Below are 70,672 nucleotides of genomic sequence, written 5' to 3'. Positions count from 1 at the left end.
CCAGTGGCCTGGCTGTGTTGTTCAGGGAAGTGGTCCCTCTGCCTTTCCTGTTTCTTTTCTCTTTGGTGGCTTCCCCATAAGCAGTTTTCTAAGGCAGACTTGACAACTATGTCAAATAGGACATATAGGACAAATACGTCTGTGGTTCAGTGGCTAATGGTACAGAGCCTGAGATCAGAAACAACTGTCTGTGAATGAAGGGTAGGAAATGTGTACCTTGCTATGGAACCAGACCTTCTAGATTCTTACCTGGTTCTCAAGGAGTGAAATTAGGTGCAAGAACATCCTGGGAAGCAGAATTTCTGCTTTCATTTTTCAGCTCTGCTCCAACTGTCCTTAACGATCACAATATTATAGAATGAGTTGAAAGAAGCAGTCGTATTTAATTTATTCAAGCATTTCCCTTTACAAATGAAGCAATAACAGAAGTGGAATGATTTGTTGTAGGTTGTGCAGCTACTTCATGACAAGCTAGCACTGGCAAGTAGGAATGTCAGAACAAAAGCCACCATGCAATTCCGATTAGAGGGCAAGAACCAGGAAGAAAACCTATAGTGAGGTGCCCAGAAACCTCAGAGACTCTCCACGCGCTGGCTTCTTCAGACCTGCCTCCTGGAATATCCAGAAGCCTGGGGCAATTATTAATAACACAGAAGAGATGCCTTAACCCACACCCAAACACAGAGTCAGAATCTTCAGAGATGAAGCCTCGAATTCTCTGTTTCTGAAGTGTTCTAGGTGACCAGGTAATGTTTAACCAAAGCCATTTTGGGAGTCATTAATCTAGTTCAAATGCCTCATTTACAGATGTATAAACTGAGGCACAGAATGGGAAAATGATTTCCTCAAAGTCACTTTGACAATTTAGTAAAGAATCAAAACCATAACTCAGCAACGGGGTCACCATGCTCAGTTACATATTGGACTACCTTGTTTGGTCCCTGGTACCTGGTAGGGTCTTCATTGTGATGGAGGCTCCAGAATCTTTATTGTTTTGCCTCTGTAAGTTCATGTTGCAAGGATAAGCAATCCTGGGCCCAGCTGGAATACAGATGAATAATTTCAAGGAGGGGTACTTAATATGTCCCAACAAAGGAGGATGAACAGATTCTGCTCAGACTTGGGAACACGGAATTTACTATTTCAAGCTCTTGCGTCACCAGTCCCCACTCAATGCCTAATATTTGCTTGGCACAGGGGACCTTCTGAGAGCCAATAAACTGTACAGGGATGTCTATTCTTCTCCTTTGTAACTCCCTGGAATCAACTAGAATTTTAGGATAAACTCTTGAATGAGGTTTTGGTATGCGGCTGGATGTAAGAAGGAGAGGTGGGCAGAACTGTTTTATTACAAGAACTAAGAGCTTAAACCTGGGAGGCGGAGCTTGCAGTGAGCTGAGATCCGGCCACTGCACTCCAGCCTGGGCGACAGAGCGAGACTCCGTCTCAAAAAAAAAAAAAGAACTAAGAAATTGTCTTGATGACAGTGAACTTTCCAGTTGCCCCTAGGGCTTTGGGGGTGCTATCGGCATGTACGTAGAAGTCTCCTGGCCTGCCCTGATGGTTATTTGGGCAAATATTGCATAATCCTGGGTTCCTGGCTGACTTGGTAGTGTAGATTCTAGTTACTGTCTTCTCTTGCTCTGTCTCTGCTGGTGGCCATGGTGATGTGGTCCAAGACACATATTTAAGAACTAGGGGTGAAAATGGAATTTTCTCATTTCCTAAATATACAGATTATCATCTCAACTTTATTGATGGAGCAGCTGAGGATGAGATTAGGGAATTGATATGCTAGAGGTGAAACAGAGCACACAGGGGTCTGGTTGTCCAGGCCAAGCTTCTCCCAGTGCCCCTGGTTTCGAGTGTAATGCCTGGAACAGTGTGGTATGGTTTGACACAGCATAATGTGGGCTGCCTCTTATCCAGATTTCAAGAGTTTCCTCACCAGCTGCAGAATAGAAGGTTCTACTCTACTTTCTCCTTACTTGGGCTGCTGGAATCTTTATCACTGGACCATCCCTGGTCACTGGCAGGTGAAAGAGACATGGAGACTCTTGTCCCAGCTCTTAAATGCATCTGCCTGGAGGGACACATGCCACTTCTGCTCACATTTTATTGCCCAGAGTGGATCACACAGGTCGTCGGTTTTCAAGATGGCCTGGAAGTACAACCCTGACCTGTGCACAGAAGAGTAAGAACTGGAAATATCAGACATCTCTAATCACTACCAGATGTTCCATGTTATCCATGTCAGTTTAGTAACCTTTAAGCCTTGTGACATTCTTGGCTAAACAATTTCTCATACTTCACATTCAAATAGTCCAACTCATTTATCAAAAATGCCTATAACTTGAGGCAGGGTGATGGGTCTAAAGCATCTCATATTTAGTGCACTCCACAACATTCTAAATAAAACATTAATTTTGTCAACATAAAAACCAAACCCACCATTGACTTTTATCTAAATGTCAGAGAATAGTATTAATGATTCCACAAGTTATTCATATCTACTCAATAAAGTGGGAAATTATTATAAAGCCCTCAATGACAAGGTGTTAATTGGTACTCAGGGTGGTATTTTTACTTCATTATTTATTAAGATCACAATTAAGCTCATCAAGGCTAACAGCCTCTGGGTTAATATCTGTTAGGCACTGTGAAGGAGTCATTGCGCAAATAAATGTTCCACATCACATACAAAATAGTCGGTTTTGTTTATATCACTGTTTTTTAGAAACTGAAACCAAGTAGTCTACTTGATTTATTAATATGATTAATATGCATTATACTCCATAATAGCATTCTGAGCCAAATAGTGTTTCATTTTCTTTGTGTGAAAATTAACAGTTCATTTCTATTCTATGTTTTTAAAGATAAGAAAGTACAATATGAAGCCAATTGTAGAGTCTTTAGGTCAGTATAATAAACATTAGTGTGTTTTAGACTACATGAACTAGTTAAAAAATGTAAAACATCTCTCTCAAGGCACCTGCCAGCACTGGCGTGTAGCGATGGACGACTGTAGCATGGTGCCTGCTCCCACGTGTGCCTCCAAAACTTGCCTGCAGAGTCCATGACAGAGTCATTCCTACAAGAGGAATCTTCAAGAAGAAATTGCAACTTGAAGCTTCCAAGTAGCCCAATTTTAGCAGTGTGGTTTTAATTAATTAATTAATTTTAGAGTCGGAGTCTTGCTATGTTGCTCGGCTGATCTCGAACTACTGGGCTCAAGTGATCCTCCTACCTTAGCCTCCCAAAGTGCTGGGATTACAGGCACCCACTACTGTGCCCACCTCCAGCGTTGTGGTTTTAAATTTCACTGCTTTTCCCATTCTAATTTCTGAGATTGGTCTAATCATACATAACTAAAGGAGGTAAAGTCTTTTTTAATTGAAATGTGGCTGCTGCAATCTGCAGAAATACTGTGTCTCTTCAAGAATCTGCCTTCAAAAGTCAAGAGGTTTCTATTTCATTGGTGGAGGGTACTACGCTTCCATCACTTACCTGAAGTATTTCCAGGATGTGCGCTATTTCTGGCATTGCCCCCAACACAGAATGAAGTACCTGAAGAACTTGCAATAAATTTTAATTGGTTGCATTTCTCTTGTAGAAAACATAAAATATATTGTTCCCTAAATGAAAGGACAAAAATGTATCTGCATTTATGGTAGTCAATTCATTCTGCTTCTGCCTGGACTCTCTCGGTTTTAGCAGTGAAAGTCCAGTGTCCCAGGAAACCTCTCAGTTCTGGGTAAATCAGGACAGTTGGTCACTGTATCTGTGCTTTAAACACTAAGATTGGATCTGGCTGCTATGTTTATTTATTTTCTCCCTTTCCTCTCTCTCCATCTCACTCTGTGTGTATTTGTGTATGTATACACATATGTGTGCATATATATGTACATAGGTATGCACATATAAATATACAAACACATACACATCCACATTTACATGTACATAAATACACACATACATGGACATAATGTACATGTGATTATATTTACAGCTTTTTTCACTTAATATACTTAATATGGGTCATACACTCTCTCAAGTCATTAAATATTCTTCAACTGCTTGAATTTAGTGACTTCATACTGCTTCATTATAAAAATATGTCATACACAATTAAAGCATTTCATTATGATTAGACATATAATTTATACTTTCATTTAAAAATAATTTTAATTAGCATTATTTTGAAAACCCAAGTTTAAAAATCCTCCCCCATATCTTTACCGCTGTTGAAATGTGAAGCTTTAGTAGACATTGCCATATTGCTTTCTATAAAGTTTTTACTCAGGACATCATTTATTAGTTGTAGTAGGCAAATAAAGGACCCCTTTGGCCAGGCACGGTGGCTCACGTCTTTAATCCCAGCACTTTGGGAGGTCAAGGTAGGTGGATTGCTTGAAGTCGGGAGTTCAAGACCAGTCTGGCCTACATGGTGAAACCCTGTCTCTACTAAAAATATAATAATTAGCCTGCCGTGGTGGCACATGCCTGTAATCCCAGCTACTTGGGAGGCTGAGACAGGAGAATTGCTTGAACCCAGGAGGTGGAGGTTGCAGTGAGCTGAGATCGCACCACAGCACTCCTGCCTGGAAGACAGAGTGAGACTTTGTCTCAATAAATAAGTAATCCCTAAATGTTCACTCCCTGATCCCTGGAACCTGTGACTCTGTTACCAGGGATGAGGGGGTGAATTTTTATCATATCTGCTTTAGATAATAGCTAACTGGTAAGGAGTTAGAGAAAAGGAGAGAGAGAAAAGGCAGAATGGCTCTCTCTCTGGGGAATGCATTCAGGTTGCTAGACCAAACATCTACAGGGCTTGGGCAGTCCTAAGTTTCATTTTCACTTTTCATACTAAGGATCTTTGTGGATGGGATCCAGGGTACAGACCTTAAGATGGAGAGATTATCCAGCTGGGCTCAATCTAATACCATGAGTCCTTGAAAGTGGAGACTCCTTTCTGAGTCTCACCAGAGAGAGGAGATGGAAGAAGAAATGCATAGTATGAAAGGGACTTAACCCACTGATGCTGACTTTGAAGATGGAGAGGTGGGCTCTGGGCCACAGAATACAGAGGCTTCTAGAAGCTGGGAAAAGTTCTTGGCTGACAGCCATCCGGAAAATGAACATCTCGGGTCAATAACCCAATAACCCAAAGGAACTGAATTCTGCCAATGCCCAGAGCAATTGAAAAAATTGATCCTTCCCCAGAACTTCTAGACAGAAACACATTCCTGATGATACCTTGGTTTTAGCCTGCTGAGACCTATGTTCAACTTCTGACCTCCAGAATTGTAACATAATACATTTATATTGTTTAAGCCACTAATTTGGTGGTAATATATTACTGCAGAAATAGAAAACTAATACATTATTAATTGAAAGTATACACTACTTCGTTAATAAAAATATTATTTTATATATAGGCAAAACTAACCTATAGTGGTAGCACTGAGACTAGATGTTCTTGTTGGAGGGTATTGACTGGCAGGGAATGTGAGGGAGACTTTGGGGTTTAGAAATGTTCTTCAAATATTGATCTGGGCGGTGATTCCTGGGGCGTATGTATGTAAAATTGATTTAACTTCTTTGAAATTTATTGTAGGAAACCATTGCCTCAATTTAAAAGTTAGCAGAAAGAAACTATTCCAGTATGAGCTTGTTTAAATTTGTGTTTATTGGTTGGTATTTTTGTGTACATGTTCAATGGTTTATGTTTTTGTCTGATGAATTATCTGATAGTATTCTTAGCTTAAGAGTTCAATTATTTTTTAAAATTTGTTTATAAGAGACCTTAAATCTTCTACCTCTTGTTTATCTGATTTAAAAAAAAAAAAAAAACTCTGGATCATCTTTTACCAATGTTGAAGTTCCAGAACTTGAAACATGTTCCTAACCTCAGGATTTCCTCTTGCAAGAGGGAACTTACACTATTACAAAAAAGCATCTGGGACTGTCCCTGCCAATTGCCTCATATAACACCGATACAGAGTCAAGTTTTCTTTAGGAATTAAGTTTATATAAATCCCCAGTCCACGTGCAAGGCAAGTGTCACACAAAATAAGCTCAGAACGTTTTTATTCTCCAGTTATGTGGCTTGACACAAAGGTGCATCCAGAGGTAAGAAATGAAACTAGTGGTAAAAGTCAATTACAAGAAAGTAAAGTGGGTTAGCAGAATGCTGGGCATTTATGTCAAGTACCTAATCCCAGCTTGCCTGCTTAGTAGTGATGGGACCTATTTAGATGTTATTAGGTCCACCTGCTTCGTGTATCAAATGTGGGGATATACAAGATCAAGGATGGCAAATAGGTTTTTAATGCAAGTGTCAATTCAAGAGGTTTATTGAGAAAGATAGGCCTTATGTGGGCTATGAGAAATAGTGATGTGATTCTTACTGATATTCTCCATTGGTACAAAATCAGGGAGGAGCCCAATTCTGGGACATGTTGGCCATTTCTGGACTAGGAGATTATCTGTGTTCCTCTCTGTTTTATTTTCCCATGATTATCATCTTGAAATGAGTCTAATCTAAGACGTGGACACTTAGGGCATTAGGAATCAGCAAAGAAGTGTTCTTTGCTGTTTAGCTCTAGGACAGGCAGGATAGTGGTTAAAACAATGGACTCTGGAGCCATATTGCCAGGATTTGGATGCCTGGGTGTTTTGAAAGCTTATTTCAGGTCTCTGTGCCGCTGTTTTCCTATCAGCAAAGTGGGTGTGAATTAAACTAGTTGACACAGGAAAAAGGCATTGAAAAGTGAGGTATTAGCATATGGTAAGTATTTAATAAATTCATTGTTACATATATTGATAGTGAGAATATAGTGATCAGAGGACGCTAGGCAGAGACCCAGGATGTGGACTATTGAAGAAAGATTCCCTTAATTGTCTTCATGTGTCCTGATAAAGACATGTGATAGAGATGGACCTTCAGGAATGCCTGTGCTGTAAATGAGGAAGTAAAAAGAGTCTCCCGGAAACAGGGAAGCAAGAGATCCCAGGATCTTCACATAAACCAGAGAAGCAGGATGCTCTGGGCCACAGAAGGAATAGGAGAAAGATCCCAGGTGTAACACATACCCAGAGACACCACGTCCAAGTTCTACAGATGGTTCAGAGCCTACGGTCGGAAAGTCCCTGTGTTTTGCAATTTCCCTTCCTTTGGTTTTGGTTTTAATGTGGATTTCAAAAACTTTACCATGAAAAGCTAAAATGAAACTTAAGACTGCCCAAGTCCTGCAGCTGTTTGGTCCAGCAGCCTGAACGCATTCCCCGGGGGAGGTGACCATTCTGAGCTTTCTCTCTCTCGTCCTTTTCTCTAACTCCTTCCTAGTTAGCCATTATCTAAAGCAGATGCAAAAACTTGCTCATAGTTTAGGAGCTGGTGAATGGTGAGACCATGGTCTAGACCATAGGTTAGTAGTAGACAGGGATCAATTAGCATTGGAAAAGAAACGAATATCCTGCAATGGAAGCTGTTCTCTGTCTTAAGTGATTCCCAAGGAACATAGCAGGGCCAGGTAGAAACATGTCCTGCGAATCACAAGTTCTGAAGAATGGCTACATTCTTCAGCTTCATCTCAGATTTATTCAGAGATAACAACGGTCATAGAAATAATGGAAAGAGGCACTAGAAGGGAAAGATGAAGTGCGTCACCGCAAATCACACAGCTGGTTTATGATTATCCAGGACTGGAGAGGAAGTGAAAGGTCACACAGGACTTGGGCAGGTCATTCCAAAGACTGCCATGCAAGTTCAAGGCAGTGGGGTCTGAACTCACATGTGAGAGAACAAAGGAACCTCAGAGAGCATCAGTGTTCTAGTGCTAGACTGAGCTATACCTTTGTATCCCCAGGAAAACCGGTTAAAATCCTGATGGGGGCACTGTTCCACAACCCAATGTCCTGACTCAGAATCTTGGGATAAGGCCAGGAAATCTGTATTTTCAGAAGTAGTCTTGGTGATTCTGATTCACAGTCAATTTGGAAACTATCAGTCTAGTGCAAAAGGTAAGCTGGGTCTCGTGGAAGAAAAAATGATTTGCACAGACTTACCTGACACACGGCCTAAAGAAAGAGCTGAGGATGCAATGCTCAATGATGTGCAATGCACACCAGTTTGGTTGCTGTTCCCTGCTGGGAACTGCTGTATTAGAGGCCCCAGCATCTCCAGTCCTTTGAGTTTACAGGTTCATGCTATGGGAGTTGGAGGAAAACAGCCTGTGAACTTCTTCAACATAGAGACCTACAGCACTTACCATTTTCTACCGCCTTCTGCCCAAGCCTTGCTGAGTGCCAGAGGGTCTTCTGAGTATCAATGCATATGGTGATATTTTAGTTATTTTTATTCCAACTCACTATGTGCTTATACACTTGGTTAGAGTTTTAGAGTTCACTCCTGATTGGTGTTTGGAGATGAGGTCTTGGTGGCAGGAGAAGTATACAGAACGACTGGATCTGGCATGAGGATGAATGAAGTTGTCTGGTTGATAATTGCCCCCAAGACTTTTGTTGAATTTGGGGGTGGGGATGGGGAGCCTTAATGAAAAATCTGTGTCTAGGCAGGCAATGCCTGAGCTAGGAGTGGGTTCACAGTAATCCAGGTCCCTGGCTGGCACATGAAGACAGATTTGAAATACTTTCCTTTCCAACTCTTCGCTAGCCAGTGCATGTGATGATGTTTGCCAAGACATGGCTCCTAGGGCTGGGAAAATATGTGAGATCATCTGCCAGATTCCCTCACTTGCTTCCTGTAACACAGCATTATCCCCATTTAATGAAGAGGAAAACTGAAGGAGAACTTGATATGTCACCATGCTCAGGGAGTCAGTGCCACTCCTGGAATCAGCATCAATATCTCCTGCTTCCCAGGGTGAGATTTTCCAGTGCTCCATGCTTCTGAGTGCTCTGCTTTCTACAGAAGCTATCGTTCTCTCCCCAAGACTGGCAGGTATTGGCTCTGCTTTTGGTCTTTACTGTTGATGAGGAGGTAAAATTATAGCTAATTTCCATACAAGTGGGTCCCCTTTTGGAAAAAGGAGCTGGCTAAACTCATAGACTTCAGCAGAATCTTGGGGTTATCCAGGAAGAGGAGGCCCTGTCTTTTTGAATCCATGTTTAAAAAGCTCTGCAGTTGGGGCTTACAGGGCTAGTGAGAGAGGGAAGTGAACTTGGGGCTCAGGGTAGGCATGCCTCTGAATACTGCCTTGTGATATTTTGGTAGTGGGTTCTAGGAGCTGGGTCCCTGGGCCTCCCACTCTGTCTTCTTGACCAAATATCTTCAGTAAGCTCCAGCTGACCCCATTCTTCCTATGAGTGGCTGCCTCTCCTCCACCCCACCATCGCTTCTTGCCTGGATTATTGCAGATACCTGCTCTCAGGTCCTCCTTTCCACATTCCATCCTGATGTAGCCAGAAGCTCTGTCTTCCTCATGCATACCTCTGATTAGGCTGCGTCTCTTCCCCACTAATTCACACACCTTCAGTGTCTTCCTCTGACCTTCAGAACTGAACCCGACTCTCCTTGTTGACATTCAAGATCCTCCAAAATGTAGCTCCAAGCTTGCATTCTAAAATTTTTAAATGTTTTTCCTATTATTGGACCAAATTCCAGCCAGACAAGAGTTCTGCTTCTTTCCTACTCTTCTGTCCACCCTAAATTATCTCAGTCAAACCTCTCCTTTGATCTCACCCCACCATTTAAGAGAGGTTCTCCTTATGCCTCTTCTTCACTGAGAAGTGTAACCTGACCACTGAATCTATTGCCACCTGCTCTTCCTCTAAGGTTTCAATTCACCATTGGTATTCCTCTGAATTTGAGGATAGGTTGAATGGGACTGACTGCAGCCAGGGAGAATATTTCAGAGGCTATTGCTACAGATTGGGTGGGAAAGTTCCCCTGGTAGGAAAGAAGGTGTGGTGGGCAGGAAAGGAAGGAAATGGCTGTGGGCTGATGCTGAACAAGTGACCATAGTCCTTTGTCCCAGGAAGTTGGAATTAGGGTCTAGAATCACAGTGCCAGAGCAGTCTTGTCTGTCTTGAACCTGCATGGAGACCAGCCAAGTCGAAAGACCATTCTTTGGGATTATGGCCTCCACTTCCTAAAGCCATGCCCTCACACCCAGCTTCATTCTTCCAGCTTCATCTTTTTCAGAAAGAAAATATAACTGCCCAATTTTATTTTGATGCATTTATACTTACTTATTTATTAGAGAAGGTTTTTGGGAACCAGACCTAAGCCTGTCATAAACAGGCCTTAAAGAAACTGGCCATAAACAGGATTTCTGCAAAAATGTGACGTGCTCATGATGGCTATTATGCACACTGCTAGAAGTTGTTGGTTTACTGGAGCAGGGCAAGGAATGCCTGGCCCGCCTGGAGCGGAAAACTGCTCAAACCACAAGCAATAGCACACTCCTTGAAGTTGTTGGTTTACTGGAGCAGGGCAAGGAATGCCTGGCCTGCCTGGAGCGGAAAACTGCTCAAACCACAAGCAATAGCACACTCCTTGAAGTTGTTGGTTTACTGGAGCAGGGCAAGGAATGCCTGGCCCGCCTGGAGCAGAAAACTGCTCACATCACAAGCAATAGCATGAGCGGCCTGTGCCTTAACAACATGTTTTTTGCTGCAGGTAATCAGCCAGAGCCTATTTCTCTACTCCTTGCTAAGAACGCTTTGTCTCCCATAAGGAATGCTTTTAGCTAATCTATAACCTATAGGGACAATGTTTATCACTGGCTTACTGTCAATAAATATGCGGGTCAAACTCTGTTTGTGGCTCTCAGCTCTGAAGACTGCCAGCTCCCTGATTCTATTTCTGTGTCTTTATCTTCAATTCCTCTAGCGCCGCTGGGCTGGGGTCTCCACGCCCGAGCTGGTTTTAGCAGAAGGTCTTACTTTGTTCCCCAGGGTGGAATGCAATGGCATGCTCACAGCACACTGCAGCCTCAATCTCCTGGCTCAAGCAATCCTCCCCCCCTCAGCCTCCCTAGAAGCTGGGAATACAGGTGTATGTCACCATGCCCAGCTAATTTTTGTATTTTTTATAGAGAGAGGGCTGTGCCATGTTGCCCAGGCTCATCTCAAACTCCCAGGTTCAAGTGATCCACCCTCCTTGGGCTCCTAAAATAGTGGATTACAGATGTGAGCCAGGATGCTGGACCAACTGCCTAATTTTATAAACAAAATGTTTTCTTGAAAATCCCAGAGTTATACAATAGAGTAGACCTCTTCCCAAAACTGGTATCCTGGAAAGAGCCCGGAGACTGGCTTTGGTGGCCTAGAATTCCAGTTCTGGCTTGTACCAACCTGGTTTCTCTTGAAACATATTCCCATTTTTTAGGGAAAAAAAATTTCCCCTAAATTCTGAAGGCTCTTATTGCAGTGACATTCTGAGGGCCCTTATTGATCAGATTGTCCTGGAGATTGTTAACTTTCCTGAAAGGAGAGAGAGGCCTTACCTGGCTCAGCAAACACCTGGGAACTCATGGTGGCAGCCGACACAGAAGAGCTGGGGAGACCTTCATGTTAGAGGGCAAGAGTTGGAGGTTTCTGGGATTTTCTTGGCCTCTCTGCTTCTTTGGCTGCCTTACTTAATTTTTTAAACCAAATCATGATGTTATTTTATAGGACAGAAAAAATTAGGGAGAAGAGAGGGAATTCCTTCGCAGAATTATTGTCAAAGAATTATGAGATGAGATCCAAAATCTGCAGAGTAGGCATTGGGTCCTGGGGACGTTTCCAAGAAATTGAAAAGGGAAGCAGTGGGCTGGGACTGGGCACATTTTCCATACATTGCTGAGACTACTGGGGATGGAATAGGAAAGGGAGGTGCAGTTATGCCCAGCCTAAAAAGAGGAAGTGCTCCGAGCTGGATCATCTCATGGGCTGCACTTCCTTTGCACTTAAGTGTTTTTTGTAGAAAAGAGAGGAAGAAAGTAAATTGTGGTCATCGGAGAGGTGAGTAGATCCAAAATTTGCACTATCCTCAACTCTGTCAGCATCTTCGTTGTGGACTTAACCATGGCTGAGATTCCAACCAGAGATTAGAAAAACCTGTGTATTTCTAAACCTTGCTAGCAGGGTTCTAAGTGATACCACTCTTCACAACCCAAGGTGGTATTAATTAGAACTTTGGCTGAAAGTGGGACGCCAGGAATCCTACAGATATAAAGCTATCTTATATTCCCCAGGAACGCAGAACCATTTGATGGGAGTAAACCCAAAAACATGGACTCCCAGCTTTGTTCTTTGTCTTAGATTCCCTCTGAGACAGCACAATTAGAGGAAGAATTAAATAGGACCTGAGAACTGTTGTCTTCCACCCTGTCCTTTCTCAGAAAAACTGAGACCTGAGGACAGAAACAAAGGCTTTATCTTATCTTTTTCTTAGTATCAGAGGATATGTGATGCTGGGTAGCACATGAAGATCTTGGAGTACTATGGTTTTCAAACCTTGCTTTAGTTGTCAAAGTCTTTCCCCAAGTAAAATCAAAGGGGAATTCCAATATATCACCAGGGCCAGTGGAGTGGTCTGTGTGATGCAGGAGCTGGAGGCCCCTGTCCCTCTCACCCAGCTCCAGGGAAAAACAAAGTGTGGGACAGACTGATCCATTAAAGCTCTCTCTCCCAAAAATGCATATCAAGGCACGGTATCTGATGCAATATTAGTAGACAAATTGACATAGCTTCTACTTGCTCCAGTGGATGGTTGGTGCAGGGCTGAGAAATTCAGTATCATAGCTGCATCAAATGCCAGCTTGGAAGCATGTCATGGATGTTTGTGTAGTTACCCCTGCACTGCACACTCATCCCTGCCTCCATCTTGCTCATGCAGATACTCACCATTAACTCCTTGAATTCTTGTCTTTTTCTTCCTCCATTATTCCAAATTCTGGAAATTATTGCTAACTTGACTTCCATCCTCCCTCCTCCATGTAGTCCTACTAGACTGCTCAGATTTGATTAGACAACACCCTTTCTGTGCCTGAGTTGTACATTTCATTTATTTGACAGTAAACCTGCCATGCCAGGCCTGTGTTTTCTTTTCTAATCAAAAGAGGAAGTTTTCCTTAGGCCCTCTGCGGACCAGCAGTCTTCACTGAAAACCTGCGAATGACATATGGGCATAGAAGAAGGCACAGGAGCCTTGCCCAGAGGGGACCAGCATTCTCTTTTGGATGTTAGATCAAGGAAAAGTCAAGAGCTGTAACCTTCAACTGAACTTCCTCTAGGTAAAGCCTTAGGTTATATTTGTCCCGAGGCCAGGCAAAATGCCCACTTGTATCTATTAGACTGATTCCCTATGTGTACGACTCTTAGCGGTGGATCGCTCGGCTCGTGCGTCGATGAAGAACGCAGCTAGCTGCGAGAATTAATGTGAATTGCAGGACACATTGATCATCGACACTTCGAACGCACTTGCGGCCCCGGGGTTCCTCCCGGGGCTACGCCTGTCTGAGCAGTGACACAGACCAGTTCTCTGTCCGGGATGAAACTGAAGTCATCTGCCTCCTAGATCAGTGCCCTTCCTAATATCTCACTCTGTTCTTCATATTGCCTTGTGCCATTGCCACCACACAGTCCAAGGGGGACGGCCTTATGAATGGTGCCCCTGGGAGCTTTGCATGCAGTGGCCCTGCTGGGCATGCATGACACAGTAAGCCACTGGCCCTTCAGATCAATGGCCTTAGACCATGCAGAGTTACACCAGCAGGGCCCCTGTGACCCTTTTCTACCCTTGGGGACATAGTTGGTCTCTGCATTCAGGTACATGGGTAATGTAACCAATGGAAATGCAAGCTCACTGTGTATGCTGAAGGGGAATCCTGATTTAAGTTGCTTATACAGGAAAATGAGGGCCTGTCCATTTGACTGGAAGTTCTCAAGCTGGTGAAGTTAAGGTGTGAGTAAACAGTGAGAGAGAGAAGTTAATTTTCTGGGTGCAAGAAGCTAACCTTTAATTGCAGCTTTGGCATTTAGAAAGTTTCCATGTCACTGGTTCTACTTCTTCATCTGCAAAATTTGGCATTCCACCTGCCTCAGCCATTCTTGCAATTATCTTCTCCCTTCCCATCTACCAATGCCCTGGTTCCATACCCTCCATACACTGCAATAGTGAGCTAAGTGCTTCTCTTTTCTCCTCCCAATTCAGCCCATGGCCACCTGGTTGCCCTTCCTGAACCCCCTCATAGTGCGGTCATGGCACTTCTCTCCACTGAATCAAAACTTGCAATGCCTTCTATTCCTGGAGTGACCACATGCTCCAGTTTGCTTAGGACAGCGTTAATTTATATCTGTTGTTCCAGAATACTTATGAATAATACCAGTTTTCTGCTCTCAAAAGCATCCTAACTTGACTGGGAAGAATCATATGTTCACCTTACATGAAGCACAAACTCCCCACCTAGACAGCCTGGCCTCAAACTTCTTTCCAAATTTCCCCACCATTTCACACATACTCCAACACTGACACCTTTTGATGGGCCCCCACACAACTGGGTAAATGCACCATGATCATTCCTACTTCTTGGATTTTGCTCAACAACACCTCTTCTCCTCTACCTAGACTGAAATACCTCCAGCAAGGCCTGTTCACTTTGTGCATGCACCAAGGCCTACTTTAAGCTCCACTACACCTGTAAAGCCTGCATCCCTAAACCTCTGGTAAAGGGTCATCTAGCCTTCCTCTGATTTCCCAATGTCTGTCATGTCTGCCTAGTTTGGGTTGGAAGACCGACGAGCAGGGTCAGGTAGAGGGAGATACCACAGGGCTGTTAAAATAGGTCCCAGGAGCGGCAAGTATGGGGTGGGGAGAAAAGGAATGGTGGCAAAGCTCCTGATATTTTCATGGCTGATGTGTTGGGGTCTGGGAAATACTGTTGAAAATGGGAATAGAAGGCTGAAATGGGTTTGTCAGTTTCACCCTGCATTTCAATGAAGACCAGCTAAGCCAAAAAGTCATTTCCCAGGGATACAGTTCCCACCCCCATAACCAAGCCCCTCCCGGCCACAATCACCTTAGTCCCCCTCAGCTCAATGTGGATTTCCCGCAAAAAAATTACATCTAGTGACTACAATAAAATATGCACATACTTTATGTATTCCTAAAACAACATTTACTTCCATTTAATGAGTGACACTTTGGGTTCACAAGAACAATGACATTTTTATACTAATCATCTTTGCCAGGACCTTTACAAGATTCCAGGGAGGAAGAGAGGAGAGGGGGAACATTGCCCGCTTGTGGCAGGGGATCGAACTGGGGGTTCCATGGGGTAAAGAATCTGCACAAAGCTTTACAGTTTAAAAATAACTGATATTCATGGAGGATATGTTTTAAAGCCTCAATAAATTAAATACAATAGGTTTTAAAAAATATATATATATTAAATAAAACCCATGCCCTTTGGACTGATAATGAGGTTACCTCAGAATGCATTGTAAGAAGGGAAAACAAATGAGGCAACACTCAGCCTCCGGTTTGGTTTCAAAAACGGTGATTATTTATGGCTTTGGAGTTGGAGATTTTCGGTCCAGATACTTCATGGAATCCTGCACCCACTTCTTCTTGGGGTCGGCACAGATATCCTTGGCCAGTTTGGTCTTGAAGCTGTAGGAGACAGAGGACGCAATTGGAAGGATTGTTTTTGAAAATTCTGCCCATTTGACCCTAAATATTTAAGGACCATTTGCCACTAGACAAAGGGTTGCCATGGAGAGGAGGAAGGATGAAACTCCTGGGTTAGTTGCTGCTCTTGAAGGCCTAGTAAAACCATCTTTGCTCTTAACTTGAAGAAATTGATATGACCACAGCAAGCTCCCAGGCAGGGAGCTGGGAGTGAACATTCACTTTGAAAATTAATGAATTGGACCAGAGGTCAAACTATCAGAGTCTATGACTCCCAGCAACTGTGACACAGTTCTTGACTCTGTGCCCTAGACATTAACTTTTTGTCTAAGGGAGGGTGAGCTTTATTTACTTACATCACAGCTTTCTGGGGACATTTGCCACTGATGATCCTTCTGTAGCTCTCCAGTCGCTGAAGGGGTATCTTCTTATTGGTCAGGGTAAAGCAGCAGGTGGTTGCAACAGAAGCTGAATTTTGGGGAAAAAAATGCACAGAGAAAAAAACGAGCCACATGATGATACATATACATTTCCAAGCATGACTTTGTAAAGGAAGTTAGGAGAAAGGTAGAAATTGCAAGAGGTGGAGGGAAAATCCCTCTGCTCTGAAGTCCTATGCGTCTGGTGGATGCTGTCCTGTGTCTTCAGCATCCTCCCCTGTGCACTGAGGACTCATCATTACTGTTGAGGGGAAGGAAAAAGCTTGGTCAGTGTGACAAATGCTAGCTCTGTCATTATAAAGACCTACGTGGCCATGTGATGGTCATGGTAATTTTCACCAAATATTCTCCATCCTTAGTTTTGAGACACAAGGTAGACTCGCATTTCTTGACAACTTTTGTTTGTTGGAGGCATTAATTCGTTTTGATCAATAAGGGAGGAGACAAAGTGATGGGTGTCATTTTTGAGCCACAGTGCATTGCCTATGCAAGACTCCTGAGAGCTTCCTTTTTCTTTATCACAGTATCCATCAATGTTCCCTGTTGTGGGCAACTTCTCCAACAGTCTAGAATCCTGAGTATAAAATGCAGAAGCCTGAGCCCATACATTATAGATATTTAGTAGAAGTGAGAAGGTAACTTTGTTAATTTAGTTAATTCTGTTAAGTCATTGATAATTTAGAACTGTTTGTTACCATGCCATGCACTGGCTCAGGGGGACTGACACACTCAGTAAATTTGTCACCAGAGTATGGGAAAATGAGTTATGGAACAAATCTCCTAGATAACTTTCCCAAACAGTGTCAAAATAAGTCACCTCAAGAGATCCCCCTGGGACCTCGTTCTTCTCTTAGGCACTGGCTCTGAAAGCTGTCCTGGAGTTGAATTAACATATTGAGCTTCTAATCAACAGATTTTCCTTCTCCCCCACTGCCAAAAATGCCCACCATGTCCACAGTAAGAAAGAGCCATTCTTTAGAGTGCCCCGTTCTTAAACACTGTAAGGATAGCTGGATATGGATGCACTCAGCATCCCTCTTGAATGTGGGGAACAGCCTTGGGAGCCTGGGCTTCTAGTTCTGGCTCTTCCAGTGACTGGATGTGAGGATGAGCCATTTCTTGTCCACCCACAAAACCCATTTCCCTATTTTTCGGATGGAGAATTTCCAGTGAGTCTCTAAAGATTCTTGCTGACCTGGTAGCTCTAAAGATGGTTACCTTTCCTATCAGGAGTTGGGGGGCTTACCTGGCCCAGTGAGCCCCTGGGGGCTGAAGGCAGCTGCTACGAGCAGCAGCCACAGAAGTGTTGCGGAGACTTTCATGTTGGAGGCCGAAGGTGTGAGATTCGGCGTGAGAAGTGGTGGTTTCTGGGTTGGTCTCAGCCTCTCTGCTCCTCTGGCTCATCTGCCTGCCTTTTATAGGGAGCAGACCGTGAGGGAGCTTCCAGGGAAGTCTTTGCCTATGCAGGGTCATGATGAAGGAGTTTCTGGATTGCTGACCAAATTCCAGATCCTAGGAGGTCATGCAGAACAGAAGAGAGGCAAGCTAGTGGGAGGGACTTGGTGCATTTTTTAATCCATCTGGATCTTGCTGTTGGAAAGGAGGGGAATATGTGATTACGAAATGAAGTTACACATCTGTATTGAGTGAAGGGAGCAAGAAAACCAAGGGCCGGGGGGATAAGTTGAAATTAAACACCTGTAGTGGTGGAAAGGAGCAAGAAAACCAAGGACCTGGGGATTGATCTAAGAACCTTCTTTGATTCCTGTGTTCACATGGTCTTGAGGATTTTGGAGACCAGTAAGGAGCCCCAAAACTTCCACTAGGCTCCCACCCAGATGCAGAGAGAGCTCAGTAGCCCTGCACATGGTTGCATCTCTGAAACAGGAAGGACAACACACCACAGCTTAGATGCTGTGTTTTAGTGGAGTGATCATAGAATCTTAGTGCCCTGCAATTTTAGCTTGACAGGACATCAGAACTGATAGTTTCTATTAATCTTGACTTCTGGGGCACTTTTAAACCATTTGCTTAGCTGCTGAAGCCCTTTTCCAAATGGAATTAAAACAAACCCCAACTCATCAAATACACTGTAGTGAAGGGGATTTGTCTGAAACAGAATAGGCAGCCTCCTGTGCCCTTATTTCCCAGAGAACACATTTAGGGAACACATTTGGAAAATCAATTATCTAGTTTCCCCCTTACTCTCTGAGCACACATTGCAGACAAGGTATCTGACGGCTAAAAATATCAAAAATTGAGGCGACACAAGAACCCATACCTATCCCTTTGTTCATAACACTAGGCACCCTGGTTGGAGAGGGTGTAAGGGAGGCATAGTCTTTAATGGAGCCACTGCAGTGGATTACAGCATTGAATACCGATGTGGAGGTACTGCAAACCTGTTTCCTGTTTTTTTCCTGCACACTCTCATATCAAAATGATTGATTGGTACAGGAGAACAAACAAGAATGTTAAAGATTCTGAGGAGTTGCCTTGCGTTAGTTAAATACTGTGTTGTGGTTGACTGGTGATGTCTGTCATGGGCACAGGATGACAGAGGGCTCTTGCTGTTCCACAAAGTCTCTAAGTGCCCATCCAGGATAATGGGTCTATAATTACCTAAAAACGTAATTACCAAATAGAGGCCAAAAACGTTGAGTCTTCCTTGTTCTTTCCTGCTCTATTCCAGATGGGTTAGTCTAATGTAGAGTCTGAATCCAAGATGTCTGCATTTGGATGACGACTCTGTGACTGACTAGCTGTGATACCATGGACAACTTACTTAATCAGTCTCTGCTAGGGTAAGAGCAGGATACTAATCATGTGTACTTTAGGGAATTGTAGGGTGAATTAAATGAGTTCATGAATCTAAAGTGCTTAGAAGAATGATTAGATCACTATAGATATTCAGTGAGTAGAAGTTACTATTTTTTATTATTAGGAAATAGGCCTGGGTACAGTGGCTCACACTTGTAATTCCAGCACTTTGGGAGACTGAGGCGGGCAGATCACTTGAGGTCAGGAGTTCAAGACCAGCCTGGCCTACATGGTGAAAACCTGTCTCTACTAAAAATACAAAAAATTACCCGGGCATGGTGGAAGGTGCCTGTAGTCTCAGCTACTCAGGAAGCTGAGGCACGAGAATTGCTTGAACACAGGAGATGAAGGTTACAGTGGGCAGAGATCATGCTACTGCACTCCAACCTGGGCAACAGAGTGAGACTCCATCTCAAAATAAAATAAAAATAAAATAAAATAAAATAAAAATAAAGAAAGGCAGATTGGGAATGCTGGAAAGACCTCAGAGTCTGGATATTTCTCCAAATGTTCTTCCAAGTTTTCCCACTGCTTCCAAGTAAAAGCAGGCTACCCCAGAGATGGTTTCCAAGAATGCCTGAGTTGCACATGTGGCAGATATGAGGTTTTTAAAAATGTGTCAACAGAATAAATTTGGAGTATTCTTGACCTCAGAGGAGTTTGTCTGATGTGGTTCAATGATTGTTTCTGTAGTAAGAATGATTTCATAACGCTGGTGGGAATTTAAAGGACTTTATTTAAAAGACTTTATCAGCAATCGATTATTCATTTTTGTGTTTTCCTCAAAAAACGGCTTTGGAGTTAATGGGCTTTGGATTTACTCTGAACCTGAAAAACCTCAGTGGCTCAGTGGAAATAAATAAAATCAATCTTTAGACATCCAAGCTGTGCAGCTGTTTCATCCAGCTCACTGACCATCTCTAGCAAGGAGGGGCAGCTTCAAGGGCTTTTTCTCTTCCTTTCTTGGAGGCTTCCTTTTCAGCAGGGACCTAGAGTAAATCCATTTCTTGCCTGTGATTTGGTGCCTGATGAATGAGGGGCCTTGATCAGGAATGATCCTGAGTGATGGGCAGGAAATGGATCCCCCTTGTGAAAACAAAATCTTGACTTCTAAAGAGTTTTTCTTTTTTTTATTGGAAAATGTATCTTTTATTTTTATTATTCTACTTTAAGTTCTGGGATACACGTGCAGAACGTGCAGGTTTGTTACATAGGTATACATGTGCCATGGTGGTTTGCTGCACCCATCAACTCGTCATCTACATTAGGTATTTGTCCTAATGCTATCCCTCCCCTTGCCTGCCATGCACCAACAGGCCCTGGTGTTTGATGTTCCCCTCCCTGTGTACATGTGTTCTGATTGTTCAACTCCCACTTACTAGTGAGAGCATGCGGAGTTTGGTTTTCTGTTCCTGTGTTAGTTTGCTGAGAGTGATGGTTTCCAGCTTCATCCATGTCCCTGCAAAGGACATGAACTCAGTCTTTTGTATAGCTGCATAGTACTCCATGGCATATATGAGCCACATTTTCTTTATCCAGTCTGTTATTGATGGGCATTTGGGTTGAATGCTTTGCTATTGCAAATAGTGCTGCAATAAACATACATGTGCATGTTTCTTTATAGTAGAATGATTTATAATCCTTTGGTATATACCCAGTAATGGAATTGCTGGGTCAAATTGTATTTCTGGTTTTAGATCCTTAAGGAATTGCCATACTGTCTTCCACAATGGTTGAACTAATTTATACTCCCACCAACAGTGTAAAAGTGTTCCTATTTTTCCACATCCTCTCCAGCATCTGTTGTTTCCTGACTTTTTAATGATCACCATTGTAACTGGCGTGAGATGGTATCTCATTGTGGTTTTGATTTGCATTTTTGTAATGATCAGTGATGATGAGCGTTTTTTTGTATGTTTGTTGGTCACATAAATGTCTTCTTTTGAGAAGTGTCTGTTCATATCCTTTGCCCAATTTTTGATGGGGTTGTTTGTTTTTTCTTGTAATTTTTTTTTAGTTTCCTTGTAGATTCTGGATATTGGCCCTTTGTTGGGTGGATAGATTGCAAAAATTTTCTCCCATTCTGTAAGTTGCCTTTTCTCTCTGATGATACTTTCTTTTGCTGTGCAGAAGCTCTTTAGTTTAATTAGATCCCACTAGTCAACTTAGGCTTTTGTTGCCATTGCTTTTGGTGTTTTAGTCATGAAGACTTTGCCCATGCCTATATATTGAATGTTATTGCCTAGGTTTTCTTCTAGGGTTTTTATGGTTTTATGTCTTACCTTTAAGTCTTTAATCCATCTTGAGTTAATTTTTGTCTAAGGTGTAGGGAAGGGGTCCAGTTTCAGTTTTCTGTATATTGCTATCCAGTTTTCCCAACACTATTTATTAAACAGGGAGCCCTTTCCCCATTGCTTGTTTTTGTCAGATTTGTCAAAGATAAGATGGTTGTAGATTTGTGGTGTTATTTCTGAGGCCTCTGTTCTGTTCCATTGGTCTATGTATCTGTTTTGGTACCAGTACCATGCTGTTTTTGTTATTGTAGCCTTGTAGTATAGTTTGAAGTCAGGTAGCATGATGCCTCCAGCTTTCATCTTTTCGCTTAGGATTGTCTTGCCTATATGGACTCTTTTTTGGTTTCATATGAAATTTAGAGTAGTTATTTCTAATTCTGTGAAGAAAGTCAGTGGTAGCTTGATGGGAATAGCACTGAATCTGTAAATTACTTTGAGCTGTATGGCCATTTTTGCAATATTAATTCTCCCTATCCATGAGCATGGAATGTGTTCCCATTTGTGTCCTCTCTTATTTCCTTGAGCAGTGGTTTGTAGTTCTCTTCTCCTTGAATGGGTCCTTCACATCTCTTGTTGTAAGTTGTATTCCTAGGTATTTTATTCTCTTTGTAGCAATTGTGAATGGGAGTTCACTCATGATTTGGCTCTCTGTTTGCCTATTATTGGTGTATAGGAATGCTTGTGACTTTTGCACATTGATGTTGTATCCTGAGACTTTGCTGAAGTTGCTTATGAGCTTATGGAGTTTTTGGGCTGAGACGATGGGGTTTTCTAAATATACAATCATGTCAACTGCAAACAGAGACAATTTGACTTCCTCTCTTCCTATTTGAATACCTTTATTTCTCTCTCTTGCTTGATTGCCCTCACCAGAACTTCCAATACAATGTTGAATAGGAGTGGTGAGAGAGAACATCCTTGTCTTGCTCTGGTTTTCAAAGGGAATGCTTCCAGCTTTTGCCTATTCAGTATGATATGGCTGTGAGTTTGTCATAAATAGCTCTTATAAGTTTGAGATATGTTCCATCAATACCTAGTTTATTGAGTGTTTTTAGCATAAAGGGGTGTTGAATTTTATTGAAGGCCTTTTCTGCATCTATTGAGATAATCATGTGGTTTTTGTCATTGGTTCTGTTTATGTGATGTATTATGTTTATTAATTTGCGTATGTTGAAACAGACTTGCATCCCAGGGAGGAAGTTGACTCAACTGTGGTGGATAACCTTTTTGATGTGCTGCTGGATTCGGTTTGCCAGTATTTTATTGAGGATTTTCGCATCAATGTTCATCAGGAATATTGGCCTGAATTTCCTTTTTCTGTTGTGTCTCTGCCAGGTTTTGGTATCAGGATGATGCTGGCCTCATAAAATGAGTTAGGGTGGAGTCCCTCTTTTTCTATTGTTTGGAATAGTTTCGGAAAGAATGGTACCTGCTCCTCTTTGTATCTCTGGTAGATTTCAGCTTGAATTTGTCTGGTCCTGCCCTTTTTTTGTTGGTAAGTTATTAATTACTGCCTCCATTTCAGAACTTGCTATTGGTCTATTCAGGGATTTGACTTCTTCCTGGTTTAGTCTTGGGAGGGTGTATGTATCTAGGAATTTATCCATTTCTTTTAGGTTTTCTAGTTTATTTGTGTAAAGGTGTTTATAGTATTCTCTGATGGTAGTTTGTATTTCTGTGGGATGAGTGGTGATCTCCCCTTTATCATTTCTTGCTGTGTCTATTTGATTCTTTTCTCTTCTTTATTAATCTGATTAGCAGTCTATGTATTTTGTTAATCTTTTCAAAAAAAAAAAACAGCTCCTGGATTCATTGAGTTTTTGAAGGGTTTTTCATGTCTCTATCTCCTTCAGTTCTGCTCTGATCTTAGTTATTTCTTGTCTTCTGCTAGCTTTTGAATTTGTTTGCTCTTGCTTCTCTAGTTCTTTTAACTGTCATATTAGGGTGCTAATTTTAGATCTTTCCAGCTCTTTCATGTGGGTATTTAGTGCTATAAATTTCCCTCTGAAGTTTTAGCTGTGTCTCAGGAATTCAGGTACATTGTGTGTTTGTTCTTATTGGTTTCAAATAACTTATTTATATCTGCCTTAATTTTGCTATTTACCCAGGAGTTATTCAGGAGCAGGTTGTTCAGTTTCCACGTAGTTGTGCAGTTTTGAATGAGTTTCTTAATCCTGAGTTTAATTTGATTGCACTGTGGTCTGAGAGACGGTTTGTTATGATCTCCGTTCTTTTGCATTTGCTGAGGAGTGTTCATTTTTGCATTTGCTGAGGAGTGTTCTTTTTTGATCTTTGTTGGCTTAAAGTCTGTTTTATCAGAGACTAGGATTGCAATCCCTGTTTTTTTTTGTTGTTGTTGTTTGTTTGTTTATTTTTGCTTTCCAATTGCTTGGTAAATATTCCTCCATCCCTTTATTTTGAGCCTATGTGTGTCTTTACATGTGAGATAGGTCTCCTGAATACAGCACACCAATGGGTCTCGACTCTTTATCCAATTTGCCAGTCTGTGTCTCTTAACTGGGGCCTTTAGCCCATTTACATTTAAGGTTAATATTGTTATGTGTGAGTGTGACCCTGTCATCACAATGTAGTTTGTTCATAGTGTCATTGGTCTTTACATTTTGGTATGTTTTTGCAGTGGCTTGTATCAGTTTTTCCTTTCCATATTTAGTGTTTCTTTCAGGAGGCCTGGTGGTGAAAAAAAATCCCTTGGCTTGTCTGTAAAGGATTTTATTTCTCCTTCGCTTATGGAGCTTAGTTTGGCTGGATATGAAATTCTGGGTTGAAAATTATTTTCTTTAAGAATGTTGAATTGTCCCCCACTCTCTTCTGGCTTATAGGGTTTCTGCAGAGAGATCCACTGGTAGTCTGATGGGCTTCCCTTTGTGAGTAACCCGATCTTTCTCTCTGGCTGCCCTTAACATTTTTTTCTTCATTTCAACCTTGGTGAATCTGACGATTATGTGTCATGGGGTTGCTCTTCTCGAGGAGTACCTTAGTGGTGTTCTCTGTATTTCCTGAATTTGAATGTTGTCCTGTCTTGCTAGTTGGGAAAATTCTTCTGGATAATACTCTGAAGTGTGTTTTCCAACTTGGTTCCATTCTCCCCATTACCTTCAGGTACACCAGTTAATCATAGGTTTGATCTTTTCACATAGTCCCATATTTCTTGGAGGCTTTGTTCATTCTTTTTCACTCTTTTTTTTTCTCTAATCTTGTCTTCATGCTTTCTTTCATTAAGTTGATCTTCAATCTTTCATATCCTTTCTTCCACTTGATCAATTTGGCTATTGATAGTTGTGTATGCTTCACAAAGTTCTCATGCTTTGTTTTCCAGCTCCATCAGGTCATTTATGTTCTTCTCTAAATTGATTATTCTAGTTAGCAGTTCTTGCAACCTTTCATCGAGGATCTTAGCTTACTTGCATTGGGTTAGAACATGCTCCTTTAGCTCAAAGGAGTTTGTTATTACCCACCTTCTGAAACCTACTTCTGTCAGTTCATCAAACTCATTCTCCGTCCAGTTTTGTTTCCTTACTGGTGAGGGGTTGTGATCCTTTGGAGGAGAAGAGGCATTCTGTTTTTTGGAATTTTCAGCATTTTTGCTCAGTTTTTTTCTCATCTTTGTGATTTATCTACCTTTGATCTTTGATGCTGATGACCTTTGGATGGGGTTTTTGCATGGGCATCCTTTTAGTTGATGTTGGTGTTATTGCTTTCTGTTTGTTAGTTTTCCTTCTAACAGTCAGGCCCCTCTTCTGTAGGTCTGCTGGAGTTTGCTGGAGGTCCACTCCAGACGTGTTTGCCTGGGTATTACCAGCAGATTCTGCAGAACAGCAAAGATTGCTGCCTGCTCCTTTCTCTGGAAACTTCATTGCAGAGGGGCACCTGCCAGATGCCAGCCAGAGCTCTCCTGTGTAAGGTGTCTGTTGACCCCTGCTGGGAGGTGTCTCCCAGTCAGGAGGCACTGAGGTCAGTGACCCACTTGAGAAGGCAGTCGGTCCCTTAACAGAGGTCAAGCACTGTGCTAGGAGACCCTCTGCTCTCTTCAGAGCTGGTCTGCAGGAAAGTTTAAGTCTGCTGAAGCTGTGCCCACTGCCAACCCTTCCCTCAGGTGCTTGGTCCCAGGGAGATGGGAGTTTTAAGCCTCTAACCAAGGCTGCTGCCTTTCTTTCAGAGATACGCTGCCCAGAAGAATCAAGAGAGGCAGTCAGGCTACAGAGGTTTTGCTGTGCTGCTGTGGGTTCTGCCCAGTATGAACTTCCCAGCCAACTTCTGAAGAGTTTTTCAGGGTGTGCATGGTGGGTCACACATGTAATCCCAGCACCTTGGGAGGCTGAGGCGGATGGATCACTTGAGGTTAGGAGTTCAAGACCAGCTTAACCAACATGGTGAAACCCTGTCTTTACTAAAAATACAAAAATTAGGTGAGTGTGGTGGCACGTGCCTATAATCCCAGCTGCTTGGGAGGCTGAGACAGGAGAATTGCTTGAACCTGGGAGGCGAAGTTTGCAGTGAAGTGAGATCACACTAGTGCATTCCAGTCTGGGCAACAGAGGGAGACTCAGAAAAAGAAAAGAAAAGAAAAGAAAAGAAAAGAAAAGAAAGGAAAGGAAAGGAAAGGAAAGGAAAGGAAAGGAAAAAAGGAAAAAAGGAAAAAAGGGAGTTTTTCAGGGAGAGGTGAGTGATCAGTGATCAGCAGACAAGGATCCCAGGAATCAGGACTCTTGACTTTGTTCTGTAGCTGTGTTCCAGATCTCCTTTAATATTGCAAAGTTATAGACAAACTGGAAAGAGACATTGACGTTGATTTTATTCCAACCTTCTCTTTAAAAAATAAAAATAAAAGAATAGACACCAGAGGCTTGGAGACCAGTGAAAAAATCCTTAAGGGAACTGTGTGCTTTAGGCTGAGCCGATTCTAGAGCCCCTGTTTGTTGACTTCCTGTCTTCTGAAATGTGTCATAACTCTTAGTCTCAATCTCCCTTTGTGCAAAGCAGGACCAATGTAGGGTTCATTACTCCTTCTTCTCAAGCATCACTGAACTCATTTCTGCAGTTTCTTATCACTTTTGGAAGAGAATTACACCAAACTTGATGTTAGTGTAAAAATGCTAACAATGTGTTCAGCAGATAGTAAGTTATCAATGCAATGCTAACCTATGCAATCTATGCAAGGCTCTATCTTACTTCATTTCACAAGAGATGACTTATTTAATCCTTCCAACAAACCTATTCTAATTAAGTCCATTTTAAAGATGAGAAAAAGGAGACTTAGAGAAGTGAACTGTCTTCCTCTTCTGTGAAATCATTTACAAAAGTGAAGCCTGCTTCCCAGAATTGCCTTGAGGTTTTCCAAAGCTTTTTTATTTAAAATATTTTTTAAAAAATTAAAAATATTTTATTTTGTTAGAGACGGTGTCTCCCTCTGTCATCCAGGCTGGAGTGCAGTGGCACCATCACAGCTCACTGTAGCCTTGAACTCCTGGGCCTTAAGTGATCCTCTTCCCTCAGCCTCCAGAGCAGCTAGGATTAAAGGTATGCCACCACATCTGTCTAATATTATTTTTTGTAGAAATGCTTTGTTGCCTAGACTGGTCTTGAACTCCTTGCTTCAAGTATCCTCCACCTTGGTTTCTCAAAGTGCTGGGATTACAGGAGTGAGACATAGTACCTGGCCTAAAATGTTCTTTTTGTTATAATCCTCTTAGGGCAATTAACTTTACTCTTTTGTACAGAGGTGGAAAACCGAGGCACAGAATGTCATACCTATTTTCCAGGGCTAACTGGTCATGGTAATGCTAGCCTAGGCTTCTATAACAACAACGACCTCAGTGGCTTACTGCAATATTTACTTTTTGATATTTACTTTTTGTTTGTATTGTAACCTGATGTTGGTTAGGCAGCTCTCAAAAAGTACTCTCTTTTAGGAATGACTCACAGATTCAGGCTGTTTGCCAATTATGGCTTTCATATGGAACATGTGGCCTCCAAGTTCCCAGATGTGAGTGGAGAGAGGGTTGATAGATTGTGTAGGATGTTTTAAAGAAACAGATATAAAAGCTGCTTACATCACTTCTGCCTACCTCACATTGGCCTTCACTCATCATGCAACTCCAGAATAACTGCAAAGAAGCTGAGACATGAAGAGGATCACATGGATATTTGGTGAAGACTAATAGTTTCCATTAGAATCTGCCTTTTGCTTACTTCTTCTCACACGTAGAGTACACAAATAATCCACCTGCAAGAGAAACAACTCAAAGTGCCATTTAGTCATTGCACCAACCTAAATGGACAAGATCTCTTGATGATGGTTAGTTATCTCCATCAGCTGAGATTATGGATCTACTTTGTCCAGTGACCTATGAACTAAAAAGACAAATAATTTGCCACTTACCTAATGTTTCAAGCTTGAAAAGGACAGGGTACTTGCAATCAACACTCTCGTATATGGAAAGAAAGTGGCATTCGTCAATGGCCAATGCACTGTGCCAAACCTAAAAACTTCAGACAGATGTTATAAAAGTCTCCCATCCAGAGCATCACACACCAGGTCCTGTCGGGGGGTGGGGGGCTGGGGGAGGGATAGCATTAGGAGAAATACCTACTGTAAATGATGAGTTGACAGGTGCAGCAAATCAACATGGCACGTGTATACCTATGTAACAAACCTGCACGTTGTGCACATGTACCCTAGAACTTAAAGTATAATAAAAAGAAAAAAAAGTCCCCCATCCTTGATTAGGCTGGTTCTCTCTCTCTGGGGGAGCTCTGTTGTCTTTTTTATCCTGGTTTCTGGTTTCCTTTGTGAGTTTCCTCCTTTTCCATTATTCCCCTTTGGTCACCTCTGAAGTGAGTATTGAAGAGAGACATGGTCTTCTTGGGGACTCTGCAGCCTTTGAGGACTGCAAGCTGTACTGTAGGGCCTGGAGTTTGTCTTCTTTTTGAACTTTTCAGGATCACTTATGGTTTCATTGACAGTATAGTACAGCTCTGGTAATAGCAGTGGGCTTCTTATCTCTTCACTCTCAGTCAATTCCGTATGCCAGCAGCCACAGTCCAAGTTTCTTTCTTGATATAATTCTGTAATTATTTTTTCTCTCTCTCTCTCTCTCTCTCTCCCTCTCTCTCTCTCTCTCTCTTCCCCCCCCCCTTCCTCTCCCTCTGCCTCTCCTTCTTCTTCTCCTTCTCCTTCTCCCTCTCTTCTTAATGAGGAAGGCTGTGAGACTTGAATGGTAAGGCTACAACTTCAATCTCATTTTTGCTTTATGTTATTTCATCCAACTAAGAGATTTTTTCCCAAAAGAGTTTTATTGCAGATTTTTTTTCATCCTTAAATACCTTCTCTTAATATTTGGTACCTAGAAACAGATGGCTTTTCCAACAACATAAGGTCCTGAATTTGTGTATTTTATTGTCTTTCGTTTCTACCTTATGACCAGTTGATTTCTCTTTTTTCTGAGCTCATCTCTTTCTTGGAATCCCTTCAAAAAGAAAGACAAAAAGAAACAACATGCTACTAATGTATCTTTATCAAACTTTCCCTTTAGAGTTACTATTTTAGCAGATAGCACCTGACAGGTTTGACACTTTGTAACATGAATCTCTTATTTTCTTCAAACTGTGACATCAGCTTCCTCACTGCTTGCTACTAAATATCTAGTTAATGCTACACATTTCACGTTCTTAATGGTAGCACATGATTGTGCTATTAATTCCTCTATTAATCAGGGTTAAACTAGGCTCCAAAGTAGCTTTAGTGGCTTAACACAGCAAATGTTTATTTCTTTTTCATGTTACAGTTCAAGGTAGGCCAGTTGACCTGTGACTTGGGGATACGGACTGCTTCCATTGAGCTATACGGAGCACATTACCCCTAACATTACCACAATAGAGGAAGAGAGAGCTGTTTATAGGGACAAGGTCTGAAAGTGGCTTATATCATTTTAGCCCTCACCCAACTGGTTAGAATTCAACCACACAGCCCCTGGGTAAATGCAATTTAGGCTGGAGAATATAGAAGAGCCCACAGATATCTGGGGGGCATTTGCGGTCTCTGCTACTTAGGACAGGTACATGTCCAGCAGCAAAGTCTAGGAGGTGGGAAAGTTCCAACAAAAAACACTCCTTTTGCCTAAGCCAGAATTCACAGGTCAAGCCTGGAGATTACATTGATCTGAAAGAGATAGCATCAGGGAAACTCACTGGTCCCGAGACATGACTAAGAAATAGTTAAAAATGTGTAAGGGACACTTTCCCCACTCAACAATCCATATCAGAGTCTTTACTGATGGTACCTGGAAATCTGTTGTTTTTTTTTAAATTAGTATCTAAGTGATGTTGATGCGAATATGACTCATTGATCTACTCTACATCTCAATCTATGGAGGCTTGGTCAGGTAAAGTAACTTGCCTAAATTTACTAGGCACATTACTGGTGTAACTAGCCTAATCTTTGAATCCCATTGAACTCAATGCCCCATTATATACCAGCATCTCTGTTCCTGTTCTTTCTAATTCTCTGTGCCCAAGAGTACAAGGCCTGCATGAAAACACATGATTTTATAATTTTTCTAATATGAAGTTTCAGCAGATTCTGTTTGGCCTTGAGCACATGTAGCCCTTCTCTCCTTTCCTGTCCTACCATCAGACACTCTGCTTAACATCTGCGTGTATCAGAGGGCTCACTGTGTCCCACAGCATCTATTCATTCATTCCTACTTCTGGTCTGCCTGTTGGCTGTTCTCTGCTGGAATTTAAGATTACCCGCCTTATTGGTGTGAAATTAAATAACTCAAACTTCAGATAATTTAAACTTAAAGCTATTAGGACTTCAATTATTCTGAGCCTTGAGAGGAATGTGGCTATGCAATCTGAGTCGTGTAGCATGCACCTACAACTTTTGCCTTTTTGCTTTTTCCTGTAAACAATTAAGAAGACTGAGCCATGGCAGAGGTAACACCCCTCAGATCATTACCTCTCCTCAAGGAGTAGTAAATCATCTTCCTTGGAACATAGTAACCTGTAACCAATCAAATCACTGTGGTGTATGCACCTTGTCTAGTACGAAAAATGTTGTAATCCAGCTGGAGCTTCTGTCTTTACCTATGTAATTGAAACCTTTCCATTTGTTTGGAGTTGATGCTTTTCCAAGTGGCCACCCTCAAGCTTTGTCCTTGAATGAACTCAATAATTATTCACATTTTCTGAATCTCATTGTTAATGTTGACTTTGGTGTTTGGGGGTGAGAACTGGTGGGCTGAAGAAGGGGTAGAAAGGAATGTTGGACTTGGTCTGAACACCAGTGGTGGCAGAAATCAATGATGGCCGGCACTTGCCAAATCACCTGTTGGTCTCCTACTCGATTTTTTAATGAAAGTGACATTTGTATTATACGAGACTAGAGAATTGATTAGAAGGGGGAAAACCAGCCAGTTACAAGGTTGATATAATGGAAGAGAGGAGAGGCTTTTGGGTAGAGTGCGAGATGGTGAGAAAAAGAATGAGTTTGAGAGGGAAGGAAGGTATTTGAACAAGTGGCTGAAGAGGATGTCAGATCTGGAACTGAGGGGTGGGTTCATCTGACCCCAGCCTGCAGCTGCCTCTCCCTAAGATGCAGATAAGTCTGGCCTGGGGGAAAGCCCAGAGTCCACTATGTGCTCATTTCTCCACAATGTGAGCCCGACCTCTGCAACCACGCCCTTCACCTTGTCACCCTGTTACCCCCACCAGCTTTATTACTTTATCCTTTTAAAAAGCCATGAATGTCAGCTGTTATACAAAAATATATTTTATGTGAAAATTTGGGAGTCATACATATGCAAATATGTAATTCTATAATAACATTATGCTTCCATAGGAGCATCATATCTTAACAATTAAAACAAATCTTTGCATTGACTCTTGCAAGGACTTCTACAATACCACCATGAGGTAGAGAAGGGAGGAGCGTCTCGCAGTTTTTAGAGGACTGAGATGACATATGCATCCAAGACTTTACGTTCAAAATCCACCAAAATCCATGGAAGATTAAATTAAAATATTAATAACTTTTTAAAACTATGTAAGAAAAACCATGATTCACATTATTACATAAAGTTCATATTCCTTAGAATTAGAATTAAATAATCTCAGAATCACTCTGAGAAAGGACAGGGTATATAAATTATTTGTTTCTCAAGTCATGGCTTGGTTTCAGTTCAGTCATGAATGTTCAAAGCTTTGGAGTTTGAGTTTTCTTGTCCAGGTGCTTCATAAATTCCTGGACCCACTTCTGTGTGGGGTCAGCACAGATCTCCTTGTCCAGTTTGGTCTTGAAGCTGTGGAGGAGAAAGGAGATAGTTAGATGGAACACCTCGAGGGTTCAGCCTGGGAGTGTGACCAACGCTATGGGAAACCTGTCTAGCTCGTCAGTCTGGCTGATGGAGATGCCTCAGGGATGGAGGAGGAAGAAGGTAAACTAAAGGAAGGGGCCTCAGAGAAGCAGCTCTTTTTGCCAGCCCAAGTGAATCCCTCTTGGTTCCAGGATAAAAGAACTGAAGTCTGAAGTGATAGCTAGAAAGGGAGCTGAGAGTGAGAAGTCACTTTCTTTTCTTGAATTGTTTCCCACTGGAAAATGTCTGGGATAAGGTTAGAGATGCTGTTTGCATCACAGTATTTGATTCCAACTCATTTTGATAGTAGTCCTATTCGCTGCCCAGGGAAGAACCTAGGACTGAGGTGTGAGGGGTGGGTGGTCATCATCCACACACATTACAGCTTCCCGGGGACAGTGGCTGCTGGTGATCCTTCTGTAGCTCTCCAGCCTCTGCTTCGGGATTTTCTTATTGATAAATCTGTAGCAGCAGGTAGTTGAAGTATTAATCCCATCTGCAATGAAACAACAAGAAGAAAAGGCCGTTGAGGGTGTGTTCTGGGTCTTTCTGTTTGTAAAATAGGGAATGGTAAGAAGAAAGAGTCAGAGAGAAAGGAGGTGGAGGCAAAAGCTGCCCGTCCCAAGTCCGGTGTCTTTGCCCTTTGAGGCATTTCATAAACTCCCTTTCACTTTTGTGGACTATAAAATAGTGATGCACCATCACCAGTTGACAGGCGGAAGAGGAATTGATGACTACTCTGGGCATTGCTAGAAGGGGCTAATATAATAATCCAATTCCTTAGAGCAAGGGTACTCCAACTATGGATCCCCTTTTAGGCTCTGAGCATTCTATGCTTGGTCATGAGTTTCCCTGATACCTACCACCTCTGCGGAGCCGCTGTCTCTGGAAGCTGGGCTGAATGAAACACAGACCAGATTCTGGGTCTCCCGGTATCTGCAAACAGCCTGCACACTCATCCCCGGAAGCCCCCTGTTTTTGATCACCCGATCCCAAACTCTGCTGGAAGCAACTCGCGCGGTAATTGCACTGAGGGTGTTCCCGGAGCTGGAGTACTGGAAGGAGCTGGATTTGGGGTTCACAGCTGGAATTCTAGTTCGGGTTGTACCCCGCAGCAGCTGTGTGGTTGGGCTCACCCCTTGTTCTTTTTCCGAGTTACCTTATCTTGGAAAAGTAGCTGTTAAAGTGAGAGTCTTCTTGACTGGTCCATGATAACCCAGAGAAGGGGCAACGTGCTTCAAGGAGAAGGAGAGAGGGACCTTACCTGGCTGAGCGAGACCCTGGGGGCTGAAGGCAGCTGCTGCGAGCAGCAGACACAGAGGTGCTGCAGAGGTTTTCACGTTGGAGGGTGAGGGCATGGGCTTCCCCATGAGAACTGGAGATTTCTGGGTTGGTCTCGCCCCTCTGCTCCTCTAGCAGCTCTGTCTCTGCCTTTTATAGGAAGCAGAGAGGATGAATCATAGGATGGAGTAATAAATCTGCTGAGTCAGTGCACTTCAGTGGGAGGATAGGAAATGAGAGTATGAGTCGAAGTTAGCCTGTTTTTCAGCTAAGACCAGCAGTGGTAGGTGAGGTAGGGTCTATGTCCAGGCAGACTACAGTATGTAACTATGGCTATTATTAAGAGAACAGTTTCTCTGAAATGAGACACATTCTACAGAAAAAGGAAGGAATCAGGGATACCGAAGTCAAAGATATACAAGGGATATTATCCTTTTCCCTTTGGAGCAGCAGCCCTAGGACATGAGTCCACAAAAAGCCACTCAGACTTTGACTCAACTCCACAAAGGACTCAAAGATTCTTCACTGTCTTAAATCCTGGTGGCTTTCTAAAACCCAGAGAAAAGTAAAATAATAGAACATTAGCAGAAAAATAGAATTCAGTATTCTTAGAATAATAGTACCTAAAAGTAGTGCCCGTTTTAGTAATCTATTGCTGCATAACAGTCTATCTGAAAACAGAGACTTAAAACAGTAACAATTTTCTGGGTTTTTTTTTTTTTTTTTTTTTTTTTTTGCTCTTGAATATATCACAAGGTCTTCATTCAATGCCTGGGGTCTGGGCTGGGAGGACTTCAACAGCTGTCTCTCTCTCTCTCTGTCTCTCTCTCTCTGTCTCTCTGTCTCTCTCTCTCTCTCTCTCTCTCTGTGTGTGTGTGTGTGTGTGTGTGTGTGTGAGAGAGAGAGAGAGAGATCTTTCCAGTGGTCCCTCCACATGGTTAGATATTGTGCATGATGGCTTAAGGATCCCAGGTGCAAGGGTTGGGAACATAGTCACACCTCTTAATGGGAGGAGTATAAAAGAATTTGAGGATATGTTTTAAAACCACTATTTGTTTTATAGGCTATCAGAACTGCACAGCATATAAGGATCTTAGAATACTGTGTTTCTAAAACATCATATTTTTCCAAGTAAAAGAATATAGGGAAGGCAAATTTATGAACAAAATCAGAGCCCTTCAATTTGAATCAGAGACAAGAGCCTTCTTGTCCTTCTTCCCACACACACATCTCGGGAATACAAAGAAACCACTAATCTAGCTCCTCATCTCACATACACATTACAAAGTCACCAACTAATCGCCTTTGATATCAGTGAAAAGGGGTTTGATGAGGGACCATGTGTGGGGTCCTCATGCCTGTAACTGGGCCATGCATCATGGACATGGAATGCAAAAGAGGAAAATTATTCAATGGGGAAATTGAGCATTATACAGCCTTGAATATTAATTTGGGAGCAATGCAAGGCTTTGATTCTGGTTTTAGCTTTACGTCATTTTATCTTACCCCTATGACTTTGCTCAGGCTACTCATTCCCTCAATTAGCTCTTTTTCAAATTGTTATTACTCCCAGCTCCAGAAATTGGTGAATAGTTGACCTACTTTCTATCTCCTTGTTTATGGAGTCTTCCCAGCTCACTCTAATGTAACACATTAGAACAGCATATTTTCTAACCCAGGGTGTATGTTCCATCCACTTGATGCTTCTACAAAGCAGAACCCTTTCCTTTGACTTTTCTTTCTTTTTCTTTTATTTTGGAAGACAACTATCATGGATAACCTGCTGAATGATCCACAAAGTTGGAGTAGAACATAGGGGTCCTGCCCAGAAATTACCTTTCCTGGATCTGTCTGTTCAGCAGCTCAAGGAAGTACTCATGGGTTCCAGTTGGTTAAACCTTTCTCCTTCAGAAAATCCTTAAGTAAAGTGCCCCAAGATGTTCCTGCTTAAGATCCCAGAGAAAATGCCTGCTTATGTTTATGATGGAAAGGCCTGTACCTATCACCCACAAGACCTGGGAATGGTAAAAATAAGAGACTGTTGAATTGTTGCAGATTTTTGTAAAAACTTTTAAATAATTTAAAGACAATATCAACTGGTTGTAAAAATATGGCAAAATTAGAAACACTTACAAAACAACCAAATTATTGTACATTATCAACATCAGAAGTTGTAAGCAGTTAATTTGCTTCCAGATTAAAAATATTTATATTTTTAACCCTTAGTTACAAAATAATGTCCTTCTTTGTCTCTAGTAAAAATTTTTGTCTTAAAACAAAAAATTTTTATTTGTCTGATATTATTAACAGTATAGCCACTAGCTCTTTTTTGATTATCATTTCCATGGGGTGTCTTTTCCCATACCTTTACTTTCAAATTATCTGAGATTTCAAATTTACAACATGCATCTTATAGCTAGCATATAGTTGGTTTATTTTAAAAATTTGTTTACTCAACCTTTGCTTTTTAGTTGGGGGTTTTAATCCTTTTACATTAGTGTAATTACTGATGAAGTAGGATTACCATCTGATATTTTCCCTTTTTTATATATTTATGTCTCTGTTGTTCCTCACTTTTTAATTACTACTTTACTTTATGAACCATAAATATTTTCTACTGTACCATTGTATTTCCCATTTTTATTATATATGTTTGAGTTATTTTCTTAATGGCTACCCTGGGGACTATCATTAATATCATAATTTATAACAACCTATTTCAGATTAATATTTTAATTTCAATAGTGTATAAAACTTGATCCTATATAGCTCCATCCCAGTCCTCATCTTAACATTGTTATGGTCACAAATTACACCTTTATACATTGTGTGCCCCTAAATAGAGATTTATAACTAGTGCTTTATGCATGTGCCTTTTAAGTAAGATACAAGAAAAAAATAATTTTAAACAAATAAACAAAAGTATTTATACTGTCTTTTATATTTACTTATGTAGTTACTTTTACAAATGCTCTTTATTTCTTTGAATTACTTTTGCTTTAGCCTGAAGAACTCCCTTTAGTATTTTTTGGAAGGCTGAAATGTCTTCATTTCTTATTTACTTTTGAAAAGGGTAGCTTTGCCTTATCTAGAATTGTTGATTGATTTTTTTCTTTCACTATTTTTAATATGGCATGCCACTACATTCCCATGTTTGTAATTACATTATTCAAAACAGTCAAGTTATAAAAACAACATAAGTGCCCATCAATAGATGAATGGATAAAGAATATATGGTATATACACACGATGGGATATTATTCAGCCTTAAAAAGAAGGAATCCTTCCATTTGTGACAAAGTGGATGAACCTTGAGGACATTATGCTAAGTGAAATTAGTCAGTTGCAAAGGGACAAATATTGAATGATTCCACTTATATGAGGTACGTAAAATAGTCAGACTCATAGAAGCAGAAAATAGAACAGTGGTCACCAGGGGCCAGGAGGTAACCACTCTTCTATTTTGTTATGTGTACCATAGACGATAGACTTTATAGGGTGCTACTCAGGTATCAACTCTTTTGACTAGTGAGGGCAGCCCAAAGAGATGTCTTGGAGAGCATTGTGAGGGTTTGCTTTGAGTTTAAGTTCATGGTGCTGTGACTGGAATGCAATGTTTGCCATGAGCACAGATTCAGGTAATGGTCCCATGCATACCTTACATTTGTCAGGTGTTAATTTGATAGGCTGAGGTTTCCTGTGAGCCACATTGTTCTATGTTATCTGAACACAGACCAAAATGTCTCAGAAAATAGGAGGCAGAGAAGGGCATTTGCTGCTCAGTTCCAGGAGAGGCAGCTGAACGACATGCTTAAGAAATGGTTGCCCGCATCATTGCCTGGTTTTCCTGCATAACCATGGTCAAACTACTTATTCTATCTGTTTTTCAGTTTCCACATCTGTAACAGTAGAGACAATAAAAGTAACTTCTTTTCTTGGTTGTTGTGAAGAATGAGTTAATAAATGAAAAGTTAAATGAAAATAATCAGAATGCAGTTAGTGCTCAGTAAGTGCTAGCTGTCATTATTATTAACATTAGGAAATAAGGATGGGTAGTGGATGAAGAGATACTAGGGAGGGACTCAGACTGATACTAATAGCTTCCTGAACAAGTTGTTCCTAAATCTGTCTTGTTTTTTCAAAACTGAGACATTGAAAGGGGGATTGACTTTCAGGAAATACTGCATTGGATATAAGGAAAGGAGATGAGTATCTTAGAAAGAAGGGACCTAGGTAAAGTCCTAGAAGTCCTGCAAGAACTTGAGATGAGAATTATTCTGGGTCTTAGTGGGATTTTGGTCATTCAGCCCAGTGAGGACATTCTCTGTGTGCAACCAGTAATTTAACTTTGCCCTACTGGGTGTAAGCAGAAGTCACATATGTCATCTCTGAGCGGAAGTTAATATTCTCATTAATTCCTCCACCATCCCTCAAATATGAGGATGACATGACTCAAATGAGGTTGCCCCTTTGACTCAGATGCCATACTGCATAGATATATAGAGCAGAGACACAGCAAAGTTTACAAGACAAGAAGAAAATATGAGGTTAGTGTCAGGGGGAGCTGAGCCAGGAATATAAGGAAACTCCCTGTATTATTTTTGCAACTTTTCTGTAAGCCTAAAATTTGTTCAGAATAAAAAGTTAAAAACACGATATAACAAAACTTATGTAGTGCAGAGAAAGCAATGCTAAGAAGGAAGTGTATAGCTGTAAGTGCTTACATTAAAAAATAAGAAAGATCTGAAATCAACAAACTAACTTTATACCTTGAGGAACCTAGAAAAAGAACAAACTAAACCCAAAGCTAGCAGAAAGAAGAAAATAATAGAGAATGGAGCAGTGATAAACGAAACAGAAGAAAAAAATCAACAATACTAAGAATTGTTGTTTTGATAAGATCAACAAAAATGGCAAATCCTTAGCTAGATTACGTAAGAAGAAAAGAGAGAAGACTCAACTAAAATCACAAGTGAAAATCACAAATGAAAGATGTGATTACATCTTTCATTGATGTAATCACAATTGATGCCCCAGAAATAAAAAGGATTATTAGAGAATACTATGAATAATTGTATGCCAACTTATTGAATAACCTGTAATAAATGGATAAATTCCTAGAAAGACATGGTTATTAAGAAACAGAAAATATGACAGACTTATAACTAGTAAAAAGATTATAACAGTAATCAAAAATCTCTCAAGCAAGAAAAGTTCAAGATCAGATGGCTTCTCTAGAGAATTCTACCACATATTTAAGGAAGATTTAATACCAATACTCCTCAAGCTCTTCCAAGATATTGAAGAGAAGGAAACACTTCCAAACTTACTATATAAGGCCGGGATTACCCTGATACCAAAGTTGAACAAAGGCACTGCAAGAAAGGAAAACTACCAGCAAATATCCCTGATGAATATTAATGCAAAAATCTTCAACAAAACACTAGCAAGCCGAATCCAAAAACATATTAAAAGGATTATATACTATCACTAAGTAGGATTTATTTCTGGAATGGAAGGATAATTCAACATACAAAAACCAATCAATGAAATATGCCACATTAACAGAATGAAGAACAAAAATTACATTATAATCTCAATTCATGACAAAAAAGCATTTGACAAAATTCGATGTCTTTTCATGATAAGAATACCCAACAAACTAGGAAAATAGTGTGGAAATAGAAACCACCTCAACATAGTAAAGTCCATGTATGAAAAGCCCACAGTTAAAATCATACGCAGTAGAAAAAGACTGAAAGCATTTTCTTGCTTTTGTCGTTTCTGCTAAATATAGTACTGGAATGGGACCCATCTGAACCAAACAAGAAAAAAAGTCATCTAAATTGGAAAGGAAGAAGTAAAGTTATCTCTTTCCAGAAGATATGACTTTATGTGTAGAAAACTCTGAAAATTTCACACATGCAAAAGAACTGTTACAACTAATAAAGGAATTCAGCAAAGTACAAATACAACACAACAAATCAACACACAAAAATCAGACATTTTATATACATGAACAATAAATAGTTGGAAAAGAAAATTAATAAAACAATTCCATTTACAATAGCATTGAAAAGAATAAAATATTAGACATTAATCAATATTTAGAAGTAAAAACTTGAACAACAAAAACTACAAAATATTGCCCAAAATTAAAGAAGATGCAAATAAATAAGAAGACATCCTAGGTTTATGAATTGGAAGAATTAATATTGTTAATATTGACAGCTTAACAATGCTACTCAAGTAATGTACAGATTCAATGGAATCCTATCAGAATCCCAGTGGTATTTTTGCAGAAATAGAAAAATCCATCTTAAAATTCACATAGAATATCAAATCATTCCAAATAGTAAAAAACAATTTTGAAAAAGAGAAACAAACTTGAAGGTCTCATCTTATCAGTTTCAAAACATATTACAAATCTACAGTAATCAAAATAATGTGTTATTGGCATAAAGACAGACATATAGACCAATAGAATAGAATAGAGAGCCCAGAAATAAAATCTCTTGTATATGGTCAAATGATCTTTGACAAGAATATCAAGACCACTCAGTAAGGAAAGGTCAGTCTCCTAAACAGATGATACTGGGAAAACTAGATACCCAAATGAAAAGATTAAAACTGGACCCTTGCTGGGCATGGTGGCTCACACCTGTAATCCCAGCATTTTGGGAGGCCGAGGGGGGTGGATCAACTGAGGTCTGGAGTTCAAGACCAGCCTGACCAACATGGAGAAACCCCATCTCTACTAAAAATACAGAATTAGCTGGGGTGGTGGTGCATGCCTGTAATCCCAGCTACTCAGGAGGCTGAGGCAGGAGAATAGCTTGAATCCAGGAGATGGAGGTTGCAGTGAGCCAAGATCACGTCATTGCACTCCAGCCTGGGCAACAAGATCGAAACTCTGTCTCCAAAAAAAAAAAGCTGGAGCCTTATATTATATCATATACAAAATTCAACTCAAAATGGATGAAAGACCTAAATGCAAGATGTAAAATTATAAACCCCCTAGAAGAAAATAGGGGGAAATCTTTATGATATTGGATTTGACAATTTTTTTGAAATGGAGTTTCACTCTTTTTGCCCAGGCTGGAGTGCGATGGCACGATCTTGGCTCACTGCAACCTCTGCTTCCCAGGTTCAAGTGACTCTCCTCCCTCAGCCTCCCAAGTAGCTGGGATTACAGGTATGCACCACCATGCCTGGCTAATTTTGTATTTTTAGTGGAAACGGGGCTTCACCATGTTGGCCAGGCTGGTCTCGAACTCCAGGCCTCAAGTGATCTGCCTGCCTCAGCCTCCAATAGTGCTGGGATTACAAGCGTGAGCCACCGCGCCCAGCTGCTTTTTCTGATATAACACCAAAAGCACAGGCAACCAAAGCAAAAATAGATAAATGGAATTACATCAAAAATGTGTTTACTTTTGTGTATTGAAGGGCACAATGAGCAGAATGATGTCAATCTATGAAATGAGAGAAAATATTCACAAATCATGTAACTGATAAGGAGTTAACATTAGAATATATAAAGAATTTCAGGTTGGGCACAGTGGCTGACGCCTGTAATCTCAACACTTTGGGAGGCTGATTCAGGCAGATCACTTGAGGCTAGGAGTTAAGAGACCTGCCTGGCCAAAGTAGTGAAACCCAGTCTCTACTAAAAATCAAAAAATTAGCTGAGTATGATGGTGCATGCCTGTAACCTCAGCTACACAGAAGGCTGAGGTATGAGAATTTCTTGAACCCGGCAGGCGGAGGTTGCAGTGAGCTGAGATCACACCACTGCACTCCATCCTGGGCAACAAAGTGAAACTCTTTCTCAAAAGAAAAAAAAGAACTTCTACAGCGCCGACAATAAAAAACAAATAACCCAGTTAAAAATAGGCAAAGGATTTCAATATACATTTTCCAAAGATGATATACAAATGACCAATATGCATCTGAAAAGATATTCAATATCACTAATACTAGAAACATGCAAATCAAAACCATAGGGAGATATCACCTCACCTCCATTAGGATGGCTAGTATCAAAAAGACAGAAAATAACAAGCAAAGACAAGGATGTGAAAAAACTGGAACCTTTGTTTACTGTTAGTGGAAATGTAAAATGGTGCAGCTACTATGGAAACAATACGGTAGATCTTTTAAAAAATAAAAATAGGATTACCAAATGATGCAGCAATCCCACTTGTGGGTATATATCCAAAGGAACTGAAAGCAGAATCTGGAAGAGACATTTGCATATCCACATTCAGAACAGCATCATGCACAATAACCACGAGATGGAAACAATCCAGCTGTCCATCACTGAATGAATGGATAAACACAATGTGGTATATACATGCAATGGAATAGTATTCAACCTTAAAAAGTAAGGGAATGTTGACACATGCCTTAACTAGATGAATGAACCTTGAGAACATTGTGCTAAATAAAATAACCATTCACCAAAAGACACATATTGTGTAAGTTAAATTCATAGAAGAAGAAAGTAGAATGGTGGTTGCCAGGGGCTGGGCAGCGGAAGAAATGAGCAGGTATTGTTTAATGGGCATGCAGTTTCAGTTTTACAAGATGAAAACATTCTGGAAATCTGTTCTACAACAATGTTAAGTATATTAACATTAACAATACTGAAGTATGCACTTAAAAATGGTAAATATGATACATTTCATGGTATGCATTTTTTAACCAAAATTTTTCAAAATTAAAAACTTTAGAAAAGAGATAATGATGTCTTATGGAAATGAATTTTCTGGCCTCCAAATGAAACATTGACAGTACTGTTTTAAAATGAACAATTTATCTGGTCAATTTAAACACTCATTTAGAAGGTGAAATAGGAAGAAGATGCTTAAAATAAACATTCTCATTGGACAAGGAAGTCTGGGAGACACCCAGCAATGACCGATTTGTAGCAATTCTGATATACTGCTTGGTAGACATCAAAAGGGCCTCTTACTGGAACAGGAACAGGGACTCTGATCTCACTTGCAGGAAGGGCTTCCTTGTCCAGGTCCCCAGATCCACCTTCTGTGAGGCCCTTGCTTGTCCATTTCTTCTCTTTGGTCACACTGTACTTGGAACTCAGTGGACATGCCCTCATTCAGTGGCCATCATGGCTTGTTTCTACCTCATGGAAGATTCAGAAGTTGTTTTATAGATAGAATAGTCAAAGGCTTTTTCAGTCTTGGCTTCTGATTTTCCTGGCAACATAATTTTCTCAAAAAATTACTAGCACTGTTCCAATCTACCAGTAAAGACATGTAAAATCTCTTTCTACTCGTAGAGGTTGGCATATTTCTGTGCTTCCTCCACACCCGACCCATAACTGTCTTTTAGGATCAGGCTCCCAGGCTAGAATGGGAATGCCACATTGTTAACCCACTCTCTTCCTGAAGCCACTCTGTCCAACTGAAAGGTTTTATGGATATTTTGTTGTTCAAATCATTTTTAAAAATTCCATCCCACTGCCTGGGATGGTGAAACAGATGTATTTCAAACTTTACAATGTCCTAAATGTCTGGACTCTATGCTCCCTTTTGTTCCTGATTGGAAATTGGTCAAGGCTAGGTCAGAATAGAGGACATTATGAAAACCCAAGTCAGAGGTTACCAGGACTGGCTGTCAGCTCTAATGACCTGAATATGAGAGAACTGAGGAGCACATGGCATCAAACTCATCTGTGCACCAGTATCCATCTTCTAAGGAACTCATAAAATACACCAATGGGAAGAGGAACCTTTCCCCCATTGTGACATTCTAAATCAGAATCTTTGAGGATGTCATGATGTTTTGGAAAGACCTCAGGTGACTCTAATGTACCTTAGGTCACTTAGGAAGCATTTAATGCACCAATTAAATCCACAGCCTATGAACCCACAGATAAAAGGTGACTTGCAAAAGTTTACCTGACAATTTAGTTACCAAACCAGATACAGATCTCAAAGCCTAGGTCATAGTGTCCAACTACCTATTGTAAATCTTCACCTGGCTCCTGGCTGTGATTGTCTCAGTAGTGTCCCCCTCCCAAAGATGCTCACATCCTTGTGGCTGGGCGAGGTGGCTCACACCTGTAATCCCAGCACTTTGGGAGTCTGAGGCAGGTGGATCACCTGAGACCAGCCTGGCCAACACGGTAAAACCTCATCTGTACTAAAAATACAAAAATTAGCCAGATGCGGTGGTGCACATCTGTAATCCCAGTTACTTGGGAGGCTGAGGCAGGAGAATCATTTGAACCCAGGAGGCAGATGTTGCAGTGAGCTGAGATTGTGCTACTGCACTCCAGCCTGGGCAATAGAGTGAGACTCCATTTCCAAAAAAAAAAAAAAAAAGCCTACATCCTAATCGAATCCCTATGCTCTATAAGTATGCTACCTGACATAGCAAAATAAATTTTATAAATGTGATTAACTTAAGAATCTTGAGATGAAGATGTTATCCTGGATTATCCAGATGGGCTCAGCATAATCACAATATAATCACCTTTCATGATGAAGGCAGGAAGGTCAGAGTCAGAGACAAGATGTGACTATGAAAGAAAAGGAGTGAGAGAGAGAGAGAGAGAGAGAGAGAGAGAGGTTTTGAAGATACAGGAAGAGACATGAGTTGAGGAATTCAGGTAGCCTCTAGCAGTTGGAAAAAGGCAAGAAAATGGATTCTCCCCTAGAACCTCTGGAAGGAATGAATATAGCCCTATGGACCCATTATCACTTCTGACCTCCAGAACTATAAGACAATGTATTTTTGTTGTGTTAAGCCATTAAGCTTATGGTAATTTGTTATAGTAACAGTAAGAAACTAATACAGATTTTGGTACCTGGAAATATGGTGCTTCTGTAACTAACACCTACAGATGTGGACATGGCTTTGGATCTGAATAACAAGCAGAAACTGGGAGAATTTTGAGCATGATATAAAAACCATAGATTTCCTGGAACTAACTGTTGACAGCAACAGGAAAGGAATGCATTGCACTTGGCACTCTCTTCTAAAACAGAGTCTCACCACTGCCAATGCCCTGTGTTCAGTTTCATCATGCAAGGAGCAAGGAATTCCATGCTTGGGTGGAAAAGAGTATGAGTCAAGATTTCCTGAAAATGAAGAGATGTGACCTGCAAAGGGAATGTAAGCAGATTAATTTGGGGTTTGAGCACGTGGATCCCCTCTTTGTCTGCCTCCTCTCCTTCCACACTGTCTGCATCAAATCTGCCTGGCGTCACAGGGCTGCTCCTCAGAAGCCTTATGATGAGGTCTCATTTGTTTGCATTCTATTCTCTTTTTGCCTCTTGGCATCTACTGCAATTTGAGATTTCACTCCTGATTGATGATCAAGGCCAGGGAATGTAGGGGTAGAGGAGAGGCAGGGAAGGCTGCTTGACCTGGAGTGAGGGTCAGTGAGTTTTCTAAATAGCTGTCAATAAATTGTCTGCTGACTGATGTATCAGGATACTTGGAGCTTTGAAGGGATTCCATAGTCTGATTCAGGGACCCTGGACTGGCCCAGGAATGTAGAAGCAGAATCCCCTCTCTCCCTCTGCAACTCCAGTTAGTAGAAGTGGAAGTTTTCCAAGAGATGTGCTCCCAGATCTGGAAGGGAACCTAACTTCCTCTAGGTTCCTATTTGTAACACATTATCATCCCTGTGTTATCGATGTAGGCTCAGAATATCTGACCTGTCCTGGCTGACAAAGCGAGTCAGTGCTGGATCTGGGGTGAGAACCTGAGTGTGCTTCTTGCCGGTCAAAGTTGTCCCTAGCACCTCATGCTGCCAAAAGCACTGCCTGCTCTAGCTTGACACAGTAGTCATTTCCCCACCAGATTGGGAAGTTGACAACCATGCAGTTTATTCAATAGAGCAAGACATCTGCTTTCCTGAGTGTTGGGATGGTGTGGGTGCCCAAACAGGCCAAATGCTTCACAGGTGGGACAAATATCATGCAAAGGAGTAAACACATTAAGTGGATATTTAGGAAAAGGAGGCTCATCTGTTTAAATGGATGATTCCAGGCTCCTGAGATTGGGATGGGGGGATAGTAATGGAGGGTAACACATTCTGGTTTCAGGGAAGCTGCCGCCTTAAAATGTGGTTTGAAGATGAGGTTTTCGTATCTGAAGTCACAGGTCTTTCTGCTCCATTTACAACATGCAGCATTTCACCCTGCATAGTTCATTATTCTCCAATGCTGCCTCTTGGGCTCCATATTTAGGCCTTCATCATCTCTTGCTTGGACCATGGCAATAGCTTCTCACTAGTCCCTGTTTCTCTGTGTATGTGTAAAATCAGCAAGTTATATTTCCTGAAACTTATCTCTGAATCTCTAAACATGGCACATCCCTCCTCATTGGACTGAAGATTCTCAACGTTTCCTTTAAACCTACAAAGTTGAGTACTAACTCTTCACCCTAACATTCAAATCCCTTGACTCAACCTTCCTTTCTAAATTGTCATCCCTTGACGTTGGTATGGGCCCAAATTACCATCTGATTCATTGGTGTTCTCCCTCCTTGATGTATACATCATCACCATTTCTACCTCCAGGTATTTGCTCCCACTCTTCTTTTTCCTTTCTTAATGATCCTATAATTTTTCTGGAAAAGCCTTATTCATTCCTAAAGAATGAGTTCAAGTCTCATCATCTCTATGAAACTTCAATCTAATCATCTTATCTATGGTGATTAAGTCTTTCTTTATTTCCTAATATTGACAGTGTCTGTATTACTCCAGGTTGGGGGATTAATTGGAGAGGTACAGATTGGGAGTGGGTAGCTCAGTTAGCGGGCAGTTGTGATATGTTATGGGAAGAATTGCATGCAGGGGTCTGGGTCTGTGAGAAAAGGAATGGGGGTTGGGCTCTTGCTAAATAGGTGACCAGGGTCATTGGGATCTGGGCAGTTGATGTTGAAGACTGGAAGGGTGGTGTTTTAATGCCTAACTGGCCTGACATAAAGATTCTTTTATGGATGCTCAGAGGAGACCACCCAGTGGAGAAGACCGGGGCCAATCCACATTCCCACTCCTTCAAAATGTGAGCCCCACCCTCTGAAATCATGTTCCTTTGTCGCCACCAAGCTCATACTCTCAGCTTTGTAATTTCCTTCAAGAAAACACTGGAAGTCAGGTTTTGTACAAAAATATATTTATTTTGTGTAATAGTTACATAATATTCATTTCCACAATAATATTTTAGCAATGCATTGGAATGTTAAAACAAAAATTCTTTGTATTAATGATTCTTGCAAAGACCCTCAAAACATCCCAGGGATAGAACTGTGGTTCAAGAGGAAAAGCAATTTCCCCAAGTTTCCGTATCTAGAAAACACTAGTACTACAAAAGACAAAATAAAAACATCAATAACTTAAATAAGATTAACATTACTTAAGGCAGAATGTTTCATATCAACAAACAAAATTCATTATAATAAAATAAAACAGGGGAAAACTAGAGGAAAATAAATTAGCTGCAGATGCTTGGGTTATGGAGTGAGTGTTCAAGGCTTCGGAGTTTGGATTTGCTTGTCCAGGTGGTCCATGGAATCCTGAACCCACTTCTGCTTGGGGTCAGCACAGATCTCCTTGGCCACAATGGTCTTGAAGCTGTGGGGAGGGAGGACAGAGTTAGATGAAGTTCCTCTGCAATTTTGGCCTAGAATTGCATCCCATTCTGCACCAATGGGCTGCCATGGGAACTAGAGGAGGAAGGCAGGTGGAAGGAGGGAACCCAGGGCAAACTGCTCTTATAGGTGTCCAGGTGGAGCCATCCTGACTTCAAACTAAAGAAATTGGGGTGTTCTGAATAGGCACCCAGGTGGAGAGTGATGTTGGAGTTCACTTTTTCTCTTGGTGCCTCAGTTTTCCCATTGGGAACCTTTGTATATTAAGGTAAACAGTGCACTCTCTAACTCTCGGTTTATGAGGCTTGTCCCTTGCTCCCCAAGGAAGAACCTCAGGCCAGGGAAGGTTGGTGTGCTGAACTCACATCACAGCTTCTTTGGGACACTTGCTGCTGGTGATTCTTCTATAGCTCGCCAGCCTCTGCACTGAGATCTTCCTATTGGTGAAGTTATAGCAGCAAGTGACGGGGGCATTGATTGCATCTGAAAAATAAACCACAAAGAAAAAGCATTTTAGGATGGACTGGATTATTCTGATCTTAAGAGCAGAAAAGAGTCCTGAGGAAAAAGCAAAAGGAAGGCAGGAGAAGAGAAAGAGCTCATTAAATCCCATTGCTTCTGCCTATACCTCAGAGCTAGAATGTGATCTTTGACCCAATGACTCAGTTTCCTATGATGTAAAACAGGTATATAACATTGATAATAGACAGAGAGGAGGGGCTGTTAAAGCCAGATAATACCTACAAGTGCCATTAAGATGGACCAATAATCCAGATGACCAGCGCCAGGGAAGAACAGCTGGGGAGCACCGCCATGAGTCTCCTTTTAGGCTCTGAATAGTCTATACCCCGTCATGAGTTTCCCTGATACTGTCTCTGGAAGCTAAGGTGAATGAAGCACAGACCAGATTCTGGGTCTTCAGCGTGTCTGGAAACAGCCTATACACCCACCCTCTCTTTGATTACCCTGATCCCCAAACTCTGCTGGAAGCAGCTGGGAGAGTAACTGTGCTGAGTGTGTCCCAGAGATGGAATCCTGGAAGGAGCTGGATTTGGGGTTCACAGCTGGAATTCTAGTTCAGGCTCTGCACAGCAGCAGCTGTGTGGTTGGCCTCACCCCTTGTCCTTTTCTGAGTCACCTTATCTTGGAAAAGTAGCGTTAAAGCAAGACTGTGGGTATCACGTCTGCTTGGATGGTCCATGATAACTCAGAGAGAGGACAATGTGGTTCAAGGAGAAGAGGGGGCCTTACCTGGCTGAGCGAGCCCCTGGGGGCTGAAGGTGGCTGCTATGAGCAGCAGGCACAGAAGTGCTGCAGAGACTTTCATGCTGGAGGTGAGGGTGCAAGCTTCAGTTTGAGAACTGGATGTTTCTGGGTTAGTCTCAGCCTCTCTGTTCCTCTGGCTGCTGTCTCTGCCTTTTATTGAAAGCAGGCAGAGGGAGAGAGAGGGTGGAGTCAAGCAGGAGGAGGGATCTTCCATGAATAATAAGTGGGCTGTTAAATCTGCTGAGCAAATGCAGCGTCCTGGGGATTTCCAGGAAGTAGGAAAGGGAAGCAGTGGGTCAGGACAAGACACTTTTTCCATTCACTGCTGAGACCAAATGAGCAAATGGGGAGGATGGGGTGCCATTAAGCACAGACTGACCACAGATGTGAACTAAGAGGACTATTTTTAAGGATTCCGCTTTCTCTGAAGTGAAAACTGCAGAAAAGGAAGGAAGCGAGGAAACTAGATGAAAGCATGTCAGGCTCGCTGCCAGCTTACCTTCATGCCACAGTCCAAGGGGCCTCCCAGCCAGGAAGGAGCTCTCAAGCTTTGGCGGGCTCCCTGACAATGCATTAAATCCATTTGCTCATTCAGATGCAGGATAGTAGCACAATAGAAGCCTAGCAGAACTGTAGGATTGTGTAAACATTGAACGGAATTCTAAGAGTTCTAGGGTTTCAGACTTGGACAAAGCCATAGACATCATGTAGTGCTACAGAAGAAATGCTGGTGTCATACTCACAGAGTGCTTACTCTGCCAGGAATATCCTCAGCCGTTTACAAACATTAAGTCTGTAAATTCCCCAACTTTATCTAGTAGAGATTGCTAATTTCTATGTTATAGATCAGGTAAGATCAGGCAATCGAGGCACAGAAAGGTTAAATAGCCTGCTCAAGGTCCCCTCGAGCGGAGAACCCAGGCAGCCCTGTCCCAAGTGGGCTACCACCTCTGTGACATACTGCTGGAAGGAAACGTGCACAAGTCCTCCAACTAGTTGCCTGCTTGGGTCCTCTCTTTGTCCTCAGCATCTTCCTAATGGGCAGACAGCTAAAGGAGAGTCTAGAAACATTCCTCATGGCTAAGTGATTACGAGTTACGAGGCTGTTGCTAGCATAGCAGGCAGCAGTGGACAAGAAGTTCATCCCTGGTTATGGCAACTATTCCCCCGGCTTCCTTCTTGATTTCCAGACGACATGAGTAAGCAGAGGAGGAGTATTTCGGGAACTGGAAAGCCTGGCTTCATTCTTCAGTTTTGCCTTAGATTTCCTCAGAAACTACAGAAGCATACTAATAAAAACCCAAAGACCTTGGAATTCATTTCAGTGAACTCTTTTTTCTTACAAATGTGATAGGAGTACTTGAGGCATGTAAATGGCTGAGCTGAGTTTAAAATTCTGATCTCTCGATTCTCCCAGCCCACTGCCTCCTCCTGAGCCTCGTGGTGCCCTTGCCCAATGGGCATGCAAAGACTAGTGACTGTTGTTTCATAATGGGTCACTGAGGCAATGTCTATAAATACATGGGGTTTCTTGGAAGAAAACACTTGTCACTACACTTGTAAAAAGAAATGGGTTGTATTCAACAAATGACGGTTTTATTCGTAGTAAATGGTCAGTAATGGCATTGTTGAGTGCATTCCGGGAGTCAGGTATGGTGCTGACATACTTTCCAGCACTGCCTGCTTAGTCCTCCAACCAACCCAGCTTTCATTAGGTTAAAACTGAAGTTATTTGTCTAGGAACTCAGACAGAATAGTAGATGTGGCTGAGACTCCCACCCAGGACATTCCGATTCCAGAATCTCTTCTTCCTGGGACTAGACTTGATGTCTCATGATGGATATTGGTTTCTTGGAGAATCCCAGAGCAGAGACTCTATGGAGTGGCCATTTCAGACTCTGGTCGAATTACGAAAAGGCAGGGTGAAGAGAGAACAAATCAACTTGAACCCTGCTTCGCTTGTACCTCTTGAGGAGCCTTATTCTCGTTCTGCCTGAATCTCACTAGTTACCCCTTTTCTCTCCAACCAGTGTTGAAACGTCTCTGTGTTTGGCTCAGTCCTCTGCTCATGCCTCAATCCATTCTCATCCAATGAATAAAATGTTTCCAGGACTAGAGACTGTGCAACTTTGTGTAGGGATTTCTTCCTAGACCCTCTCACCTCATCTTCCAAGAAGTTTTCCTCATATCAAGGGAAACCTCTCTCTAATCTGTTAGTGCCTCCTTTACCATGAACTTGGCGAACTGCATTCCATTTCCCTTTAAAATCCAATCATGCTTCAGGTTTTCTCTAGGTTAACAAGCTGAAAGATGCTGAGATCTTTAAACAAGCCTCTCCTGACTTAGCCACATCAACATCACTCATAGAATTCCAGGATCAATGGGCTTACAGACATCCTGTCGCATGGCCACTTCTTTTTATCTGGCAAAGCCACAATCCAGAGAAAGAGGCTAATTAGGCCGTGGTCACAGAGAAAAACTTCCCAGCTTTGCTGGCTGAGTGTTTAGACAGGCTTCTGAGTGTTGGAAGCATGTCCCTACTTCAGGGAGGAGTCGTCATCTCTGGAAAGGGACTTTGCCTTTGCAAATACCAGATAGTAAACACATGTAAGGTGAAAGGGTGTGAATCAGAAAAGAAAGTCTTCTGGAAAGTGATAGCTGTCTGCCTCCCACTTCTGTTCTGTCAAGAAAAGATGCCCTCCCCAGCTGGGAGGTCAGTGCCGGGGTGAGAGAAATGAGTGGAAATTCCCACTCTGAGGCAGCTTTGGAAGTTCCCAAATCCCGTAGAAGAGAATGCATTTGGCTGGAGCCTGCATTCCAGATGCTGGGCCCGGAGCCAGGGAGCTCTCACGTGGGGCTGTGCTGGGAACATCTCGGCACAAGCCTGGTTGGGTTCTGGCACAAGTCTGGTTTGGGCTCTCGCTTGGGGACACACAAGGGAAAGGCCCCCAGAGGGGCTACAGAGAAAGTGAGGGTCAATGCTCTGATGCTGTCCAGAATCCCCAGTTACCCCAGGGCCTCCTCTCCATCAACTCATAGATAAGGAATGGAAAAGTTCCTCTCGGTGAATAATGCTTTCTTCATTCCTCCCGGGGTCTGACTCCACCAACACGATCCTCTGCATGTACTTTGGTCATCGCTGCAGACTCCCACTCAATGTCAGGGGTGAAAAAAACAGGAAGTTAAAGTGAGCTCTCAAGAAAGATCTGAAGCCACTGCCTGGGCCCCCACCAACTTCTGCAGTTCACTTGTCCCTTCCCACTTAGTGCAGGCTCCCTTGCTGGTGCTCCCTTCGCTCAGCCTTCAAGAGAGATGCACCGTAGCTCTGCCCTCACCACATCTTTTCTAGACAACCCCCTTCAAGGCCTCTCCTCCAGGTTCATTCTTAGCTCAGCTCCAGGTAGAACGCAGCCCATTTTCCCAGGGCTGCTACTCTGCAATCCCTTTCCTTTCAAGGATGAAAATCCTCCTTTAATTTTTCACAGAATATCAGAAAATGGATGAGACTTTAGAGACCATCTACCTGTTTCTCTGGTGGGGAGACTGAGACCATGAACAGGGTAGTGACAGGCCCATGGTGAGATAGAAGACGAATGGCTATATTTGTGCTGGTTTGCTTATTTCTGGGCTCTCAATGTAGTGCCCTTTGTCATCTACTGCACTGTCTCTTTATTATAACATTCATAGCATTAGCACATACCCTGTGCAGAGCACCAGGTAGAGGATTGCACAGGGAGGGAGAAGTGAATCAGACATGATGCTTCCTTTTCAGAAGAGATGCTAAAGTAAGAATCCATGGAAAGTAGGACTGAATTTAGGAATAAATCTGACCCCAAGCTTCCAGCATCTAAGATTTCTTGCTTTCTGGATTGGATCTGCCTCTAGTCTAACTGCATGAAGTAGCCAAGAATATTCCTGAGCATGGGAATAGGGGTGGCGATGGGCATAGCATGTGGGAACAGAAAGAGAAGTGGCCTGAGTTGGTGGGTGGGGGTAATGGTGGTGAATAGTAGTGATGCCTGAGGAAGCAAGAGGCTTGTTCTTCAGATTATCTTCTGAGCCGGCCCTCACAGATTAGCACCTGGGCCCTAGCGGAGGAGGCTGATGTGGGTGGTGGGTAGGAGCTAAGAAATTTCTTAGGCTAAAGGCAGCATGAGCCACTCTACAGCACTTTTGTGTTACACATTGGGGAAGAAAATGCTTTCCTCATTTGGGGCTTGCATTGTACTAGGTGGCCTGAGCAGTGTGATGAGGGGGTCAAGGTGCCAAACTGGGACAGGGGGACGGGCAGGTCTTAGGGAAACAGAGATCAGATGGAGTGGAGACAGAAACACTTTTTTGACAATAGCCTTTTGTTGACTCCTTTAGCACTGGTGCTGGGGTCATCTGAAGGAACAGAATAATTGCATTAACCAGAAAGATACAGAGCTGTGAGTCCCAGCTGAGGGGGCCCAGGGAAGGTTTGTGTTGGTACATTTAAGATGGGCTCAAAAGTTGGGCAGATTTGTGAACCTCGGGTGATCGTTGGGTGGAGGAGGGGTCACATTTGGAGCAAACATATAGGTTGCAAACTGTAACATGCTTACCATCTCCTTAGGATTTTGCTAAAGTAGAGATTCTGACTCTGTAGGTTTGGGTGGGCCTGAGGTTCTGCATTGCTAACCAGTTCCCAGGTGATGCTATTGCTGCTGGTGCACGGCTCTGTTAGAACAACCTTAACGTTTGTCCTTGGATAGGAAATGTTGGCCAGGTGGGAAAATAGTGAGCAGCTCATTTTGTCCAGACCAGGACTCTTGTCTGTGGCTCTTGGATAGGCTTCCAGACAACTCCATCAGGAGTTGTCTTCCACATTTATGTTATTGTGCATTTTTCTGGAGAGAGGGTCTACAGCTTCTGTTAGATTAGCAAAGGCATCCATGACCTCCAAGTAGTTAAGTGCCATTGAATTTATCAGAGAGTTCTGGGCTTCAACTCAGACCTGCTGAATCACAGTCTGCATTTTTTATTTTATTTTATTTTTTTGAGACAGAGTTTCACTCTGTCGCCCAGGCTGGAGTGCAGTGGCACTATCTGTGCTCACTGAAACCTGCGCCTCCGGGATTCAAGAGGTTCCCGTGCCTCAGCCTCCCAAGTAGCTGGGATTACAGGCAAGTGACATCACGCCTGGCTAATTTTTATATTTTTAGTAGAGATGGGGCTTTACTGCATTGGCCAGGCTGGTCTCGGACTCCTGACCTCAGGTGATCCACCTGCCTTGGCCTCCCAAAGTGCTGGGGTTACAGGCATGAGCCACTGCGCCTGGCTACGATCTGCATTTTTTTTCTATGTAAAGCTGTATTTTTTCTATGTCCTCCCACAGCCCCTTCAGATGATTGTCAGACAGTGTTTGGGACCCCAGAATGAAGCATAGGGTATTTGAAGAGAGGGCTATGCTGGCTGAGCTGGGAGGCACCAACAGGAGTAAGTACAGGCAGATAAGAAGAAAGAAATAAGAGGGAAGAGAAAGAGAAGAGAAGACGGAAGAGAAAGAAGAGGTAGCCTGAAATAACAGAAGGAGCCCCGGGTGGTGTCAGAACACCAGAGCCAGAGGTCTGGCTCTGCCTCTTTCTAGCTGTGTGGCCTTGAGCAAGTCCCTTGACCTCTCTGGGCCTCTTCTATCAAAGGGGATTAATAAGACAGCTGCTTCTGACCTTGTCATAAGACTTGTATGAATTAGTAAACCAAGAGTGCTCTGTAAGCAACTTGTGAAGAGCTGTGTCAGTCTGAGGGCTCGTGGCATGCCTTCTTAGGGGATGTCCCAGGGCACACGTCAGTTCTGGGCATTGGATTCCTGTAGTCCTGAGGCCCACTGCAAGTTTCTGCTGTTATTTCTTGCTATGAAAATGTGTTGGCCATCTTTATTATATAATGCATAGGGATGTTTTCATTTCCTAAACTTTTTTTATCCCCATTCTGTCTGCCCATGACAACAAGGTGAAGGTCAAAGAAGGTAACCCCAGAATCAAGCCAGGGCCTCAGCTCCTCACACAGCAGCCAGCTCTCACCAGAAGATCCCACCCTGCCAGGCCCTCTTCTGTCTCCTCACCTCATGTCACCCTCAGCCCCACTCTCTGCTTCTAGAACACACCATAGCTCCATTCCACCTTGAGGCCTTTGCCCATGCTGGACCCCAGCACCTGGTACAGAATCTTTCATGTAGTAGGTTCTTAAATATAATTTAAATTAATTATTAACAGTTAAAGAATCTCAAGTCATTTCCCCTAGATATCTGAATTGTAGGATGATTTAATGTCAGACAGGGAAATTAGTAAAGCAGCAAGACTTTTGGTTCCGTGAGGTCCTCACGTTTTCCATCTGCAGGAGAGATAGTGGCAGGGCTGAAGGGAGCACTGGGGAGTGGGGAGCCTCTAGCAGAGAGAGTGATTTTCAGGGGCCACATGGATTCTTCTTTGGGGATATGTTTCTTCCTCTTGGTTGCAAAATATTGCATGCCAAAAAGAGGAAACTTCAGCCACTTAAAAAGGCTTCTTTATTAAAGATTTCAGTCAGCTAGCTGGTGGAGCCCCACATTGCGAAGCACTGACTCCATTCAAAAATCCTCTTGCCTTTACTGTAAATTAGAGTCTGAAGAGGGAAGCTGGATACAAATGCAAATAGTATTTGTCTAGGGAGGGAGATGGGTCAGGGGAAATAGTTTTCCAAAGCATATACATCTCTGACTTAAGTGCAGGGAGTCACAACAAAGCATTACCAAATAATTCAACTCTGCAACTTATTTATTGCTCACAGATGTGGCCATGGCAATGAGAGAAATTTTACAAGTGCCCTGTTCCCCTTGGAGCTGTTTGTAATGGAGTCCGAACAGCAGGCGTGTAGGTGTCAGACAATGTGGGGCAAGGACTTTTGTCTGTCTAGTTTCCTGCTGCATCACCAGCATGAACACCTAGCATCAGGTGCTCAATAACTATGTCAATTAAGAAACAATCAGAGCTGGGAGGTGTCATAGAGATCCCAGAGTTGAAAATCCCTGCACCACTACTTAATGTAAGATGGGGAGATAAAGTTGCCCAGGATTATAGAGTTAGTGTCAATGCCAGTGCTAGAATGCAGACAAGCTGTGTGTGTGTGTGTGTGTGTGTGTGTGTGTGTGTGTGTATGTGTCTGTTGGGGGAAGTGACCTAGTGACCTAGATCTTAACATTTTCCAACAGGAGTGCCAGTTACTTTTGTTCCTAGGGAACACTTCTTAGTTTATAGAAACCTTATTCAAAGAGAAACAGGCACTTGTAAATGGGCACTCATTGTCCTGGAGAAAGGGAGAAAAAAACCTTTGGGTGCTTAAAGATTGGAGATAGGAGAAGAAATGGATACATTTGCTCAAGGACCAAGAGACCTCCTGAGAGGAGAGAAATTGAGGCTTTTTCTTCTGAGTCCAAAATTATTAGACACGGAGAGTCTGGGGAGGTTCCAACTGGATTTCTCGACTGAGTTCAAGGCCAAGGCAGAGAAGTCAGTGGGTGACAATTGAGGCAGGAAGACCTCTGCACCTGTCGTGTCGATGCAGTAGCCCTGCTTTGAGAGCAGCAGCCAAACCTGCAAGTGCAAACTGAAGAGGCTGAAACCTAGGGGCCCAAGGATGACACTGGGGCCAAGGCTGGAGGAGGTACCGTGAGAGCAAGGAACAGGAAAATCTTTAGGTAATGTAAGGCCAGTGATCCATAGGTACCCTGGGGACAGTGACAGAAGCAATGGCAGTCAGGAGTCCTGGCCACTGGTAAGAGGGTCAGGTTACCCAGCTTCCACTTCACTTGAAATTTAGCAGCAGAGCTTTCTCAGCTTGACTGAATAGGTCCTCAAGGTTCTGGGGTACTGTTGGGAGGGGGCTTAAACATGAATTACTAGACTTCCTCCTAATATGGACAACCCGGAGACCTGGGAATTAAATGAACATAATGAGAGAGATATGAACTATTTGGGCCCTGAAGTGACAAAAAGGACTATACCAGTGACACACAAATATTTATTTATTGTGGCTAGTTCAGTGCTCTAGCATAACCTTAGCCCACGTCTGTCCCATGTTCTGCTCCCAATGCAGTTAGGATGTATTTGTATTCCAAAATTATAGCATCAGCCTTGCCATTATGCAATTCTGATTTCATGACAATAAACATTAATTTTAAATCTTTACTGAATATCTTCTAGAACACCTGTGCAGTTAACAAGGAAAGATTTTAAAATTGTGGGTCATGAGACGCCAAAAACCACAACCGCTTATGTGTACTCTATGATTCATTAAATCATGTGACTCCCAGAAGGGCATTGCCATGTAGGTGACACTGGTGTCATTTTCTTGTTTTACAGACAGAGAAATTGGGGTTGGGATTTAAATTCATGTGTTCTCACTCCCAGCCCAATCTTCTGTATGCTCTACCATCCAAGTATTTTTTTCCTTGAAATCCAGGCCTTTTCTTCTCCCGCTTATTTTCCTTTCCTTTCATCTTAAGGCTCCCCTTTCAAGGCCAAATCCACTCACGCTGTAAATGGAAGGCTTGGTAATGAGCGGAAGGTTAAGGGAAGGAAATGTTTAGGGAATTTAAGTTCTCTAATTTCCTCTGGGTCCCTCTTCAAGTGAACTTATCACCACTTCATATCAGCCTTGTTGCATGGCCACCCTTTGGACTTCGTAATCTCCCTGAACTTCTCCATTTTGTAATGTTCCACTTAGTAATCCAGTCCTTTGACCACAGCCTTCTACTTCCTTCCCCTTCAGCAACTCTGAATCTACTGCATCAGCTCCTCCAGGTCCCCTAGCCCCTACCTGGCTTCCTTTCCTCCCCAGTCCAGCCCAGTGTTAACCACTCTCCTACCAGCATAGAGATGCTCTCATTTCTACAGTTCTATCTCCTCACCTGCCAGTGCCCAAACCCAGGTCATTGGATCATCTTCCCCCTGATTCCTGACCACTCCCAGGCTGTCGGACTTGCTGGAAGGCCTGGATATCCTTGAGGACAAGAGGTCTACAGATGCCACAGACTCCTCAGTTCTGCTGCTGTTCCGCAATGTGCCCCTAGTTCTTTGGCCCTGCCATACTCCACAGTGGCATTCCACACCTTCACCCTTCCCCTAGCATCTTGGGCTCCTATCTCAGGCTTCAGCATTCTTAGGAGACAGCCTCCTTCCCAGTGAAGGCAGAGACTGTGAGATAAGAATTCTCTCCATGCCCATCCCATGCTCATATCAAAACTTAACTCCATCTTCACGTGATCACAGCTGTTCCTTCCTGACTCAGAAGAGCTGCTCACTCCTGTTGAGGGTCATGGTTCAATCTAGATCCTTGATTTCCTGCTGCTTCTTCCAGAAACTGGGACTTTCCTTTATCTTCATGCCTTTTCCATCTTGTTTCCACCCTTCCCTTCCCTTCTGCCAACTGACACACTCAAGTCTTGGGGGGAAAATGCATTTCCCTTAATCTCATCTTCCTTCAACCAATTCCCTTCTCTCTCTTTCTTTCCATGAGAAACATTTTTGAATGATCGATCTCTACATGGGGGGCCTCTCCATTTCCACCTCCAATTAACTCCATAACCTGTTGTTATTTATCCTCCACCCCTATCATTCAACTGAAATTCTTGTGATCCCATGAATGATTTCCTCATTACCTAATATGAAGAATTCCTCATAGCTCGGATGCAACTTGAAATCACTGCCGAGTTACCACTGTTTATCCTCCTTCTCTCTGTGCTCTGCTCTTTCCTCAAATTACTTTCTGCCTCTTCTTTCTATGCTACCTTCTCTGGTATCTCTTCCTGTTTATTTCTAAATGCTGGTCGTCTTTAAGGATTCATACTTTCTATTTGTTTTGGTTTTGGTTTTGAGATAAAGCCTTGCTGTTGTCGCCCAGGCTGGAGTGCAATGGCACAATCTTGGCTCACTGCAACCTCTGCCTCCCAGGTTCAAGCGATTCTCCTGCCTCAGCCTCCCGAGTAGCTGGGATTACAGGGACATGCCGCCATACCCAGCTAATTTTTGTATTTTTAGTAGAGGCAGGGTTTCACCATGTTGGCCAGGTTGGTCTGGAACTCCTGACCTCAGATGATCTGCCTGTCTCAGCCTCCCAAAGTGCTGGGATTACAGGTGGGAGCCACCACTTCCAGCCAAGATTCATACTTTCATTCTCACTCCTCATGAGAGTTTGCTAGCTGGTGGCCTCTACCTGGTTCCAGCCTGCAGGCATGTTCTGTTTATCCTGTACAGTGTTTAAAACAAATACAATTAACTACCAATACTTCGAATGGGGAAATTTCTCATTTTAAAATCTGGATTTCTGGTTTGCCTGGATGGAATCAGATTTGGCAATTTGAAGTCACATTCCTAGATGGCAACAATCCATGAGAGCAAAGGGACAGCCATCCCTCTCGGTGAATCAGATGTTCACAGGTCACCAGAAATTTCCCCTTCCCTCCCACACAATTTCTCTGTTTTCTTATTATTGGCGTATTTCACTCGTCTATTTACCTGGCCCCTATTGTAGTTGAGTGTAGAGTCTTTTTGCTGTAACTCACACATTGAAAGCTCTCATAATTCAGGAAGTGGCTCTTAGATGAGTTCTAGATGTGTGTTTCAATATGCCCACTGGACATTTACACTTGGATGTCACTCAACTTCAATGAGTTCATCCTTCCCTCTTTGCACTTCTCCTTTTTCTCCCTTTCTTCTTTCTTTTCTTTTCTCTCTCTTTTTTTTTTTTTTAATTTTTCAACCAGGATGTAATAAACCTCTATGGCAGATACAAAATCCCTATTTAAGAGGGCCTTGGGAAATCAACTGGGTTGGAAGAAGTAATACAGGACTGGTGTAGAGGTTGCATTTGGGTAGGAGGTACACTTATTTCCCTTCATTTGTATATGCATTTGGGGTGGCTTTGGAGGGGCAGAATCTAAGATGAATTTTTGAGGAGAGGAGTTTTAAAGCTCCCCAAACCACCTTTTGATGCCGTCATCACTACGCTGCCAGGCATCATGCTGAGTGCCAGGAAGGCAAATAAATCCTCTGCAGTTTCTAGTCTCGTTATGCCACTCCCAGACCTGCTACCCCTACCTACCCAGATAGCCAAGGTAGAAAGCAGGTATCTTTTGATTTCCTCCCCATCTCCTTTCACATCTAATTGGTCCCTGAGACCTGTCCATTCCACTCTTGAAGCATCTCAGCATTCATTTCCTTTTTTTCATCCCCAAAGACTCTGCCTCACTCTGAGTTCTATTAAAACAGTTTCATATCATTTTTTGCCAAGAGAAGCGCTACCGTTCAGTCCAACTTTAGTCCTAATAGCAAATTTATCTATCCCAAACCACCCATCTGATCTGCTTAAATGACTTCATACCCAGAAATTACCACTCTCCATGTCTATGCACTAGAACCCAAGTCCTCAGTATGGCCATCGGGAGACCTGACTTGGCCTCTTTTTTTCCGTGCTATCTTCACTGGTTTCTCTTCCTGTTCATTCCTAAATGTTGGCCCAACAGCACCTTTCAGGTCACGCCTCATCAGTCACTTCTTTCAAATACCCTGTGCTGCAGTAATAACCAATTTTCTCATCTTTCCCAAAACGTGCCCTTGCAGGCATTGGTTCCCTTGCCTGGAAAAGGCAGCCAAGCCTTTTTCCAGGAAGTCTTTCCAGACTTGTTTGGACACATAAACCTTTGCATTCCTTTATTACAGCCCTTGATTGTACCCTGTATTTTGAAGGTTTCTGCTATGTTTGCTTCATCAAATATATGGTAGGATCTACCTATTCTTCTTTGAATCTATCTTAGCACATAGGACAGAGCCTGGCATTTACTTATTCATTCATTTGCCTATTTATTCATTAATTTAATAAACAGGAATTAAGTGTCTAGTCTTTGCTGGTCATGAGCTCTATATCAGGCACATTTTTGCTGAATGAATAAATTGAGAGGTTGGGGATTGTTAGATATTAGCTAAAGAAAAAGGTTAAAATCTGAAAATGGCTACTGTGATTTGACTGGTTTTGAACCACACCACTGGGCACAGACCTACTTTCCCTGAATCACTGTATGACAGTGGCTGAGTGGCTGGCTCTCTCAGGCCCTCATATGCAGAGGAGTTTCTTTATAATTTCCATTACTTTTTCACTTCCTAGACAGCTGCAAAGGAAGGAAATATCTCAGTTCTTGGAATTCTCCCATCAAATGGAACATGAGGCATTGTGTTCAGGGCACAGTATTTAGTGTCACTTCACTGCATACCCATGACAACCTTGTAAGACAAGCAAGACAGAGACTATCGTACCATTACACAGAGAGGTCAAATGACCTGCCCAAAGTGGTAGTGCAAGAATATGACAGGGCAAGGATTGGGAAACAGGTCTTCTGTATCTGTGCCCAGCATGGTTTGGACTCTTTACTATTGCTTTGCCAGGCATCTTGGTGAGAAGTTGGGTCTAGACACCCAGACTGGAATCCTGGTGTGGCCCACAATAGGGTCTGCCCTCACATCTTGGCCTAAACCGCATCCTCCTCATTTCCATTTCTCGAATGTATTTTGTAATATAATTCTTCTGTCTTCACTGCTCCAGGCCAAACATCAAGACTTTGGTTCCCTTTTTTGGTCATCAGCTTCCGCTGCTTATTTCCTCTGACAGTTATTTTTTTTTTCTAGTTCCCCATTTTTCTTTCTCTCATTTCGTTTTCATCTCTTTGGAATTTGCCATCAGCCAAGCTGGCTGTTTTGATTACATCAGATATCCCATTTTGAGGGATGACAGAGATTTTTCCAGGGTGATATGAATTTCTAGGAACTTCCAGGAAAAAGAAAGCTAGCAAAGCCTTTGTCCCCTCCTTTTGGATCTTGCAAAACAAACAGGTCTCCTATCTTGCTGGATGCTGGGTCCTTAGCTGGGCTCTTGGGAAAATCCAGAGGTTACTCTGACTCCAGACCCCTCACCCTTTGTTTGTGGCCTTTTCTCCAAGCTGACTGGAACTCAGGGTAGCTAACATCCTATAAGCTGAGATACCACACTTCCAACAGAGGGTGTAGCCATCATGGGGGGGTGTTGGTTGATATGAACATTGCATGGCATTGGCATACAAACTTTGTTTTGCAAATTGAGGATCCCAGAGCACAGAGAGAGCAGTGACTTGCCCAAGGTCACACAGCAAATTAGTGACCAGGGATTGGGCTGGAACTTGGTGTCTAATTCCTTGTCTAAGAAGGAGGCTTTCTTCTGCCACAAGCTGCTTGGAGCATCAGGGGTCCCTGCTAAATGGTTTGCAAAATCCCCAAGCATAGATTCTGGATAAATCTCTGGCAGTCACTCTTACTTTATACCCTTTATCCCTAAAGAAATTGTCTTGTGGGAGTCATACTTCTGGGTCACATGCTGGTCACAGGGCCTGCAGAGCTCTTAAAAGACATTATTTCAGCCACTTGAAGCATTGATAAGGGAAACTGAAGCATGAATGTGTTAACTGATGGCCATTCACATGCCAGCTCAAAGTTGCCAGGACACCTGCCTCTGCTCACAAAACTCTCTAAGCTGACCAAGTATCTGTTTCCAAAGAAAAACAATCATCAAGTTTCCGTTTCTATTATGATTATTTTAACAACAATTACAATGATTTAGAGATAAGCTGCATTTTACAGTTGATCAGGCTTATTTGCCTATATTCTCTGATTTCTGTTCTTTACAATAGCCTGCTGTAACGGGCACTTTATTTTCCCTTTTGAGAATTGAGAAATAAGGCTCAGAGAAGTTAAACACTTTGACCAGGGCCACATAGATGGAAAATAGTAGAATCAAGTCTCCAAATCTGGGGCATTTTTGCTATACTGCTGTCACGCACAAACTCATACTGGTTAAATTTATCTGTAATAAGCATCTTCAAAAGCCTTGCCTCTTTAGATCCTTACAGCAATTTTATGAAGTTGATTTCATTTTTCAGAAGAGGAAATTGAGGTTCAGGTCATAAGCAATTAAGAGCCTGAACTGGACCACAGATTCAGGGTATCTTCTACTACCCTGCCTCGCCTCCCACGTCCAGGTCCCCAGTTCAAAGGAAAAGTTCCAGCTGTGGCCCGGAAAGTCCTACAGGCAGGAAGCCAAGGCCAGGACAGCAGCCAGGGGACCCTGTTTCCTGCCCAGAGCTCTTCCTCCTCGCTGACTCCAGCTGGACCTCTCTGAGCAAAGGAGGGGAATTTCTAGTCGGAGCAGAGTGAAGTTCTCTGTGATTCTCACCTCTTCAGGGCCTCCACTTTCCCTACAGGGAAGCTAGGGTAATAATAATAATAATAATAATAATAATAATAATAATAACCAACGTCGATGAGACATTAGTGATGCCTTAGAGGAAGATTCATTATTCATTCATTCACTCATTCATTCATCCACCAATTCATCCAATTTTTAACAAAATTGGGTCTTTCCTGTGCGAGACATTATGCTAGATGCTTGGGATACCAGGATTGATGAAAGACGGTTTGTGACTTCAAGAGTTGAATTTTGGTTCAGCAGATTGAAGAGAAATGAAAAGTCTCCCAGATTCTTTCATCTACCCTGCACTCCAAGTACAGCCCCTCGTTGCCCTCCTGATCTTTAGGTTCTTAAAACTCTTTTCCTGGATACCACAAGGCTCCTGGCTGGGTTCTTTGCCTACAATCTCACACCTCTAATCTATCCTCTACCCTGCTGCCAAAAGACTGAAATGTCAAGCCAGTTGTGCCATTTCACTGCTGAGAATGCTTTGTTGGCTCCCCTGTGCTCTCAGCATGCCCGTCCAGAGCTCGGCTGTGGCTTGGCCACTGCCACCCTCTCCAGCTTCACCTCTCTTCTCTCCCCTGAGGGACCCTGCCTCCAGAAAGTCCAAACTGGTTGCAGAGACTTTGATTCCCCTCCACCCACCAAAGGCATACTTGTGGATCTTTGCACAGCTATTTCCTTTTCCTGGTGTATCTGGTACCTCTTCTTTATCAGACCAATGTCTACTTATCCCACAAAACCCTGGTCAGAAGCCCTTCCCTCTGCAAACCAAGGCTGCAAAAGATGCCCTTTTTGATGATTGTGTATGTCAATTGGACTGGGCTGAGGAATGTCCAGATAGCTGGTAAGACACTAGTTCTGGGAATGTCTGTGTGGATGGTCCCGGAAGAGAAGACCATTTGAATTGGTAGACAGTGAAGAAGATCACCCTCACCAATGTGTGAGAGTATCATCTGATCCACTGAGGGTCCAAAGGAACAAAAAGGCAGAGTAAAGGGCAAGTTCATTCTGTCTTTGCAGGAGCTGGGACATTCATCTTCCTCTGCCCTTAAACAGTGGTGCTCCTGGTTCTCATACCTTTAGACTTGGACTGAGACTTACACCATTGGCTTCACTAGTGTTCAGACCTTTGGGCTTAGACAGAAACTACATCACTAGTTTTCCTGGGCCTCCAGCTTCCAGAGGGCAAATTGTGGGACTTTTTAACTTCTGTAATCACATGAGCCAGCCATCATAATAAATCCTTCTGGATTTCTTTTCTTTTCTTTCTTTCTTTTTCTTTTCTTTTCTCTTTTTTTTTCTTTTTTCTTTTTTTTTTTTTTTTGAGACAGAGTCTCACTCTATCACTCAGGCTGTAGTGTAGTGGTGTAATCTTGGCTCACTGCAACCTCTGCCTCCTGGGTTCAAGGGATTCTCATGCCTCAGCCTCACAAGTAGCTGGAATTACAGGCCCGCGTCACCACACCTGGCTATTTTTTGTATTTTTAGTAGGGACAGGGTTTCACCATGTTGGCCAGAGTGGTCTCAAACTCCTGACCTCAGGTAATCTGCCCTCCTCGACTTGCCAAAGTGCTGAGATTACAGGCGTAAGCCATGGTGCCCGGCCACATCTTTCTGTATTTCTATGTGTAATCTATTAGTTCTGTTTCTGTTTCTCTGGAGAACCCTGACTAATATACCCTTCTTTTACATTTCTGAGACATTGATGTTTACCACATGCAAGGGTTCCACTCTATTGCACTCAGATTTCACCTGATTGTCTGAGTCCTGCTTGTCTCTCTGATTTTTCTGTGGACTCCTGGATTCCTACTGCATAGATAATGCCTGACTCAAGAAGGTGCTTATTAATGTTCTGTTGAATGGACACAGGAGAAATTTCAGAGAAAGAAACTATCTTTTCTGCTCCAAAGCAGCTTGCAAAATGCACCCAACTTGGCCCACCCTCGTGGGTGGCTGGGGCTCAGGAGGAAGGAATGTGTCTGTCTGGTTTTCTACAGAACAAAGGGGCCTCTTACAATACCACAGATACTACAGAATGCAGGAGCAGCTGTTAGTAATTGTGACTGGGAAAGTCCACACGCTTTCCTGTGGCTTTTCCCTTTATATCAGGCCCTGGGCGGATTTCCAGAGGAAAATAATAAGCTATTTGACATTTCTCTTTTGCTAGCCAGTGTTTCTTTCTGCTCCATGGTCAGAGTTTTAGCTGAGAACATTTCTGTTTTCCCCACTCAGACAAACTGACAATGCTAAAGCTTAGAGAAGTGGAGGGCTGGCCCTACCCCCAGGTGACTTGCTGGACCTAGGAACTGGGATCGATTCCTCTGCCACCTTCTAAGTCCTCAGGATCCACAGAGAATCGCTGAGCTTTTCAATTACCTACCCCCGTTGTTGCCCTGTTGTTGATTCATCCTCACCGCAGAAAAGTGCTGGTGCTGACTAGAGGGAGAGGCTGTTCTCATCAGACTTGCCAGCTTCAAGAACTTACATATGCAGGAGATTTCTGCTGGACCCTTGTCTATATTAACTCATTAAAATAATTAGCAACCGGCCGGGCTCAGTGGCTCACACCTGTAATCCCAGCACTTTGGGAGGCTGAGGTGGGCTGATCACTTGAGGTCAGCAGATGGAGATTGGCCATCCCAGCCAATATGGTGAAACCCCCATCTCTACTAAAAATACAAAACTTAGCTGGTTAGCTGGGGTAGTGGCACGCACCTTAATCCCAGCTACTCGGGAGGCCGAGGCAGGAGAATTGCTTGAACCCAGGAGGCCGAGGTTGCAGCGAACCAAGATTGCATTGCACTCCAACCTGTGCAACAAGAGCGAAACTCCATCTAAAAAAAAAAAAAAAAAAAAAAAAAAGAACCTACCATGGGGCAGATACTGGATCTACATAACTTCTACATGAACAGACATGATTTCTGCCTGGAAGAAGCTCACTTTTAAGTCTCCTAATAGTCCTCTGAACTAACAGATATTACCCACCCCTACCCTTTTGCAGATGAGAAAACTGAGGTCTGGGGAGACAAAGTGACATGCTCAAGGCCATGCAACCAGGTGAAAACAGAACAGAAATTAGAATCTGACTTCCATTTGTATGGTCTTTCTATGACACGGTTTTAATAAGTGACAACCTGTGACCTGGCCACCTTGCTCTCTGACACCGTGCGGACCTATCAGGGTGCACCATTCTTTCTCAGACATGATACATGCCACAGAAGCAGCTGGCCACCATCACCAGCACCACATTGGCCTCAGTCCACTTCCAGCCAGCCCAGGTCCTACCCAACAGGTAAGCCCAGGGATCTTGCCAGCCACTCAGTCACCAACAGAGACTTTGCTGGACAACCTTGTGCCCTGTTTCCCCAATTTCTTCCGTAGAACCCAGACTTGGTGCTGGACAGAGCTCTCTGTTCAGCAATTTTTTGGTATTAAAAAAAACCCACAAAAAATAAAACTTAACTACTTGCTGAAAGAATGAATGGACAGAAGAATAAAAGGTGGAGCTTATCCTGTGGGTACATGGCAACCTTGGAACTGAGATTTGAAAGGACATTAAGGAACCCTGCGTCCCAAACACCTTGTCTACCAGCCAGTCCCAGGGCCTGGAATTCTCACTGCTGTGGCATGCCTTTCAGCTAAAGCATATTCTCAATTTCGGTATTCTACCTTTGAGATTTTTGACAAGTTTGTGCAACACTGTTCTCTTATAGACTTAGTGGTTTTATTTAAAATGACTCATTTTCTTCTGAAATAAATTCATTTTAAAAGGAAATTTATAACTATTGCAAATTTGGAGCCAGTATTGCTTGCCATAAATACAATCAAAACAAACTTGTTTTTTGATTCAAAGTTGATGCAGCTGCTGCCTGGTGTACTGAGTACTGAGCTTATAAGCGTACTCTGTCACTGAAGAGAGAGAGACAGACAGACAGAGAGAGAGAGATTGGCAAGTACAAGCACCAAGATTTTCTTCTTGATGGAATCAGAAAGATTAAAAGATAATTGAAAAGTGAATGCCTTCTCTGCTAGTGATTCTTTGCTGCCTAATGTTCTGGTCTGAGATGACAATGGATTAGAGTATTCTGCCTTATGTATTTATTGACATGGGGTATTTAGCAGAGTGACTGGCACCTATCAGCACACCATGGGGATTAATGGATCTGATGCCCTGGCAAAAAGACCTTCTGAAGACATGCATTCTGCTGAGGGCAGCTGGGGTAGAGCAGAAGACCTGGGTCTTGCCAGGCTAAGCAGCCGTGGTAGAGTTGGGGGATAGTGGGTTGATGGCATGGTGTGCTTGGCGTGCCAAGGTTGTGATAAGCAGTAATGAGGAAATCCCAAGAGAAACGTGGCTCGCTCTTGTTCTGCCCAGCTGTGGCTCTTGGCAGAACTTGGGGGATGGGGAACGTGGGGCTCGACTGCCGTCACCTAGAAGAATGCTGAGTAAGATAAGCCTCTTTGGAGGCCCTCTGTGTGGCTGTATAGAGATCTTCACTTGAACGTGGGGAAAGGCTCTGGGGCTGGAGGAATTCCTTTTACTGGGACAGCATAGCCCCTATTTGCTGCCTGTTTCACAAAACAGAAGGGAATCTTCTCAGAAAAACCACTTGAATGTGCTGCTGGTGGGCAGAGGAGTTGATGAAAGGGCAGTTGGTGCAGCAAGCAGAGCAAGACCCAGGGTTGGGGCACGAAGGAGAATGGCACACACGGATGGGGACCCACCTGCCGGGCACAGAAGCGGGGGTGTCTCAGGCCTTAGCTGCTTCAGACCTCGGGGTTTAGTCATTCATTACTAGTTAGCAGGCAAGCAAATGAAGGCCCAGAGAGGTTAAGCCTTGATGAAGATTGCACAGCTGGGGAGAAGTCAAGCCTGGGGGCAATCCTGGACCTTCCCACTCCAAGTTGGGGGTGTAGACCAGTCTGGTTGCCCACATGGCCTGGCCGTCCCTCTGGTGAGTATATGGATTGTGGGGATGGTGAGGCTGCTTCCTCCAACAAAGTATGAGCTCGCAGTTAGTCCCTGTGCCCCTGACTTCCTGCTCTGCACTCAGTCTGTGAAGTCCGAATCCACAGCTCTGTGAAGTCACTCATTTCTGCTCTTTTAGGGATACAGAAAAAAAGGCTGCAGAAGTGATGTTCTCACACCGAAGGCAGCTTGACCTCCCTGTTATTCTAGCAAGTACCCAGCTCCACTGGAGTACCTGGGAAGGATTCATTCATCTCTCTGAGTGGGGAGAATCCCTGGGACTTCCCAGATGACTAGAGGCCTGACTGGGAGGATGAAGCATGTAGCTGACAGGCCTTCCTATGGCTGCTGGATAGCTCCAGAGCTGGGTTGGAAAGAGGCCAGAGTGTGACCTGCTTTCAGGGCTCAGAGGTCAGGCCTATGAACAGGCTTTGTCTTGCCTTTTGGGGACAATCAACATAGCTGGGACATTCCCATTTTCAGGGCCTGGGAGGAAATAACAGACTTCATTGTGAAGGCTCAGAGCACACAGAGAATCCGGCCATGTGAAAATGTGGAAAAGGGAGCAGGTGGGAGGGGCATTCCCAGAGTCCTCAAGGTTTGGCGGTGAATTTCCAGCTCCAGTTTCATCAGGGATTAGTGAAGAGAGGGCAACGGGTCAGGACCCTTAGGAGACTTCAGCCCCTGACCTGGACTAATCTCTTCCTTCCTTGCCCCCTGCCTCTGCTCCTCTTGTCTGATTCCCACGTCAGCTTTAGCTGAGCAAAACCCTTCCAGGCCTGCTTTCCAGAACATCTTCCCCTAGCCAGTCTTGATGCAGAGAGGCTGCAGGAACACCGTGTCTGGGTGTCTATCTCTGCACTTAGCTGTGCTTTCAGTTAATTACAGCAGTGGCATCTTACGAGTGCCTTCGTTTATTAGGCTTCTACTGTGTGCACAGTCCTGCGTTACGTGTTTTGAATGCAGCATCTCATCTAAGCCTCAGTGTTACCCTGAAAAGAGTGCATTACTGCCTGATTTTTCAAGGTCAAAGGGATGGCTGCTTTGGAGAATGTAGAGATTGTCTGGGATAAGACTTGGCCCTGTGGTCAGATGTCTCCACAAGCGTGAGTAGGCCTTTGTCTGAGGACTTGTATGAGAGAATTTTCCCTGGTTTCTACTGCCCAGGGGACTAAGGGTGGGAATGGTAGGAGCTCTTGGGCATGAATATCTGTGTACCTCTGCTGAGACAAGCCTCTCCCCTATGGAGCAGAGGTGAGAGTGCTAGATGCTGGCGCTGACCATGGCCAGGTCTGGTGAAGGAGGCTGGATGGGCCCCTTCTTTCCATCCTAATGACTGGAAGAAGCCAGTCCTACTGTGTGTGAGTGCCTGCATGTGTCTGAAGCTTTCTGTCTGGTTAAGAGGTTCAATGAGCAACCTCTAGAACCTGATTTCCAGGGTCTGAGCCCCAGCTCTGTCACTTGCAATGTTATATACTCTGGTCAATTTACTTAGCCTTGTAGTGCCTCTACAAATGTTGAAATGTAGTTTCAACATCTGTAAGATGAGAATAGTCATAGTCCCTACCTCCTAGCATTGTTATGAGGATCAGTAAGTTAAATAAATACTTGCTAAGCCCTTAGGCTGGCCTCCAGGGTAATCCACAAATGTTAATTGTTATTGTTGTCATCAATCTCCATCAGTTATCTGGCTCCATGGGTGTGTGTGGGAGAAATGAGTATGCGGATATGTCTGGCACTGCTGTTTCCACACTTCATATCCTTGGCTTGGCCTTATCGCCCCCTGCAAAAAAACCTAGTCAAGGATATGTTTCTGAGAAATGACCTGAGAAGACAAAGACCTGCTGCACTGGCCCCCATGACCCTCCCAGGGGGCCACCGTCCCTGTGTTTTTTCTCCTTCCAGTGGCAGCACCCAGTGCCCAACATGTAGGAGCTGGATCCCAGAGGGATCTGATTCAGAGAAAGGTCTTTTACTAATCATAGGGACACAAGAGTGTTAGCACCAGCTACCTTACTTCATAGAGGAGGAAGCAGAGTCTCAGTGTGTGTGTGTGTGTGTGTGTGTGTGTGTGTGTGTGTGTCTACGAGAGAGAGAGTGGGAGTGTGGTGGTATGGGGAAGAAAAGTCACATGTTTAGTAAGTTGCAAAGGGGACATTATACCTGCATCTGCTAGGACTTACCACAGTGGTGGGTCTGGGTACCCTGGGTGACACTCTGCTCAAAACTCTTACTAAGTATGAGGTGGCTGAATCTGATTGGGAAGCAGAGGGAGGGAGCAGGAAGCTAGGGGCCTGGGACATAGGAACACATTCACATCCATCTCTTGGGAGCCAGAAGTCCCTGGACAAGTCCAGAGAGGAGGGTACTTCTCCAGCCAGAACATACCCTGGGTTGGATCACTGGAAGGACTCTGTTTCACAAGAGGGAGCAAGATATAGTTCGGGGGTAGTGTTCAGAGGGACTGTCAGCACCAATCTCACTCAGGGGTCTTTCTGTAACCACTCAACAGGTTCTTCCTGCATGCTGCACTGACACAATCAATACACAGAAACCATGACACTGTAGCAAAGAAGGTGTTTAATTGATGCGAGGCCAACCACACCACGCTGGAGACAGAGTTATTACTCAAATCAATCTCCTCGAAGGCTTGGAGGCTGGGAGTTTTCCTTCCTTCCTTCCTTCCTTCCTTCCTTCCTTCCTTCCTTCCTTCCTTCCTTCCTTCCTTCTTCCCTCCCTCTTTCTTTCCTTTTCTTTCTTTCCTTCCTTCCTTCCTTCCTTCCTTCCTTCCTTCCTTCCTTCCTTCCTTCCTTCCTTCCTTCCTTCCTTCCTTCCTTCCTCCTTTCTTTCTTTCTTTCTTTCTTTCTTTCTTTCTTTCTTTCTTTCTTTCTTTCTTTCTTTCTTTCTTTCTTTCTTTCTTTCTTTCTCTCTCTCTCTCTCTCTCTTTCATTATTATTTTTTTGTATAGGGTCTCATTCTGTCACCCACTCTGGAGAGCAGTGGCACAACCACGTCTCACTGCCTCCTCAACTTCTGCAGGCTCAGATGGTTCTCCCACCTCAGCCTCTCAAGTAGCTGAGACTACAGGCATGCAGCACTATGCCAGGCTAATTTTTGTATTTTTTGTAGAGACAGAGTTTTGCCATGCTACCCAGGTTGGTCTTAAACTCCTGAGCTCACACGATTGGTCCACCTTCACCTCCCATAGTTCTGGGATTACAGGTGTAAGCCATCGTGACCAGTGACCAGCAAGGGTCTTTTCAAAGACAGTTTGGTGAGTGGGGGGCTAGGGTATGGGGAGTACTGATTGCTTGAGTCACAGATAAAATTACAGGAGCAATTGGTGGGTCCAGGTGGAGCCATTGGCCATCCAAAAAACCTGAAAAGATATCTCAAAAGGCCAATCTTAGGTTCTACAATGGTGATGTTATCTGCAGGAGTTATTGGGGCAGTTGCATATCCTGTGACCTCTGCAATAATGGCTGGCAATCATTTATGTCTACATTTTAGCAGAATTCAGGCTCCTCTATCCTTCTAGCCTGGTGGTCTCTCATTAGCTTTACAAAAGTGGCTGAAACTTGGGGAAGGCCTATTATCAATTAAACTATAAACTAAATGTCTCCCAAAGTTAGCTCAGCCTAAGCCAAGGAATAATTAAGGGAAGCTATAAGCAAAAT

General features: G+C 42.8%; 3 protein-coding genes and 1 non-coding gene across 4 annotated transcripts; 1 reads left to right on the top strand and 3 right to left on the bottom strand.

Annotated features, from left to right (window-relative positions):
- The first annotated feature begins 13,329 nt into the window (after positions 1-13,329).
- Positions 13,330-13,483, top strand: LOC123569593 (5.8S ribosomal RNA). Its single transcript, XR_006693410.2, has one exon. It is a non-coding gene; the product is annotated as a 5.8S ribosomal RNA (ribosomal RNA).
- A 1,612-nt stretch (positions 13,484-15,095) lies between these two features.
- Positions 15,096-17,475, bottom strand: CCL11 (C-C motif chemokine ligand 11). The gene is made up of 3 exons (XM_005583422.5): positions 17,333-17,475; positions 16,003-16,114; positions 15,096-15,628 (listed from the first exon to the last, which is right to left on the bottom strand). Exons 1-3 carry the CDS (start codon positions 17,406-17,408, stop codon positions 15,523-15,525), a joined length of 294 nt encoding a protein of 97 aa, XP_005583479.1. The 5' UTR covers positions 17,409-17,475; the 3' UTR covers positions 15,096-15,522.
- Positions 17,476-30,975: 13,500 nt separating this feature from the next.
- On the bottom strand, positions 30,976-32,987 carry CCL7 (C-C motif chemokine ligand 7). The gene is made up of 3 exons (XM_005583420.5): positions 32,841-32,987; positions 31,955-32,072; positions 30,976-31,522 (listed from the first exon to the last, which is right to left on the bottom strand). Exons 1-3 carry the CDS (start codon positions 32,944-32,946, stop codon positions 31,417-31,419), a joined length of 330 nt encoding a protein of 109 aa, XP_005583477.3. The 5' UTR covers positions 32,947-32,987; the 3' UTR covers positions 30,976-31,416.
- A 13,007-nt stretch (positions 32,988-45,994) lies between these two features.
- Positions 45,995-47,879, bottom strand: CCL2 (C-C motif chemokine ligand 2). Its single transcript, XM_045375154.1, has 3 exons — positions 47,738-47,879; positions 46,852-46,969; positions 45,995-46,469 (listed from the first exon to the last, which is right to left on the bottom strand). Exons 1-3 carry the CDS (start codon positions 47,811-47,813, stop codon positions 46,364-46,366), a joined length of 300 nt encoding a protein of 99 aa, XP_045231089.1. The 5' UTR covers positions 47,814-47,879; the 3' UTR covers positions 45,995-46,363.
- Positions 47,880-70,672: the final 22,793 nt, after the last annotated feature.

The sequence above is a fragment of the Macaca fascicularis genome, chromosome 16, assembly GCF_037993035.2.
Source record: "Macaca fascicularis isolate 582-1 chromosome 16, T2T-MFA8v1.1".
Taxonomy (NCBI): Eukaryota; Metazoa; Chordata; class Mammalia; order Primates; family Cercopithecidae; genus Macaca; species Macaca fascicularis.
Note: the sequence above shows the minus strand (reverse complement) of the source record. Positions and strands in the feature narration are given on the sequence as shown.

What these genes read in the sequence shown, in the direction of transcription:
- CCL11 (XM_005583422.5), bottom strand. Translation starts at nt 17,408, where the DNA reads ATGAAAGTCTCCGCAACACTTCTGTGGCTGCTGCTCGTAGCAGCTGCC. An exon ending in CCAGGGGCTCACTGGGCCAG is followed by an intron (nt 16,115 to 17,332) that starts GTAAGCCCCCCA and finishes CCCAAAATTCAG; the next exon opens with CTTCTGTTGCAACCACCTGC. An exon ending in TGTCCCCAGAAAGCTGTGAT is followed by an intron (nt 15,629 to 16,002) that starts GTAAGTAAATAA and finishes TGTCTCCTACAG; the next exon opens with CTTCAAGACCAAACTGGCCA.
- CCL7 (XM_005583420.5), bottom strand. Translation starts at nt 32,946, where the DNA reads ATGGGGAAGCCCATGCCCTCACCCTCCAACGTGAAAACCTCTGCAGCA. An exon ending in CCAGGGTCTCGCTCAGCCAG is followed by an intron (nt 32,073 to 32,840) that starts GTAAGGTCCCTC and finishes GTTTCATTGCAG; the next exon opens with ATGGGATTAATACTTCAACT. An exon ending in TGTCCCCGGGAAGCTGTAAT is followed by an intron (nt 31,523 to 31,954) that starts GTGTGTGGATGA and finishes TCTCCTCCACAG; the next exon opens with CTTCAAGACCAAACTGGACA.
- CCL2 (XM_045375154.1), bottom strand. Translation starts at nt 47,813, where the DNA reads ATGAAAGTCTCTGCAGCACTTCTGTGCCTGCTGCTCATAGCAGCCACC. An exon ending in CCAGGGGCTCGCTCAGCCAG is followed by an intron (nt 46,970 to 47,737) that starts GTAAGGCCCCCT and finishes TTTATTTTTCAG; the next exon opens with ATGCAATCAATGCCCCCGTC. An exon ending in TGTCCCAAAGAAGCTGTGAT is followed by an intron (nt 46,470 to 46,851) that starts GTGAGTTCAGCA and finishes CCCTCCCCACAG; the next exon opens with CTTCAAGACCATTGTGGCCA.